The 70,277-nt window shown below is 49.7% G+C and overlaps 1 pseudogene; it reads right to left on the minus strand.

The window, feature by feature from the left end:
• Positions 1 to 47,256: 47,256 nt before the first annotated feature.
• On the minus strand, positions 47,257 to 54,380 carry LOC119336956 (annotated as a pseudogene).
• Positions 54,381 to 70,277: the final 15,897 nt, after the last annotated feature.

Below are 70,277 nucleotides of genomic sequence, written 5' to 3' on the forward strand. Positions count from 1 at the left end.
TAGGTGGAATATAACCTGAGTGCTCGAACTGTAATAAGAAAACATTCTAATGGCGCACCTCTGCGGGGTGCGCCATTAGTAAGCTTCCCCCCCAGTCCACCTATTCCCCTCCCTCGCTAGATCCCCACTCGACCTAACTTTGCCCCCTCCGCCCCAACCATACGTCGCCGCTACGCCTGCACGCCCCCGTGCTCACCGTCCCCAACCGTGCTCACTGCCCCCGCCGCACCCGAGCACCACCGCCCCCAACGCCCCTTCCCGAGCCGAGCGTCGCCTCCCTCGCCGTCCCCCCTCCGCCCGCGCCCGCGCCCTCGACGTCCTCCCGCCCAAGCCTCGAGGGCACCCGCGTGGAACGGATCGGGCGAGACACAGAGACAGGCGAGTGGAGGAGCCCATCGTGTGTCATGAGAGCTTCAATGCCCAGCCGCTGCCGGAGCTTCAACGTCGGCGTCTTCCTCCATTCCTCCATCCCCTCCCCAGGTGATTCCTCCCTTCTCCTCCACCCCCTCCCCTGCAAACCCTAGGGCCATGGCAGCAGGCTTCTTGCTCCTCAGTTCTACACGCATGGCTAGTTTAGATTGTTCTGGTGTTCACCCGTGTGTTCTAGTTTAGATTGTTCTGCTGTTCCTGGTTTAGGGTCTCAATTGAATCAAAGTTAGACCTAATTGGGGTGTTACAGTTGGTCGATCTTAATGTAAGTGAAATCATATCAGCTACTCTGAGTTTGTGATGAATCATTTTAAGAGTAGTTATATCTGACATGCTGTGTGGCTGTGCTTGGTGAATTTGAGATGCCTTTTCTTGCCAAAAAAAGAAGATACAATTGATGTGGGCCTTGACCATTTGCACTGCAATTTAGGAAGGAACTTGTTACATGTACATGTCTGCAGCTTCAATAATTATAAGTACCTTGTACCAAAATCATAAGCACACTAGCCATATAATCCTTCAGAATTGTCTACAACAAGTAACAGAAAGAGCCAAGAGAGAGAACCTTATACACTGTTTCTGTTGATCTATTTATAAATCCATTATACACTGGTTTATGAATCCATTGTAAGTTGTTGGAACACACTATTGACATGGTGGAAATAGTAATAGTCGCTTGATCTGTTTCATCCCTGTATATATCATGCTCACTGAACATATTATAGTGAAAATTTAGTTTGATGCCATCAAATTCACTGAGTAATACTCTTGGCATTCTTGGAGATCTGCTAGTTTTTGGAAGTTTTTCTTGCTACAGTTAACTGAAAATGTTCAGTGTTCCAACCAGGTCAATTTGTTGTCAATTGCTCTGTAATACTCAACCAGGTTTATGCAAAATGAAGATCAACCATGTTTATGTAATAGATCAAATTGCAATAGATTATCTGCAGTAGATCAAACTGCAGTAGATTACTCAATATTCTTGCCATTTGTTGATAGGTTATAAATATTGACCATAAATAAGAATGAATATTGACCATTTGTTGTTGCTAGCACATGTTAAAGTGTACCTGATGATGCTTCTGTAGAAAATTGAATCTTCCTCCTCAGGCATGTGTTGTGTGACCTGACAAAATATAAATGTGTTGTGTTCCATGTGTTGGCAATTCAGTAAAGTCAAACAAGCACTAGATTTAGGCATGTTGCTTGCTGAAATTGTAGCAGCAACAACAACTATGGTTGAATGATGAACATGTTATAGTGTTCAGATTAGTTCAGCAACAACAACTATTTTCAGTTTGTCTTATGGGTCATCTAAAAAAATGTTTTATTGGATCATTCTTGCTGACAACTCCTTGTGGTCAAACTCCTTGCTGACAACTGTTGTACTTGTGAGATTCTTGTCCTTGAATCAAACTCCTTGCTGACAAGCACTTATTTGTTGTGCTTGTTGTCCATCTTACTTTCATGCATATAGAGTGGTTATTTTCATGTAAATAATGTGAAGCCGCGACAGGCCGGCAGCGGGTTTTGCAGGCTGTGGGATGTGGAGTTGGTGATCAAGGAGGGCCACATGTACTTGTATCGTGGGTGGGAGAAGTTCTACCGTGCCTACGACCTACGGCTGGGGTACTTCCTTCTCTTCAGGTACGACGACGACGCCATCATGCTCACCGTGAAGGTGTTCAACGCGACTATGTGTCACATGTGCTATGCTGACGATGATGATGCCAGTACGTTCTGCCTCCTCTTATTCCTCTACATTTGGCTTTGTCTCACATCGATTGTTAATGGTCATTGTTGCATTTGGACAGGCAATGGGAGCAGCAGCAGCGACACTGGCTACAGCCAAAGCAACAACGATTATGGCTGTAGCAAAAGCAATAGCAATTCTGGCTTTAGCGAAAGCAGCAGCGATTCTGGCAGCAACGATTCTGACAACAAGAAGGATGATCGGGACTGGAGTGGGGGAGAAGAGGAGCAGAGTGGGGATGAGGAGCTGCAGGATGACGATGGGTATCAGGCTGAGGATGACCTAGCACTGGTGGTGGCTGACCAAGGGCAAGAGATGGTGGTGGCTGACCATGGGCAAGAGATGGTGGTGGCTGACCATGGGCAAGAGATGGTGGTGGATGAGGATGACCAAGCAATGGTCGTGCCTGTCCTGCCTGAAGGTGGCCTCGCGATGGTGGTGGTGCCTGACAATGACCACACACCGGTGGTGGCGCCGGCGATCCCACAACTGGGCGACATGACCACGCCAATTGTGGTAGAAGACTACATCCCGCTGCCTCCACCGCCTCGCCGCTCTTGGCGCATCAGGCTGAGGAAGGAGAAGGAGAAGAACAATGAGAACTGAACTATGTCAGGTATGTCAGATCTCCAAAATGATATTTATATACTTAGTTACCTATGTTATCTCTAATATGCTTAGTTTCCTATAGGTTAGCTTCATTTTACCTAAGTTGGCTCTAATATGCTAACTTAGAGCTTATATGCTTAGTTTCCTATAGGTTAGCTTCAAAATAACTTATGTTAGCAGAAAATGATCAAGTTTACATAATAAGCTTATAGTCTTCTTCTTATTCTTCTTCTTTTCCAAAATGACATAGGTTAGCTTCATTTTACCTAAGTTGGCTCTAATATGCTAACTTAGAGACCTTATATGCTTAGTTTCCTATAGGTTAGCTCCAAAATAACTTATGTTAGCACAAAATGATCAAGTTTACATAATAAGCTTATAGTCTTCTTCTTATTCTTCTTATTCTTCTTCTTCTTCTTCTTCTAGTATTCTTCTAGTCTTCTTCTTCTTCTTCTCTTCTTCTTCTTCTTCTAACTTCTTGTTTATCATTTTGCAGATTTGATTTAATTCACGGAAGCTTGCATGGATGGAGTGCTTCTTTTCCATTTGTGTTTTTATTTTGTATCAATGTGAAACTTTTGTGAATTGATGGATAACGATGTTGGATGAACAATCTGAAACTTTTATAATATGTAACGATGGAACTATGTGTTGGCTATGTATGTATATATGATGAAACTTGTGTGTTGGATATGATTGTTATATGGATGCTTGTTGTATATATATGTGTTGGATATCTCATATGTGAAATAGTGACCTGAGATTAAGAAAAAACAAAAAAAATAAAAAAATTGTTACTAATGGCGCACTACCATGTGGTGCGCCATTAGTATAGCAGATACTAGTGGCACACTTTGGTAAATACTAATGGCGCACCACCATATACTAATGGCGCATCGGTGGTGCGCCATTAGAATTTAATTCTAATGGCGTGATGCTAGTGGCGCACCAGTAGTGCGCCATTAGAAGGCAAAACTGGTGCGCCACTAGCATGACTTTTCCTAGTAGTGAATTGGGAGCCGTTATTTTCGTCAAACTCCACGTTACACGTCTCCTCAATGAGTCCGGTGGACTTGTTGAGAACACGGTAAGCATGTGAGTTTGTAGAATAACCAACAAATATGCCCTCATAAGCTCTAGCCTCAAATTTAGACAAACGAACGCCTTTCTTGAGAATGAAACACTTACACCCGAACACCCGGAAGTACTTGAGATTGGGCTTGTTGTCGGTGAGTATCTCATAAGGAGTCTTGTTCAAGCCTTTGCGGAGATAGAGCCGATTGGATGCATGACATGCAGTGTTGATGGCTTCGGCCCAAAAGTTGTATGGAGACTTAAACTCCGCCATCATGGTCCTTGCCGCATCCATCAACGTCCGGTTCTTCCTCTCTGCAACACCATTTTGTTGAGGGGTATATGGAGCAGCATATTGATACTTGATCCCCTCATCACTAAGAAACTCATCCAAGGTGTAGTTCTTGAACTCGGTGCCGTTGTCACTTCTTATTGTCAAGATCTTTGCATTATGTTGACGTTGAGCTTCATTTGCAAAGTCGATGATGGTTTGTTGAGTCTCACTCTTCCTCTTGAAGAAGTATACCCAAGTGTATCTTGAATAATCATCCACAATCACCAAGCAATACTTTCTACCTCCAAGACTACCAAAAGATGGAGGCCCAAAGAGATCCATGTGAAGGAGCTCCAAGGGTCTCTTCGAGTAGATGATGGTCGTGGGAGGGTGAACCTTCTCATGGAGCTTACTTTCAATACAAGCACTGCAAGCACGATCTTTGGCAAAACTAACATTTGTTAGTCCACGGACATGGCCCCCCTTGAGAAGACTTTGCAAACATCTCATATTGACGTGGGCTAAACAGCGATGTCAAAGCCATCCCACGTCAACTTTAGCCATTAGGCATGTCACGGTCTTAGTGGGTCGCTCCGAAAAATTAATCACATAGAGACCATTCTCGACATGCCCAACAAAGGCTACTTTAAGAGTCTTGCTCCACAAGAGGGCCACGGTATCAATGTCAAAGAAAGTAGCAAAACCCATGAGTGCAAGTTGACGAACGGAAAGCAAATTGTATGCAAGGGACTCAACAAGCATGACTTTCTCGATCGTTAGATCATGAGAAATGACCACCTTGACAAGACCCAATACCTTAGAATGTGAGGCATCACCCCACTCAACATTGGTGGGCATAGATGGAATCTTTTGCATGTCCACCACCAAGTCCTTGCTCCCGGTCATATGATTTGTTGCTCCACTATCGAGCAACCATGATCCCCCACCGGAAGCAAACACCTACAAGAGATCAATGCTTGGTTTTAGGTACCCATTTAGTAATGGGTCCTTTGATGTTAGTAACAAGGGTATTAGGAACCCAAATAGACCACTCAATGTACTCATAAGGAGAACCAACAAATTTAGCATAAACATGTCCATCACTAGCACGACACTACACATATGATGGGTTAAATTCGTCGGCCTTGTTGGAGGAGGGGGAGGTGGTGTTGCCCTTTTTGACACCAACACCCTTCACATTGTTCTTCGTCTCCTTAGGAGCACCCTGTCCCTCTTTCATAAAGGTTTGCTTGAGAGGGGGAGGTCGTTTGGTCTTGTCGTTCTTCTTCTTGTTCTTGGACTTGGGTGCGAATCCAATTCCTTCCTTGGCCACAACTTCCTTTTGATTGCTCAAAAGGTCGTTGAGGTTCTTCTCACCTTGAATGCATGTCACAAGGCCTTTCTCAAGTTGATCCTTCAATTTGGCATTCTCCTCCACAAGATGCACATGCTCACAACATGGGTTAGTAGCATATGCATTATCAATTAATACCATATGAGGAAAGGTGGCATTTTCCTTGGTTAGCTTAACTTGGAGCTGAGCATGAGACTCCTTGAGGTTAGCATGAGCACCCTTCAAGACCTTGTGGGTCTTGTCAAGCACATCAAATGTCAGGACCCCGACTTGATGCCACATAGGTCTAGCATGTAACACCTCATATTACTTTGCGGCCTCACGCACGGTATTCCCACGGGTGTCGCCTTACCTTTGCCCGGGACCGTTTGCGCATTTTGGCACACGTATATGATAGTGTCGCTAGCACCCATATGATAAGGAGCCCGGGCTGACATGGCTAGTCGTAAACCGAAAGTGGCACAGACTTACAGGAACAGGCATCCATGACCCAGCAACGAACGTGTCGGTCATCAGCAAGTGGGTCCGGGCTGTAGCACTGGGCTAGCAGGACTCCGGTAAACCAGGCTGTAGCGGGCTAACAGGACTCCGGTACTCAATGCGTGACATTTCCCCGAAGGGACAGACACAGGAACGAAGAAGGACACATGCCGGCCATCCTAAGTGTTCCAGAGCAGTAGCAAGCTACCATGGCTCAGTGGTAACACTAGGAGACATTTCCCGGTAAGAGAGGCTACTAAGGATAAACAACTAGATAGTCAGATCCCACACATACCAAGCATTTCAATCATACACACAATATGCTCGATATGTGCAAATACAACAAGGCATCACAACATGACTCTATGACACAAGTACTTTATTTAAGGCTCAGAGAGCCATACATAACATACACAAAGGTACGGGTCACACGACCCAGAATTCAAGTCATGCAGTCATACAAACCAGCAGCGGAAGTAACTTGTCTGAGTACAGACAACTAGTAAAATAAAAGAGGCTTGGAAAGCCTAGCTATACTACGTGGTCCTTCACAAGCTCAGGATCACCACCTGGGCCTTAGCCTACTCATTGATGTCAACGTCTATGAAGAACCCATCAGAAGGGGTTGCAGCGTCTTCTGTAAAAATGTAAATTATAGCAACATGAGTACAAAGGTACTCAACAAGACTTACATCAGATCCTACATACATGCACATTATCAAGAAGGGTTGGTGGAGTTGTTGCAGCAAGCCAGCTTTGACTCTTGGCTAGACTATCCTACGAGATTCCAACTTGAAATGGTTTTGCGTACACGAGTCCACTACTCACCACTTCAATACACTACCGAGGATCCACCTCCGTCTTCCTACGGAAGAGCCATCCTCGGCACTCACACTTATCTTGAGGCTTTTAGTAGTTTCCATTTACTTGTCTATGAACCGTATAGGCAACCAAGTAGTCCTTTACCACGGACGCGGCTATTCGAATAGATCACGATAACCCTGCAGGGGTGTACTTCTTCATACACGCTCTCACCACTTACCGTCGCTTACACGACATGTACTCGGCAACCTTCAAGCGGAAGCCCAACGTGGGTGTCGGCCACGACCTACCTAATCACCTAAGTTTCCAATCCAGGTTTATCGCCTATCCAGGTTCCATCCGCAGGGAGTCCGGCCGAGGTTTCCCATACGGCCCCGAACGATGTGTACAGGGGTCCGTGACACCTAACGGGTGCCCGGTATCCCCGGCCACGTACATACCGCATCACAGCTCACCCCTCCGGTCAGCGCTGTCCACGGCCTCCAGTAGGCTACAAACACCAGAAACTACTTGCAACTCCTGGAGGGAGAACTAGGGTGAATAAGAAGCCGAGAGGGTCCACTGGTTTCGGGCCCAATGCATGGTAGTAGCTGATTCTTAAATCACACATACAGATCTCAGTGCTTAAGGTCGGCTTCAATGAAACAACCCACCATGTACTCCTACATGGCCTCTCATCGATACCTTTACCAAATCGTGTTCACCACACCACTCTCATTACCGACATAATCATTTCACTCTAGCCCATCACCTAGATGAACCAGACCTGACACGACTCTAAGCATAGCAGGCATAGCAAGGTAGGAACAACACATACATATGGCTCAATCAACTCCTACACATGCTAGTGGGTTTCATCTAGTTACTGTGGCAATGACAGGTCATGCAGAGGAAGTGGGTTCAACTACCGTAGCACACAACAGTTTGAAATGCGTTGTCTTAATGCAGTAAAAGAGAGCAGGAGCGAGAACATGGGATTGTATCGATATGATCAAATGGTTGGTTGCTTGCCTGATGGTTCGATGCACTGATACGGTTCTTCGTTAGGGTAATCACGGTACTCCTCGGAGGCAGAACCTGCCGCAAGAACACCGATACACAACCATCACCAAACAATGTGCAACAATATGATGCATGCATGAAACATGGCAATATGAGTGAGTTGGGCTAATGCAACTAAGACCAGAAGGGTTTGAACCAATTTGAATCAAAGATTCAAATTTCAAACTCAAACATGGCTCTTTAAAGTGTTTTTCCTTGTTCTGCATTAAACATCAAGTTAACTTGTTTAATCATGCATGAAAATAGTACAGATGGATAGATTGGATTTTTCTGATCATTTTTCATATATAATTTGTCTGATTTGGAGTTACAGAATAAAAGTTATGAATTTTTGAAGTTTAAACTATATTCTGGAATTTCCTATATTAGATTAAATCCAGAAAATCAATTACTGCGTCAGCCTGACGTAAGTGTGACATCAGCAGGTCAACGGGACACGTCCGGGTCAAACCTGACAGTGGGTCCCGCGTGTCAGTGTGATTAATTAAACTAAAATTAATTTAAACTAATCCTAATTAGTTAGCAGGGCTGGGCCCCACATGTCATAGACTCAGGGGAGTCAACCAGGGCCCACCCGTGGTCAAACCCGGGTCGGCTGCACCGGCGTTTAGCCGCCGGCGAGCCCGACGCGGCGGCGGAAGTGATTTTTGCCGTTCCGGCAACCAAACGAGCCGCGGAGGCCACCGGAGAGGAGCTGAGGTCGAGCCGCAGCTCTTGGTGGAGTCCGTTGGGGTCGGGGTGGCCGGAGTTGGCGCCGGCGACGACTTTGGCGGCCACCGGAGTTCGGCCGAAGTCGAACTTGTCGCTAGGGGGTCGGTGAGGTGCGGGGAGTATCTAGTTAGGTGCTGCGTGACGCGGTGAGCATGATGGACACCGTGGAGTGGCCGGAGGGTGACCGGGAGCACGTCGGCAACGAGCTCCACGGTGGTGGGTGCGGTTGAGCTCCGGGAGGTCGCTACACAGCTCGGGAGCAAGAAAAGGAGGGAGGGGAAGATGGCTAAGCTCACGGGGAGTTCGACGAAGCCCTTGGTGCGGCCGGGGACGGACCGGAGCGATGACGGCGTTGAAGGGGATCTCCGGCGACGGCGGTTCGGGCGAGGTCGTTGCAGTGGACTCGGGCATTGCGAGCGCTCGGGGCTTGGCTTGCTCGATGAAGTGGACAGCGGCGGAGCTCCTGGACACGACGAGAGGACGCACGGGCGGCGGGGAGCGTGGCTACGACTTAGGCACGGCGGCGGTAGCGTCGGCCATGGCTGGGGGGCGCGAGGGGGAAGAGCTGGAGAGGAAAGGGGGTGTCTGGGGGGTTCGGGGGAGACAGGGAGGGCGATCCACGACGTCACCGGGCGAGGGGTGCGGCGAGGCGGTGAGCAGGTGCGTGGCGCACGCTGCGGTCGCCGTCGGGCACCTGCCTGCCTGCCTGGCCGGCAAGCAGCTCGCTGGAGCGGCGCTGGGCTGGGCCGGCAGGTGGGACGGGTGCTGGCGCCAGGTAAGCTTTTCTATTTTTCTCTGTTTTCTGTTTTTTTAATACTTCTGCAACTTTGTTGAATTAATAAAAATACTTAGGCAACTCCTAAAATCACCAAACCACTCCTGGTCCATAGTTGGATTATTTCCAACATGAAACATTTTAGTTTGGAGATATTTGAGCATTTAAATATTTTATATAATTTTAAATGCCCAAATTCAAATATTTATGATTTAATTCACAAACCCTAAGATGGCCTAGGAAAATGTGCATCACTTTTGGCAGTGGTTCTGAACCAAGACAAAAATGATGGGCATTTTAGAAGGGCATTTCAGGTTCATTGAAAAAGTTTTTAGTAAACCCTAGTTGGTTTCAGAGGGGGCTGGGGGTTCTGTCATCCCCATTTCAGGTTTCTGATGAAAGAATAAATATGATGCAACACTCTAATGCATGAACTAGCTAGGGTGTGACAACTCACCCCCACTCAAAAGAATCTCGTCCCAAGATTTGGGTACTTCCGGAAAGAGGGCGGGGTACTCGAGTCGAAGACGATCCTCCCTTTCCCAAGTTGCTTCATCCTCAGAATGGTGCGACCATTGAACTTTGAGAAACTTGATATTATGACGTCGAGTGGTACGCTCGGCCTGATCGAGGATACGAGTGGGGTACTCTTGATATGTGAGATTATCTTGGAGATCAAGCGTTTCGTGGTCCACTCCACGGATAGGATCCGAGAAGCAACGCCGGAGTTGAGAAACGTGGAAGACATCGTGGACTCTGGAGAGATGCGGAGGTAGTTCCAACTGGTAGGCAACTTCTCCTCGTTTAGCGAGAATGCGAAAAGGTCCAATGTAACGAGGAGCCAATTTGCCTTTGATACCGAAACGATGGGTTCCCTTCAGAGGAGTAACCCGAAGGTAAGCCTTCTCGTCAACCTCGAAAGTCATAGCCTTATGTTTTCAGTCATATTGACTCTTTTGACGAGATTGGGCTGTTTTCAACTTTTCACGAACGATGCGAACTTGCTCTTCTGCTTCCTGAATCATATCCGGGCCAAAGAATTGTCTTTCCCCGGTTTCTGACCAGTTAAGGGGTGTTCGACACCGTCGCCCATAGAGAACTTCAAAAGGGGCTTTACCCAAGCTAGATTGATAGCTGTTGTTGTAAGAAAATTCGGCAAATGGAAGGCATTTCTCCCATTCCAATCCGAAAGAGATAACAGAGGCTCGAAGCATGTCTTCTAGAATCTGGTTGACGCGTTCCACTTGACCACTCGACTGAGGGTGGAAAGCGGTGCTAAAAGAAAGACGGGTTCCCATAGCATTTTGGAAACTTTCCCAAAATCGAGAGGTGAAAAGACTTCCTCGATCCGAGTTAATTTCTAAAGGAACACCATGGAGAGACACTATTCAGGAGATGTATAAGTCTGCCAATTGACTAGCGGTTATACTCTCACGAACAGGTAAGAAATGGGCTACTTTGGAAAGGCGATCGACAACGACGAAGATAGCATTATTCCCTCTCTTGGTCCTGGGAAAACCGGTAATGAAATCCATACCAATTTTATCCCATTTCCATTCAGGAATAGCTAAGGGTTGAAGGGTGCCAGCAGGCCGTTGATGCTCTGCTTTTACACGACGGCAAACGTCGCAATTAGCAATGTACTGAGCAATTTCTCTCTTCATCCTAGTCCACCAGAACCTCTGGCGTAGGTCCTGATACATCTTAGTACTACCGGGATGAATAGTGAGAGGAGATTCATGAGCTTCCTTAAGGATCAATCGTCTCAGGTTTCGCACCTTGGGAACCACTAGTCGATTCCCGAAGTATACGACCCCTTGATCATCAATGGAGAAACAATTCGCAACACCTTTCTTGATGTTTCTCTTGATGCGGGAAATTCCCGGATCTACCTTCTGTGCTTTGATGATCTGATCCGTAAGGGTAGGTTTTGCCACCAAGGTGGAAAGAAAACCTGGAGGAACAATGTGAAGGTTAAGCTTCCGAAATTCCTCATGGAGAAGCGGTTGACTTTGTTGTAACATCAGGTTGTTACAATAAGATTTACGACTTAGCGCATCAGCCATGACGTTGGCTTTCCCTGGGGTGTAAGTTATTCCTAAGTCGAAATCTGTGATCAACTCAACCCAACGTCTTTGCCTGAGATTCAAATCCGGTTGGGTGAAGATGTACTTCAGACTTTGGTGATCAGTGAATATTTCGCAACGATTACCGAGGAGGTAATGTCGCCAGGTCTTAAGTGCATAGACTACGGCTCCAAGCTCTAGATCATGAGTAGGATAATTCTCCTCATGTGGGTGCAATTGCCGTGAGGCGTAAGCAATTACGTGTCTATCTTGCATGAGAATGCAACCTAGTCCTTGTCGCGAGGCGTCGCAGTAGATAACAAAGTCCTTAGAGAAATCTGGCGGTACCAGTACGGGAGCAGAAGTCAGGTGTCTTTTCAGTTCCTGAAAGCTGTGCTCACATTGTGGAGTCCATTCGAACTTCTTATCTTTCTTGAGGAGTTCGGTTAGAGGTTTAGCAACTTTGGAGAAATTTTCGACAAAGCGACGGCAATAGCTCGCTAAGCCCAGAAAACTCCGAACTTGCTTAACCGATTCAGGTGGAGTCCAATTAAGGACGGCTTGAACTCGCTCAGGGTTAACAGCAATACCTTTACCAGCTATTACATGACCCAAATAGGTCACTTCTCACAACCAAAATTCACATTTAGAAAACTTGGCATAAAGGCGATGTTCTCGAAGTTTCTTCAACACTAGCCTTAGATGTTCGGCATGTTCTTCCTCGTTCCTGGAGTAGATGAGTATATCATCGAGGTAAACAACGACGAATTTATCCAAATACTCCATGAAGATTGAGTTCATTAACCGAGAAAAAGTGGCTGGAGCGTTGGTTAAACCGAAGGACATGACGGTGTACTCGTATTGGCCATAACGAGTAACAAAGGCCGTTTTAGGAATGTCCCCGTTTCTGATTTTGATTTGATGGTAGCCCAACCTCAAATCCATTTTGGAGAAGACTGAGGATCCAGCGAGCTGATCATACAGGTCGTTAATCCTGGGGAGCGGATATTTGTTCTTGATTGTGACCAAATTGACAGGTCGATAATCTACAACCATCCGGTCCGTACCATCCTTCTTCTTGACGAAGAGGACGGGGCAAGCCCACGGAGATGAACTAGGTCGGATGAAACCCTTTTTCAAGGACTCATCGAGTTGTTTCTTAAGCTCAGCTAGTTCTAGTGATGCCATCTTATAGGGTCTTCTAGCAATCGGGACGGTTCCTGGAATAAGGTCTATTACGAACTCAACATCCCTGTCAGGTGGAACACCTGGCAATTCCTCTGGGAAGACATCCGGGAAGTCACGGACTACCGGAACGTCCTCAAGGTCTGGCAAAGGGCTGGCGTTAAGAGAATATAACTGTCGCTTGGCTATTCGGGTCAAGACATTGACTATCTTCCCCGAAGGATGAGTGAGTTGAACAGTCCTAGAGAAGCAATCAATTTTGGCATGATGAGCTGACATCCAGTCCATACCCAAAATGATATTAATATATGAAAATTTGAGAGCTATCAAAGATGCAAGGAAAACAAGTCTGTCGACTTGGATTTCATTTCCATAACTTACCCTGGAGGTTTGCCATCTAGAACCGGGAGTAGAAATTTCCATAGTGGATGGCATGTCACAGAATACGGTGTTATGCAAACAAGCATAGTTCTCGGATATAAATGAATGAGAGGCTCCTGTATCAAAAAGAACAGATGCCGGGTGGCAATTAACAAGGAGCGTACCGAGAACGACGTTGGGATCCTCTTGAGCTTCTTCGGCAGAGATACAGTTGACATGGCCACGCGTAGCGGTGGCCGGCTTGGCGTGGAACACTTTCCCTGTCGGCTTGCCACGGCCAACAGCTTTAGCAGGTTGGTTGGGGTTGGTCTGGGGACACTCACGCATATAGTGACCAGATTCCCCACACTTGAAACAAGTCACGGAACTGGTACGTGGAGGAGCACTGTTGGTTGGACCACCATAGGGCTTGGCGGGTGCAGACTGTTGAACGGGGTGAGGCGCCTGGAAGGATGGCCTCGGTGTGAACCTGGGTGGCAGGGCAGTGTTGGGCACCCACACGCGGCGCTTCTGAGGGCCAGCACCGGATGAGGAACCCACGTCACGGCCATGCTTGCGTGTTGCGTCATAATCAGTCTGACCAGTCTCAGCACTGATGGCCTTGTTAACAAGCTTCTGAAAAGATGTGCACTCATGCAGACGGAGGTCGCGGCGAAGCTCGGGACTAAGCCCCTTATGGAACCTTGCTTGCTTCTTGGCATCGGTAGAAACTTCCTCAGTGGCATATCGTGCGAGGTTACTGAACTCCCTGCTGTAAGCATCCACAAAGAGTCGGCCTTGAGTGAAACTGCAAAATTCCTCACGTTTACGGTCCATGAGACCCTCCGGAATGTGATGTTCACGGAAAGCCTCGCTGAATTCAGCCCAAGTAGTGACATGGCCCGCTGGGCGCATAGCTCCATAATTCTCCCACCAGAGACTGGCGGGGCCTTCAAGATGATATGCAGCAAAGGTGACCTTGTCAGCCTCGGCTACTAGCGCAGAGCGCAGTTTGTGGGAAATACTGCGAAGCCAGTCATCATCGTCGAGAGGCTCGACGGAGTGGTGGAACGTGGGTGGATGTAACTTGATGAAATCACTGAGTGACACCACGTTAGTCCTCTGATGGTGTGCTGTGTTCTGTTCAATACGCTCCAACAAACGGTTGGTCTCCCGCTTGTTTCTTTCGGCTTCCATCATAACCTCGGCTAGGGAAGGAGGATGAGGCAGATTTGCATCCCTGACTTCACTGCCTTCGGCCTACTCTTGGGGAGTAGGGTTAGTGCGCGTGTTGACCATCCTAGGTAAACAAGACAATGATTTAGTCAGAATGATAAGATTCCGACATAGAATACAGAATGTAAGGAATAACTCGGAATGCAAGATGATCATCCGTATGACATGGTAGATACAGAAACTGCTTCTTTATTCCATCGTCATACACACCATACAAGGTTTAGTACAAGACCAAACAAGGTACTATTACGGTGAAAAGAGGATTACATCTCATCGGAGGCATTCCAAGCTCCTATACATTATTTTTCTACACCTCCGGAAGGCGGTACAAACTAGGTCATATCCCATGAGTCACGCAGGACGATAGACGACACAGCTAGCATGAACTAGTGATACTACCACTAACTCAGACCGATCCGTAGTAGTCCTCGTAGAAGTCACCTCCATAGCCTGGAAGCTCAACATGATCATCCGGAAACAGACGATCTCGCGGAGCTTGTGGACCATAGGGGCTAGGATGAGGTCTTGGACCAACAGACGGTGGCCTGCGGGGACCGCGAGGTGGGGTGATGCCTCCTACATCACGCCAACCCATCACGTCTGGCAGGGCAGATCTCACAGGATAGAGATCGCGCATATCCGAATATCCAGCTTGCACCGCCGGTGCAAACCGAGTCAACGTGGCCCAATGGTCAGCACGGGTATTGAAAAGCTCTAGCCTCAAGGCCCGATTTTCACGGTCCTTATCCTCGAGCATCTCAGCAGTGGTGCGAGTCCGTGAATCCTCCTGAGTGGGGTCAGCATAGATAGCCTGGAGATACCCTTGTGCTCCCGGAAGTGATCCTGGCATATACCGGAAATCTGAGTCCCGAAATAGGCCAGACCTGACTCGCATGATGGTCATCATAGAGTAGGCGGCGTCCTGCACAGCCATCTCAATAGTAACCCCGAGTCCATAGGAGCAGTGAAGGGGCTCGGTGGATCCAGGATAAGATGGAAATATCCTGACAGTGCAGAGATACTGGCTTTGATTAAAGTCTCGAAATTGCTCTTCGACCGTGTACTCAGGATACCAACGGTATCCAGCCTCAGTCATTACCCTGACCAACATGGCGGTATGGCCGGGTACATCTAGGCATCGAGTCAGGCGAACCACTTGATTGAGGTCGCGAGTGGCCATCTGAAAGCACAATCATAATGCAAAGGCATTAGAATTCCTAGCAAAATTTCGGCAGCATAACAGCTGTAAATGCTCAAGAAGGATTTTGAGACATTTGACAAAGGATTTCATACACACTCAACATCATCATATCAAAGTTCTGAGTCCATCCTAACAACATAATGTGGTAGTAGAACTGAACTAGGCTTGTATCCATCAAACCTATAAGGTACTACTGATTAGTAACACGTGATCCTGATAGAGAGAATAGATGCTAATTCTTTAACCCCCGGTGGAAGAATAGACTGACTCAGATCAGAATGTCATAAGATAAAGGAGTAAAAAGAACCTTACGATCCAACCCACAAACAATTCCCCTACATATAACTAAAGAATTTCTAGACTCAACATCGACCAGTTTGGCTTGGAGAACCTACAGGCAGTCCGGCTCTGATGCCAACGCTGTCAGGACCCCGACTTGATGCCACATAGGTCTAGCATGTAACACCTCATATTACTTTGCGACCTCACGCACGGTATTCCCACGGGTGTCGCCTTACCTTTGCCCGGGACCGTTTGCGCCTTTTGGCACACGTATATGATAGTGTCGCTAGCACCCACATGATAAGGAGCCCGGGCTGACATGGCTAGTCGTAAACCAAAAGTGGCACAGACTTACAGGGACAGGCATCCATGACCCAGCAACGAACGTGTCGGTCATTAGCAAGTGGGTCCGGGCTATAGCACTGGGCTAGCAGGACTCCGGTAAACCGGGCTGTAGCGGGCTAACAGGACTCCGGTACTCAATGCGTGACATTTCCCCGAAGGGACAGACACAGGAACGAAGAAGGACACATGCCGGCCAGCCTAAGTGTTCCAGAGCAGTAGCAAGCTACCATGGCTCAGTGGTAACACTAGGAGACATTTCCCGGTAAGAGAGGCTACTAAGGATAAACAACTAGATAGTCAGATCCCACACATACCAAGCATTTCAATCATACACACAATATGCTCGATATGTGCAAATACAACAAGGCATCACAACATGACTCTATGACACAAGTACTTTATTTAAGGCTCAGAGAGCCATACATAACATACACAAAGGTACGGGTCACACGACCCAGAATTCAAGTCATGCAGTCATACAAATCAGCAGCGGAAGTAACTTGTCTGAGTACAGACAACTAGTAAAATAAAAGAGGCTTGGAAAGCCTAGCTATACTACGTGGTCCTTCACAAGCTCAGGATCACCACCTGGGCCTTAGCCTACTCATTGATGTCAACGTCTACGAAGAACCCATCAGAAGGGGTTGCAGCGTCTTCTGTAAAAATGTAAATTATAGCAACATGAGTACAAAGGTACTCAGCAAGACTTACATCAGATCCTACATACATGCACATTATCAAGAAGGGTTGGTGGAGTTGTTGCAGCAAGCCAGCTTTGACTCTTGGCTAGACTATCCACCGAGACTCCAACTTGAAATGGTTTTGCGTACACAAGTCCACTACTCACCACTTCAATACACTACCGAGGATCCACCTCCGTCTTCCTACGGAAGAGCCATCCTCGGCACTCACACTTATCTTGAGGCTTTTAGTAGTTTCCATTTACTTGTCTATGAACTGTATAGGCAACCAAGTAGTCCTTTACCGCGGACGCGGCTATTCGAATAGATCACGATAACCCTGCAGGGGTGTACTTCTTCATACACGCTCTCACCACTTACCGTCGCTTACACGACATGTACTCAGCAACCTTCAAGCGGAAGCCCAACGTGGGTGTCGGCCACGACCTACCTAATCACCTAAGTTTCCAATCCAGGTTTATCGCCTATCCAGGTTCCATCCGCAGGGAGTCCGGCCGAGGTTTCCCATACGGCCCCGAACGATGTGTACAGGGGTCGGTGACACCTAACGGGTGCCCGGTATCCCCGGCCACGTACCTACCGCATCACAGCCCACCCCTCCGGTCAGCGCTGTCCACGGCCTCCAGTAGGCTACAAACACCAGAAACTACTTGCAACTCCTGGACGGAGAACTAGGGTGAATAAGAAGCCGAGAGGGTCCATTGGTTTCGGGCCCAATGCATGGTAGTAGCTGATTCTTAAATCACACATACAGATCTCAGTGCTTAAGGTCGGCTTCAATGAAACAACCCACCATGTACTCCTACATGGCCTCTCATCGATACCTTTACCAAATCGTGTTCACCACACCACTCTCATTACCGACATAATCATTTCACTCTAGCCCATCACCCAGATGAACCAGACCTGACACGACTCTAAGCATAGCAGGCATAGCAAGGTAGGAACAACACATACATATGGCTCAATCAACTCCTACACATGCTAGTGGGTTTCATCTAGTTACTGTGGCAATGACAGGTCATGCAGAGGAAGTGGGTTCAACTACCGTAGCACACAGCAGTTTGAAACGCGTTGTCTTATTGCAGTAAAAGAGAGCAGGAGCGAGAACATGGGATTGTATCGATATGATCAAATGGTTGGTTGCTTGCCTGATGGTTCGATGCACTGCTACGGTTCTTCGTTAGGGTAATCACGGTACTCCTCGGAGGCAGAACCTGCCGCAAGAACACCGATACACAACCATCACCAAACAATGTGCAACAATATGATGCATGCATGAAACATGGCAATATGAGTGAGTTGGGCTAATGCAACTAAGACCAGAAGGGTTTGAACCAATTTGAATCAAAGATTCAAATTTCAAACTCAAACATGGCCCTTTAAAGTGTTTTTCCTTGTTCTGCATTAAACATCAAGTTAACTTGTTTAATCATGCATGAAAATAGTACAGATGGATAGATTGGATTTTTCTGATCATTTTTCATATATAATTTGTCTGATTTGGAGTTACAGAATAAAAGTTATGAATTTTTGAAGTTTAAACTATATTCTGGAATTTCCTATATTAGATTAAATCCAGAAAATCAATTACTGCGTCAGCCTGACGTAAGTGTGACATCAGCAGGTCAATGGGACACGTCCAGGTCGAACCTGACAGTGGGTCCCGCGTGTCAGTGTGATTAATTAAACTAAAATTAATTTAAACTAATCCTAATTAGTTAGCAGGGCTGGGCCCCACCTGTCATAGACTCAGGGGAGTCAACCAGGGCCCACCCGTGGTCAAACCCGGGTCGGCTGCACCGGCGTTTAGCCGCCGGCGAGCCCGACGCGGCGGCGGAAGTGATTTTTGCCGTTCCGGCAACCAAACGAGCCGCGGAGGCCACCGGAGAGGAGCTGAGGTCGAGCCGCAGCTCTTGGTGGAGTCCGTTGGGGTCGGGGTGGCCGGAGTTGGCACCGACGACGACTTTGGCAGCCACCAGAGTTCGGCCGAAGTCGAACTCATCGCTAGGGGGGTCGGTGAGGTGCGGGGAGTAGCTAGTTAGGTGCTGCGTGACGCGGTGAGCATGATGGACACCGTGGAGTGGCCGGAGGGTGACCGGGAGCACGTCGGCAACGAGCTCCACGGTGGTGGGTGCGGTTGAGCTCCGGGAGGTCGCTACACGGCTCGGGAGCAAGAAAAGGAGGGAGGGGAAGATGGCTAAGCTCATGGGGAGTTCGATGAAGCCCTTGGTGCGGCCGGGGACGGACCGGAGCGACGACGGCGTTGAAGGGGATCTCCGGCGACGGCGGTTCGGGCGAGGTCGTTGCGGTGGACTCGGGCGTTGCGAGCGCTCGGGGCTCGGCTTGCTCGATGAAGTGGACAGCGGCGGAGCTCCTGGACACGGCGAGAGGACGCACGGGCGGCGGGGAGCGCGGCTACGACGTAGGCACGGCGGCGGTAGCATCGGCCATGGCTAGGGGGCGCGAGGGGGAGGAGCTGGAGAGGAAAGGGGGTGTCTGGGGGGTTCGGGGGAGAGAGGGAGGGCGATCCACGACGTCACCGGGCGAGGGGTGCGGCGAGGCGGTGAGCAGGTGCGTGGCGCGCTCTGCGGTCGCCGTCGGGCACCTGCCTGCCTGCCTGGCCGGCAAGCAGCTCGCTGGAGCGGCGCTGGGCTAGGACGGCAGGTGGGCCGGGTGTGGCGCCAGGTAAGCTTTTCTATTTTTCTCTGTTTTCTGTTTTTTTAATACTTCTGCAACTTTGTTGAATTAATAAAAATACTTAGGCAACTCCTAAAATCACCAAACCACTCCTGGTCCATAGTTGGATTATTTCCAACATGAAACATTTTAGTTTGGAGATATTTGAGCATTTAAATATTTTATATAATTTTAAATGCCCAAATTCAAATATTTATGATTTAATTCACAAACCCTAAGATGGCCTAGGAAAATGTGCATCACTTTTGGCAGACGTTCTGAACCAAGACAAAAATGATGGGCATTTTAGAAGGGCATTTCAGGTTCATTGAAAAAGTTTTTAGTAAACCCTAGTTGGTTTCAGAGGGGGCTGGGGGTTCTGTCATCCCCATTTCAGGTTTCTGATGAAAGAATAAATATGATGCAACACTCTAATGCATGAACTAGCTAGGGTGTGACATCAAACTCCTCCATGAGTCTAGCATGATCAACCCCAAGTTTAGCCTTTTCGGAAGTAAGCACACGAGACACAACAAGAGCATGTTCAAGATCTTTCTTTAACTTGGCATGATCATCGTTTTGTGACTCCTCAAGAGCCAAACGATGCCCACGCTCTTCCTCAAGAGAATTAGAGAGATCCGATATCTCATCGGCATAGTCACGACTATGACCTTCCATCTTAGAGATGGTTTCTTCGTGAGCCTCGATCATGTCATTGGCTTCACCAAGTTGTTCCAAGAGGGTAACAAAGTGCTTCTTGGATTTGCCCTTGAGCTTACTCATAAATGAATCAAAATCATTTACTTCCTCATTAGTCCCCTTATTGTCATCAATGCCAACCGTCAAGGATGGATTTGGAATAATAGTGGTTTTGATGTTGGGGGTTACCTTGTTGGTGGTTTTAGCCATGAGGCACTTGGCGGTGATGTTCTCGTTGGGTGAGTCGAAGAGAGACACTCGGGGAGTTGTGGCAATGGCAACGGATGCCATGGCCATTGCTTCACTATCTTCATCATCATCGTCATCCTCACATTATTCCTCCTGAACCACCAACCCTCGAGTAGGAGTCTTCTTGGTGAAGTTGTTCTTGTTGGGGAAGGACTTGGCTTTGTCTCTCCGAATGAGCTTGCCACCATTGTCTTCCCGCTTCTCGTAAGGACAATCCGCAACGAAATGGCTCACATTGCCACAATTGAAGCAAGTTATAACTCGTTGCTTTCTCTTGAAGCCACTTGAGTTGTTCTTGTTGAAGTTGGGTCTTGAGTTCTTCTTGCTCCAAAATTGCCTCGAAGCAAGAGCCATGTGCTCGTGATAATCTTATTTTGTGTCTTCGGGGTTGCTATCGTCCTCTTCCTCTTCTTCCACAATAACCTTGGCCTTCAAGGCAAGGTTGGGCTTCTTTGCCCTTTGAGACCGAAGTACCGCGTTGTCGGCGGTCTTGTCCAAGATGCTCATGGCAACAAACTCATCCAACACTTCACTTGAGGTCATGGAGTGGAAGTCCGGTCTTTGACGAATGACGGAGGACATGGCCTTGTTGTAGGGCATCATGGCCTTGAGGAACTTGCGTTTTATCCAATTGTCATCCGTGTCCTTGCTCCCATGATCTTGGAGCGAGACCGCAAGTTTGGTTACCCTCCGAAATAGCTCACGAGGTTCTTCATCTTCCTTCATAGCAAACTCATCGGCTTCATCTTGCACCACTTCATAATTGGAGCGTTGAATGCTCGCACTTCCTCGATAGAGAGACACAACACAATGCCATGCGTCTTTGGCCGTGGCGTAGGGTCGAAGATGAGGGAGATCTTCGGGGAGAATTGCCTCTTGGATGATGAAGAGAGCATTCTCATTGAATTGATTATCCACGGCTTCTCGAGGGGTGAAGTTGCTCGGGTCATGAGGATAGAAACCTTCTTCAATGATTCTCCAAAGATTAGTATTAACATGCTTTAAGTGACGCTTGAAGCGATACACCCAAGAATCAAAATCCTCATTTTTCACAATCTTAGGAGGAGGACCGGCATGATTTAAATGAGTAGATGGAATCGGTCCTCCATAAATTGGAGGTTCCACATGGGCAAAGATGTCGGTGCCATTTCTACCGCTAGAAGAAGGACCCTTTTCACTATTAGCTTCCCCATTGTCGGAGGTAGCATCCGTCACCTTGTTAGTGGGATCACCCACTTTCATCGGCAAGGTGGACAGTTTAAGTCCTTCAAGAAATTTAGTAAACATGCTTTCGACCTTGGTCATCATGGAGTCTTTCAATGTGTCTAGAGCCACATTGAATTCCTCACAAGAGACTGAGGTCCCCCCATCAGCCGTAGACGAGATAGGATTCACACCGGAGTGCTCCTCCGCACCGTTTGTGGTGTCAACCATACTCTTCGGACGACAAAGTCCTTAATAAAGAGACGAGGCTCTGATACCAATTGAAAGGATCGATATGGTTGACTAGAGGGGGGAGTGAATAGGCAACTAACAATTTTTAAGCTTTTCTTTACCAATTTAAACTTTGCAACAAAATAGGTTGTCTAGATATGCAACTATGTGAGCAACCTATATGATGCAATAACAACTAGCACATAAGCAAGCAAGGGATACAACACAAGTAGGCTTGCAAAAGTAAAGGCACGAAATAACCAAGAGTGGAGCCGGTGGAGACGAGGATGTGTTACCGAAGTTCCTTCCTTTTAAGGGGGAGTACGTCTCCATTAGAGCGGTGTGGAGGCATAATGCTCCCCAAGAAGCCACTAGGGCCACCGTATTCTCCTCACGCCCTCACACAATGCGAGATGCCTTGAATCCACTATTGGTGCCCTTGAAGGCGGCGACCGAACCTTTACAAACAAGGTTGGGGCAATCTCCACAACTTAATTGGAGGTTCCCAACGACACCACGAAGCTTCACCACAATGGACTATGGCTCCGAGGTGACCTCAACCGTCTAGGGTGCTCAAACACCCAAGAATAACAAGATCCGCTAGGGATTAGTAGGGGAATCAAATTTCTCTTGGTGGAAGTGTACATCGGGGCCTTCTCAACCAATCCCGAGCAAATCAACAAGTTTGATTGGCTAGGGAGAGAGATCGGGCGAAAATGGAGCTTGCAGCAACAATGGAGCTTTTGGGGGAAGAGGTGGGTCAACTTTGGGGAAGAAGACACCTTTATATAGTGGAGGAAACAATCCAACCGTTACCCCCCCCAAATAGCCACGCACAGAGCGGTACCACCGCTTGGGCAGGACGGTACTACCGCTGATAAGCGGTACTACCGCTCCCTCCCAGCGGTACTGCCGCGCTGACGAGGGATGCAGGGTCCTGATAACCCACAAGTATAGGGGATCGCAATAGTTTTCGAGGGTAGAGTATTCAACCCAAATTTGTTGATTCGACACAATGGGAGCCAAAGAATATTCTTAAGTATTAGCTGCTGAGTTGTCAATTCAACCACACCTGGAAACTTAATATCTGTAGCAAAGTGTTTAGTAGCAAAGTAATATGATAGTGGTGGTAACGGTAACAAAGTAAAGACAGCAAAAGGAATATTTTTGGTATTTTTGTAGTGATTATAACAGTAGCAATGGAAAAGTAAATAAGCGTAAACCAGTATATGGAAAACTCATAGGCACCGGATTAGCGATGGATAATTATGCCGGATGCGGTTTGTCATGTAACAGTTACAACATAGGGTGACACAGAACTAGCTCCAGTTCATCAATGTAATGTAGGCATGTATTTTGTATATAGTCATACATGCTTATGGAAAAGAACTTGCATGACATCTTATGTCCTACCCTCCCATGGCAGCGGGGTCCTATTGGAAACTAAGGGATATTAAGGCCTCCTTTTAATAGAGAACCGGCACAAAGCATTAGCACATAGTGAATACATGAACTCCTCAAACTATGGTCATCACCGTGAGTGGTCCCGATTATTGTCACTTCGGGGTTGCCGAATCACAACACATAGTAGGTGACTATAGACTTGCAAGATAGGATCAAGAACACACATATATTCATGAAAACATAATAGGTTCAGATCTGAAATCATGGCACTCGGGCCCTAGTGACAAGCTTTAAGCATAGTAAAGTCATAGCAACATCAATCTCAGAACATAATGGATACTAGGGATCAAACCCTAACAAAACTAACTCGATTACATGATAAATCTCATCCAACCCATCACCGTCCAGCAAGCCTACGATGCAATTACTCACGCACGGCGGTGAGCATCATGAAATTGGTGATGGAGGATGGTTGATGATGACGACAGCGGCGAATCCCCCTCTCCGGAGCCCCGGACGGACTCCAGATCAGCCCTCCAAGAGAGATTAGGGCTTGGCGGCGGCTCCGTATCGTAAAACGCGATGAAACTTTCTCTCTGATTTTTTTCTCCCCGAAATCCAATATATGGAGTTGGAGTTGGCATCGGAGGGCCACCAGGGGGCCCACGAGGTACGGGGCGCGCCCAGGGGGGAGGGGCGCGCCCCCACCCTCATGGACAGGGTGTGGGCCCCCTGGTCTTCATCTTTGGCGAGGATTTTTTATCATTTATTCTAAGATATTCCGTGGAGTTTCAAGTCATTCCGAGAACTTTTGTTTTCTGCACATAAAACAACACCATGGCAATTCTGCTGAAAACAGCGTCAGTCCGGGTTAGTTCCATTCAAATCATACAAGTTAGAGTCCAAAACAAGGGCAAAAGTGTTTGGAAAAGTAGATACAACGGAGACGTATCAACTCCCCCAAGCTTAAACCCTTGCTTGTCCTCAAGCAATTCAGTTGATAAACTGAAAGAGAAAAAGAAAAACTTCTACAAACTCTGTTTGCTCTTGTTGTTGTAAACATGAAAAGCCAGCATTCAAGTTTCAGCAAATATTATGAACTAACCATACTCACAATAACACGTGGGTCTCACAATTACTCATATCAATAGCATAATCAGCTAGCGAGCCATAATAATAAAACTCGGATGACAACACTTTCTCAAAATAATCATAACATGATATAACAAAATGGTATCTTGCTAGCCCTTTCTAAGACCGCAAAACATAAATGCAGAGCACCTTTAAAGATCAAGGACTGACTAAACATTGTAATTCATGGTAAAAGAGATCCACTCAAGTCATACCCAATATAAGCCAATTATAATGAATGCAAACGACAGTGTGCTCTCCAGCGGGTGATGACTCAACATAAAAGTAAATAGATAGGCCCTTCGCAGAGGGAAGCAGGGATTTGTAGAGGTGCCAGAGCTCGATTTTGAAATAGAGATAAATTATATTTTGAGCGGCATACTTTCACTGTCAACGCAACAACTATGAGATGGTTGTATCTTTCATACTACATGCATTATAGGCAGTTCCCAAACAGAATGGTAAAGGTCTATATTCCCCCTCCTCCACAAGCATCAATCCATGGCTTGCTCGAAACAACGAGTGCCTCCAACATTCAACGGGTCCCAGGGGGAGTTTTGTTTAATTATTTTGATTTTCTTTGATCTTTTTGGATCATGGGGCTGGGCATCCCAGTTACCGGCCCTTTCTCGTGAATGAGGAGCGGAGTCCACTCCTGTTGAGAATAACCCACCTAGCATGGAAGATATAGGCAGCCCTAGTCGCACATGAGCTGCTCAAGCATACAAAATAGAATTTCATTTGAAGGTTTGGAGTTTGGCACATACAAATTTACTTGGAACGGCAGGTAGATACCGCATATAGGAAGGTATAGTGGACTCATATGGAACAACTTTGGGGTTTAAGGAATTTGGATGCACAAGCAGTATTCCCGCTTAGTACAGGTGAAGGCTAGCAAAAGACTGGGAAGCGACCAACTGAGAGAGCGACAACAGTCGTAAACATGCATTAAAATTAATTCACACCGAGTACAAGCATGAGTAGGATATAATCCACCATGAACATAAATATCGTGGAGGCTATGTTGATTTGATTCAACTACATGCGTGAACATGTGCCAAGTCGAGTCACTCAGTTCATTTAAAGGAGGATACCACCCCATCATACCACATCATAATCATTCTAATAGCATGTTGGCACGCAAGGTAAACCATTATAACTCATAGCTAGTCAAGCATGGCACAAGAAACTATAATCTCTAAATGTCATTGCAAATTTACAAAAACAAGAGAGATCGAGTTCATACCAGCTTTTCTCATCCCAATAAGTCCATCATATATCATCATTATTGCCTTTCACTTGCACGACCGAACGATGTGGATAATAATAGGAGTGCACGTGCATTGGACTAAGCTGGAAACTGCAAGCATTCAACTCAAGAGAGAAGACAAGTAATATGGGCTCTGAGTTTAAATAATCAATCATGCATATAAGAGACACTAAGCATTTTCAATATAGTCTTCTTGACCCCCAAAGAAAGGAACCAAAATAAGAACTATTTACATGGGAAAGCTCCCAACAATTAAAAAGAAGAACGGGAAATATTTTTTTGGGGTTTTCTTTTTAATTCTACTACAAGCATGAAATGTAAACTAACTAATTTTTTTGGTTTTTCTAAGGTTTATTAAACACACAAGAAGAAAGCAGGAAAAAGAAAATAAACTAGCATGGATATTACAGTGAAAGAGTATGAGCACCGACATCTAGCAATGAGTGTGTGTGAACATGAATGTAATATCGGTGAGAAATACGTACTCCCCCAAGCTTAGGCTTTTGGCCTAAGTTGGTCTATTGCCAGGGATGGCCTGGCGGATATCCATAGGTGAAGCTGGGGTTGTAGTGTGATGAAGAAGACTCTGACTGTCACTGGCTGGCAGCCTCCTCTGGATCCCAAGAATAAACAGATAGTCGTGGAGGCTCATCTTGTGGCTCCGGGGCTGGTGCAGGGTTCCGATAGGCTTGAACAGCCGACCACGGAACGATGTGAGGTTCTGTAGACAAGTTAAACAAAGGAGCAGGCAAGGTAATAGTCTCAGGGTGATGTTTATCAAAGTATAATTTATATTTGAGCTCCCCATCGCGACTCTTAACAAGAAAATCATGTGCTATCATGCTCCTGTAATCTAAATAAGCACGGGGCAGCGTTGTTTCTTCTTTCTCTGCATGCCTAATAGGTATTTTAAAATGTTCAGCTAGGCGTGAAACATAAATGCCTCCAAAGATGGGGCCCTTAGTACGGTTAAGACTTAACCGTCTAGCAACAATTCCACCCATACTAACAGAGTTATTGCGGTATAAACCATGGAGCAAAATAATAATATCGGGAATACTAAGGTTCCCACAGTTCCCACGTCCAATCAAGCAACGACTAGCAAATAAGGCAAAGTAGCGTAAAACAGGATAATGTATGCTAGTGATCCTTGCATCAGAAACCTTCCTGGTTTCTCCCATCATGATAGTGTTGACAAAAGCTTCTAATTCATTACGGTGGGGTTCATCTAAGGTGCCCTCAAAGGGTATTCTGCAAACCTCGCAGAATTCTGATAATGTCATCTCTTTAACAACGTCATATAAATGAAACTCTACCATTGGAGGTGATTTCTTAGGGAAAAAGTAGAAGTTTTGCACAAAAGTATTTGTGAGTAAGAGATACTGATGACGTTGGTCGTTGAGGAAGTTGGTGAGGCCAGCATTCTCAATTAATAAATAGAAATCTTCATGAATCCCAGCTCTCCTCAAGTAGTCATCGGAAGGCCATTCACAAGGTCGGACCTCCGCGGTGCTGGGTAAATTAAATTTGGGCTTCTCCTCTTCTTCCTTTTGTTTTTCCTTAGAGCTTCGGCTCGACGATCCCCTCAAAATTCTCTTCATTATTTCTGAAACAATCTGAAATTTTTAGTAACTTCAAATAAAAGTGAACTAACTTCAATAAAATTGATAGCAACAACTCCCACAAGTGCCTGTGGCCTATATCAAGCATTAGAACTACTTGGAACCATATAACTTTGACATGCAAGCTCAATAACATGGTCACCTATGCAGCACAAATTTGCAATGAATAAAGCACTAGAACAAAAACTAATTGGACCAATGGAGGAGTCACATACCAAGGAACAATCTCCCCAAGCAGTTTTGCGAGAGGTGCTTTGAGCAAGGAGATCGAAAATCACAGCAATGGGGGCTGGAACTCGTGCTTGAGTTGGTTTTTCGTGTTTGTGTGAGGCAGAGGAAGAAGATGGGTGCATGAATAAGTGGAGGAGGGCCACCGTGGGCCCACGAGGCAGGGGGGCACGCCTAGGGGGTAGGGCGCGCCCTCCACCCTCGTGGCCAGGTGGCAGCTCCCCCCGTGGTAATTTTTGCACAGTAAATTCTCAAATATTCCCGAAAAAATCATATTAAATTGGCATGGCATTCTGAGGACTTTTATTTTCGGGATATTTTTACATTGCACGGATAAGTCAGGAAACAGGCAGAAAAATACTATTTTACTTTATTTCTACTAAGTAACAGAAAATATAAAGAGGGTACAGAAGGTTGTGCTTCTAGTTTCATCCGTCTCATGCTCATCAAAAAGAATCCACTAACAAGGTTGATCAAGTCTTGTTAACAAACTCATTCCGATTAACATGGAACCGGAGAAATTTCGAATAACACTATGTTACCTCAACGGGGATATGGACATCCCCAATAATAAGTATATCATATTTCTTCTTGACAGTAGGGAGAGGAAATTCAAAACCTCCAAATATAATCGATGGAATTTTTCCAATAGAGTTAATACTATAAACTTGAGGTTGTTTCCTCGGAAAGTGTACTGTATGCTCATTACCATTAACATGAAAAGTGGCATTGCCTTTGTTGCAATCAATAACAGCCCCTGCAGTATTAAGGAAAGGTCTTCCAAGAATAATAGACATACTATCATCCTCGGGAATATCAAGAATAACAAAGTCCGTTAAAATAGTAGCGTTTGCAACCACAACAGGCACATCCTCACAAATACCGACAGGTATAGCAGTTGATTTATCAGCCATTTGCAAAGATATTTTAGTAGGTGTCAACTTATTCACGTCAAGTCTATGATATAAAGAGAGAGGCATAACACTAACACCGGCTCCAAGATCACATAAAGCAGTTTTAACATAATTTCTTTTAATGGAGCATGGTATAGTAGGCACTCCGGGATCTCCAAGTTTCTTTGGTATTCCATCCTTAAAAGTATAATTAGCAAGCATGGTGGAGATTCCAGCTTCCAGTATCTTTCTTTTATTAGTAATGATATCCTTCATATACTTAGCATAAGGATTTGTTTTGAGCACATCAGTTAATCGCATACGCAAAAAGATGGGTCTAATCATTTCAGCAAAGCGCTCAAAATCCTCATCATCCTTTTTCTTGGATGGTTTGGGAGGAAAAGGCATGGGTTTCTGAACCCATGGCTCCCTTTCTTTACCATGTTTCCTAGCAACGAAGTCTCTTTTATCATAACGTTGATTCTTTGATTGTGGGTTATCAAGATCAATAGTAGGTTCAACTTCTACATCATTATCATTACTAGGTTGAGCATCAACATGAACATTATCATTAACATTATCACTAGGTTCATGTTCATCACCTGATTGTGTTTCAGCATCAGACATAGAGACATCATTTGGATTCTCAAGTGGTTCAGCAATAGGTTCACTAGAAGTTTGCACAGTTCTATCATTTTTCTTTTTCTTCCTTTTAGAAGAACTAGGCATATCAATATTATTTCTCTGAGAATCTTGCTCGATTCTCTTACGGTGGCCTTCAGGATACAAAGGTTCCTGAGTCATTCTACCAGTTCTAGTGGCCACTCTGACAGCATAATCATTTTTCTTACTATTCATTTCATCAAGCACTTCTTTCTGAGCTTTAAGTACTTGGTCTACTTGAGTGGTAACCATAGAAGCATGTTTGCTAACAAGTTTAAGTTCACCTCTAATATCAGCCATATAATCACTCAAGCGTTTAATCATAAAGGTATTCTGTTTTAATTGTCTACCAAAATAAGCATTAAAATCATCTTGCTTAAACATCAAGTCATCAAACTCATCCAAGCACTGACTAGCAATTTTAGTAGGAGGGACTTCAGCTTTATCATATATATAGAGAGAATTTACCTTTACTACCTGTGTCAGGATATCGGGAGGTTCTTCAATAAATAAGTAATTCAGATCATATACTTCTTCAACAGGCGGTAAATTAAGACCATGTATTTTTTCAATAGGAGGTAAATTCTTATCATCTTCAGCTTTAATACCTTTTTCTTTCATAGATTTCTTTGCCTCTTGCATATCTTCGGGACTGAGAAATAGAACACCTCTCTTCTTCGGAGTTGGTTTAGGAATAGGCTCAGTAATTGGCTCAGGAACTGGCTCAGTAGGTAGCTCGGGAGGTGCCCAATTATTTTCATTAGCCAACATATTATTCAATAGAATTTCAGTGTCATCCGGTGTTCTTTCCCTGAAAAGAGAACTAGCACAACTATCCAGGTAATCTCTGGAAGCATCAGTTAGTCCATTATAAAAGATATCAAATATTTCAGGTTTCTTAAGAGGATGATCAGGCAAAGCATTAAGTAACTTGAGAAGCCTCCCCCAAGCTTGTGGGAGACTCTCTTCTTCAATTTGCACAAAGTTGTATATTTCCCTCAAAGCAGCTTGTTTCTTATGAGCAAGGAAATATTTAGCAGAGAAGTAATAAATCATATCCTGGGGACTTTGCACACAACCAGGATCAAGAGAATTAACAATTTCTTAGCATCACCCTTTAATGAGAACGGAAATATTTTGAGTAAATAAAGGTAGCGCGATCTCTCAATATTAGTAAACAGGGCAGCTATATCATCTAACTTACGAAGATGTGCCACAACAGTTTCAGATTCATAGCCATAAAAAGGATCAGATTCAACCAAAGTAATTATATCTGGATCAACAGAAAAATCATAATAATCCTGATCGGGAACACAGATAGGTGAAGTAGCAAAAGCAGGGTCGGGTCTCATCCTATCTCTAAAAGATTATTTACTCCACTTAACTAGCAACCTCTTACGTTCAAGACTATCCTGGCAAGCAAGAATAGCTTCAATTGATTCAGCATTAAAAAGATAACCCTCAGGAATAGCAGGCATATTTTCATCATCACTAACATCATTGTGTTCAGTTTCAATAATTTCTCTTTCTCTAGACCTAGAGATTTGTTCATCTAGAAATTCACCAAGGGGCACAGTAGTATCAAGCATAGAAGTAGTTTCATCATAAGTATCATGCATAGCAGAAGTGGCATCATCAATAACATGCGACATATCGGAACGAATAGCAGAAGCAGGTTTAGGTGTCGCTAGCATACTCATAACAGAAGGTGAATCAAGTGCAGAGCTAGATGGCAGTTCCTTACCCCCCTTGTAGTTGAGGGATAAATTTTTGTCTTAGCGTCTTTCAAGTTCTTCATAGTGTCCAGCAGATATAAATCCCAAGTGACTCAAAGAATAGAGCTATGCTCCCCGGCAACGGTGCCAGAAAAAGGTCTTGATAACCCACAAGTATAGGGATCGCAACAGTTTTTGAGGGTAGAGTATTCAACCCAAATTTGTTGATTCGACACAAGGGGAGCCAAAGAATATTCTTAAGTATTAGCAGCTGAGTTGTCAATTCAACCACACCTGGAAACTTAATATCTGCAGCAAAGTGTTTAGTAGCAAAGTAATATGATAGTGGTGGTAACGGTAACAAAGTAAAGACAGCAAAAGTAATGTTTTTGGTATTTTTGTAGTGATTATAACAGTAGCAACGGAAAAGTAAATAAGTGTAAACCAGTATATGGAAAACTCGTAGGCACCGGATTAGCGATGGATAATTATGCCGAATGTGGTTCGTTATGTAACAGTTACAACATAGGGTGACACAGAACTAGCTCCAGTTCATCAATGTAATGTAGGCATGTATTCCGTATATAGTCATACGTGCTTATGGAAAAGAACTTGCATGACATCTTTTGTCCTACCCTCCCGTGGCAGCGGGGTCCTATTGGAAACTAAGGGATATTAAGGCCTCCTTTTAATAGAGAACCGGAACAAAGCATTAGCACATAGTGAATACATGAACTCCTCAAACTATGGTCATCACCGGGAGTGGTCCCGATTATTGTCACTTCGGGGTTGCCGGATCATAACACGTAGTAGGTGACTATAGACTTGCAAGATAGGATCAAGAACACACATATATACATGAAAACATAATAGGTTCAGATCTGAAATCATGGTCACTCGGGCCCTAGTGACAAGCATTAAGCATAGCAAAGTCATAGCAACATCAATCTCAGAACATAATGGATACTAGGGATCAAACCCTAACAAAACTAACTCGATTACATGATAAATCTCATCCAACCCATCACCGTCCAGCAAGCCTACGATGCAATTACTCACGCACGGCGGTGAGCATCATGAAATTGGTGATGGAGGATGGTTGATGATGACGACGGCGACGAATCCCCCTCTCCGTAGCCCCGAATGGACTCCAGATCATCCCTCCCGAGAGAGATTAGGGCTTGGCGGCGGCTCCGTATCGTAAAACGCGATGAAACTTTCTCTCTGATTTTTTTCTCCCCGAAAGCCAATATATGGAGTTGGAGTTGGCGTTGGAGGGCCACCAGGGGGCCCACAAGGTAGGGGGGCGCGCCCAGGGGGAGGGGCGCGCCCCCCACCCTCGTGGACAGGGTGTGGGCCCCTGGTCTTCATCTTTGGCGAGGATTTTTTATCATTTATTCTAAGATATTCCGTGGAGTTTCAGGTCATTCCGAGAACTTTTGTTTTCTGCACATAAAACAATACCATGGCAATTCTGCTGAAAACAACGCCAGTCCGGGTTAGTTCCATTCAAATCATACAAGTTAGAGTACAAAACAAGGGCAAAAGTGTTTGGAAAAGTAGATACGACGGAGACGTATCAGGTCCTGGCCCTAGAGCGGTACTACCGCGGAAGTGTTGGCGGTACTACCGCTTGGAGCGGTACTACCGCCACTACTGCCGCTACTAGTACCGTAAAACCCGACACAAAAACAGCGGTCTCGAGTTGAGGCGGTAGTAGCCCGGAACCACTGCGGTACTACGGCCGAAGACCGCAAGCGGTACTACCGCTCGGGGAGCGGTACTACCGCTTGACGTGCTTCGGCGGTACTACCGCTGGGACAGGACACGGTAGGCATAGATAGGAAAGGAAGCTCCAATGAAGCGGAAAGAAACATCGGGTGTGATAAGGATGTGTACGTGTTCATTCCACCCTAGCCTTACCAAAGCGGATCCCCTCTTGATAGTACGGTGACTCCTACGAAACTAGTCCACCAACAGAGAAATGAAGGAGCTACACCGTCTTGAATAAAACACCGAGGGGAGGTAATCGTCTCGTGCCAAAGGATGAATCTCTGAAAGAACTCAACGCACACGATTAGTCCACAAAAGCATTGTCATCAATCACCAAAACATCTTGGGGATAAATATGCCCTTACAACCGGGATACCGTATGCCAACATACGCAAAGCGGCTGTCACCTTCTGAAAGGTGCTATGCCCGAGCTCTCCGGCGGCATTCCTCCTTTGCTAAAAAAATCGGTCATGGCTAGCCAGTTTCTCTGCAATGCGCGTGAACAACTCGGTGCTCATCGTAAACCGGCGACGGAAGTATGACTCTGGGTATGTGGGATTCTCCATGAAATAGTGCCTCATCAATTTGTTATGGGCATCAATCCTATGCCTCCAAATTTTCTGCCGACCCATAACCGAACCACCGTGCTTCGGTTTTTTGTTGACGTGCAAAGCTAGGATCATTGCAAGATCCTCCTACTCTTCCATATCAAATTCTTCTTCGGAAGAATCATACGACGAACTCATCTACAATGTTCAATACTATGCTATTAAAACTACAATCAACATGCACCAAATTCATGAAGTTTGAGCAATACATACCTTGCAGGCGTTTTGTCAAACACCTTGCGGGCGCCGAGCGGCAGCGAGCGCCCGGGCGCTGTTCGTCGGAGGACGGACGCGCGCGAGGGGCAGCGGTGACTAGAGGGGGGTGGAGGAAGCCGCCGCGGCGCGGAGATAGGCCGGGGAAGCGCCGGAACGGTCGCCGGGTGGCGCGGGCGGCGGCGTCGCCGCATCTGGAGGGGGAGGGGGAGTTGCGAGCGAGCGGGTGAGAGTCCAGCGTGCGGGAGCGGGCGCAGCAAATAAGCGGCACATGATGGAGTTTCAGCCTGCGCGTTGAACTACATATGCCGCGTGCGCGGTTTTTGCGCACCCGCTGGAGCCACTATACCGGTTGCGCGCGCGCTAAAACGGGCAATTTTGCGGCGCGGCCCTTGTGTCGTGGTTCTAAGTCTGACAGTAGAATAGGGGGTAGGTATGGAGAGGCAAGATCCTAGCTATGGATTAGTTGTACACACGAGTGTTTTACAAGTTCAGGTCCTTCTCGGAGGAAGTAACAGCCCTACGTCTCGGAGCCCGGAGGCGGTCGACTGGTTTATGTGTATACGAGTTACAGGGGTGCGAACCCTTTACACTGATGAGTGGGGTGGCTTATATAGAGTTAGCCAGACCCCTCCGGCCCTTAGTTATGCAGGGTTTAAAGTACATTAAGACAGGGGGTTACTGGTAACGCCCTCATAAAGTGCCATGAAGACTATTAAAGCTACCTAATGATAGACTGTTGCGTGCTGAGTGACTTTAGGTCTCCTGGCCGTTGAGTGGTTAGCTTCATGGTCGAGTGGCTATCTTCATCGTCGAGTGTTCCTGAGTTCGTCGAGTGAAGTTCCTCTTGGTCAACTGGAAGGTAGCTTCTTCTAAGGATGTCCTTGGGTAGGGTATCCTAGATAGGTCCATGACCCTACCCTAGGTACATGACTTCATCATTAGCCCCCGAATGGATTGAGGTTCGAGTGAGGAAGGGGTTAATAGTTTTCTCTGACCTATTTCCCGTGCTCTGATTATGTCGTATCCTGGATCAGCGATTTTTCTTTTTTGGCGTTGGCATTAACCTTTCTTCCAGTCGCCTTGATCCATTCTTTTCTTCTGTCGAGTGAACTTTTGAACTTAGTGAACTTCCGAGCGACAGATCGCAGGAAATCTACCGTCTGACAGATTGATCTGCCGTTAGCGGATTTTGTGGGATCCGAATTTTGGGAAGCGCGTGAAGCGGGGCGGACCGCAGTACTCGGATAGGATAAGGCGTGGATGCCCCGATTTCCGCGCCGCCTTTTTCACCACGTATCATGCGTGCACGACTATTTCGGGATGTGACAGGACCGCCCGGGCCTACTTGTCAGCCACTCGGAAGCGTCCTTATATAAAGCGTCGGGCGAGGGTTTTTGAACAGTGCCTTCTCATTCTCCTCTCTGCCCCCCTTTGCCTCCGCCCGCTGTGCCTGCTCTCGCCTCCGCCTATCCACTCCTCACGTGCTTCGCCGGCGACAATGGTGAAGGAGAAGACGGCGGCCTTGGAGCGCGCGAAGAAGGCGGTGGCGACGGGGAAAGCGAAGGGGAGAGCGTCCAGTCGGGGCAGGTCTTCGTCAAGGTCCCGCTTGCCAAAAGGTTGGGTCCAAGGGGATTGGATCCGTTCGACCATCACCGAGACAGATCTCAATGACCTGGCCAACAAGGGTTTGATCCTCCACGGGTCAGCAAGGCTTCCGGGGACCGAGACGCAACCGCAGCCGCAGGAGGGTGAGTGCGTTTTCCTAGCCACTCATGTAGACCGTGGATTCTCTCTGCCGCCGAGTGTTTTCTTCTGAAGGTTTCTGAACTTCTTTGGGGCGCAACTCCACCATTTCACTCCCAATTCCATCACCTATCTTGCTGCTTTCGTGTCCATGTGCGAGAACTTCCTGGGTTGTCGACCACACTGGGGTCTCTTTAAGCACATATTCACCTGTCGCTCACAGACGGTGAAAAAGGCGAGTCCGGATGATGAGAGGACTAACGTTATCCAGATGTGCGGGGGTCTTGGGATTCAGATGAGGAATAAGAGTACTTTCCCGGCCATGACCCTTCCTGAGTCGGTCAGAGGGTGGCAGTCGACTTGGTTCTACTGCCAAGACGAGTCGACGCCGGGGCAGTCGACTGGTCTCCCTCCGTTTTCCATGGACCAAGTGGAACAACCCTCTTCTCTGAAGGTGCTTCCTGAGGAGAAAGCTCAGGTAAAAATGTTGATGGAGCGTGTAGTCCAACTCATTAGGGACGGAGTGATGGGTATGGATCTTCTGGAGGTTTTCTTAGACGGCGCATCCAACCGCTTCAGTACCGAGGCCACCCGATGTGGTTGTATTGTGGTACCGAAGAAACCACTCGGGTCCATCCAGAAGCGGTCAACGACGCCACACTAGAGAGGTGGGTGGCCTCGATCATAGGGAATAAGGACAACCCTCGAGGGGCTAGGAGGATCCCGCCACTCGACTGTACCTACACACCGGACACGGTATGACCACTTATCTCCAATTGTAATCTTGCTTTATTCATTCTGCTTCGCTGCGAATTGGTCGATTGATCTTTGTCTTGTTTTGTTGTCTGACAGGCCACCACTGAGTTATACTCGATGCCCAATGGAGCGCAAACGCCGACTGAGGAGGAGGAAGGAAGTGGGGGCGAAAGCCCGGAGGAGTGGGATTCGGAGGCTGACGACGATGATGAGGGTGATGACTCTGGTGAGGAGGAAGAGGAGGAGGAGGAGGAGGAGGAAGTTGTACCTCCTCGCTTGGAAAGACGCTCGAAGCTTGCCCATGATCCCGCGGCCGAGCGTGGTAAGGGGGTCACAACCGTCACGCAGTCGTCCAAGCACCCTCGGACTACTTCTCTGGTGCCGACTGAGAAATCTCTGAAGCAATCTCGAGTGGCGCCGTCGAAGTCAACGAAGGTCTTGCCGAAGATGAAGATGGTGATCCCCACTATCTCAGGGTAATGGTGTAGCTTGAGTTTGTCTGTTCCACATGAACTTATTCTTGGTCGACTCATGAGCTAATCGACTGACTTCTGGAACTGCAGTGCTACTACTTCTGATACCTCGGCCAGACCTGAAGATCAGGGGATGGAGGATGCTGTTACCTTGAAACCTGGTATGACTCTTGTAGTTCCGTCTTCAGTTGATTGGCTTCTTGTCTCTAATTTTGATTCTTTCTCTGCAGCTTCATCTAACGTCGTTATCGACCTTCCCGACGACGACAACGAGGAACCATTGAGGCAGAGAAGGAACAAGAAAGCGTCTGCTGGTAAGGCGACTCAGGACGTGCCAGCACTCGAGATGTTGGTCGTGGAGGGAGACAATGTCACTCGGCCTACCGTAACCTTTGCGGTGTTGTTGACGAGTGCTCGTCCTTCATCGTCGAGTGCTGCTCAACCCTCGCTTTTCTCAACCTACCACGTCCCAGAAGATCAAGCTAGTGCTGCTAAAGAAGCAATACGCCAAGCGGGGGTCATGATGGAGCAAGTGAAGGCAATTCGAGAAGCCAGCCAGGCAGCCTATGACGCCAGTTCAGCTCTTCAGAGCAATGTTCAGGTCAGTCGGTCACTGCCTGTTCTGCTAGGATATGATACCGGAAAACTCTTCTTTCTGAAATTCTTAGAGTTTGTCCTACACCCACTGGGTGTGTCGATTGAAATTCCAGGTTAGTGGGGGCACGCTAAGTGCACCCACTGGGTGTAGTCCCCAAGGCTATGGTGGACTGCTGGCAGTCGACCATAGTCTTTATGTCTTAAGTTTTTTTTTCTTACTCGACTAGGTCGAATTGATTCATAGACCGGTGGGGGCACGCTGAGTGCACCCACTGGGTGTAGTCCCCGAGACTGTGGTCGACTGCTGGCAGTCGACTATAGTCTGAAGAACACCTGCCTTTTTTGTTGTTGTTGTTGGTCGACTAGTCGACTCTAACTGATAAAACTAGTGGGGGCACGCTGAGTGCACCCACTGGGTGTAGTCCCCGAGACTGTGGTCGAATGTTTGTATTCGGCCGTAGTCTTAGAAACGCTATGATTTTTCCTTAGTCACTCGGAAGTGAATTGTCTTTGACATCTGTCGATTGGTTCTTCGTAGAAATTCTGCGACCTTGCAGCTCGTTATACTGAGTTGGAGAACAAACACATCCAGCTCGAGCTTGATCTGAAACTGACCCAAGAGAACCTAACGAAGGCGAAGGAGGAAGCTAAAGGTATGTTTGGTGAGGCCTCCGATGACTGCCCTTGCCTCTCATTTGTTTCTGAGTCTGATCTCACTGTAACTTTGCAGACAAAGTGAGGGATGCCCTGAAGAAGAAAGACCTTGACTTGGCTGAGATGCAGAAAGCGGCTTTAGAGAAGACCAAGCTCGCAGATGAGAAGCTGGCTTCAGTCACCAAGCTTGAAGAAGAAAACACCAATTTGAAAGCTGCTCTTGATGCTGCCAACAAGGAGGTCAGTCGACTGAAAAGTGACAAGATTGCCCTGAATGACAAGGCCAGTGAGTTGGCGGAAAGAAGAACGATTTGGAGGCTTATCTGGGTGGACTCGCCAAGAAGCTATTCCTCATGCTTGAAGGTAATCTTTTGTATCAAACAGACATTTTAACTGTGATCTCCGACTGTTGTCTTGACTCGGTGGTTGTGCTTGCAGAATTTTGCCAGAACTTTGAAGAGGAGACTGGTCGACTGGAGATAAACCTGGATCCCATCAACTCTCCAGTGAAAGATGAAGTCACCATGAATGTGCTCCGGCTTGAATCTCGTGTTGCCGCTGTCGTCGACTATCTCGCAAGGCTGAAGGTCGCAACTTCTCACATCGACACAACACTCTGGCCAAGAGAGACGCTCTAGAACGACCTCGAGTCTCTGATGACTCGACTGAATGAGGTCCCAAGTCGAGTGCAGGAGTGGAAGAAGTCTTCTGCCAGGTGTGGCACGGATGTTGCTCTGTCTCTGGTCCGCGTTCACTACAAGGATGCACGAGAGGAGAAGCTGGTGGCCCTTAGGGTGGCTAACACCAAGAAGCATGATTTCCGATCTTTCATGGAGACCTTCATCGCCGCTGCTACTCGGATTGCAGATGGAATCGACCTGGATGAGTTTGTTGCACCTTCCAGCCCTCTTCAGGAGGGGTAAAAAACTTCTGAGCTTGATACTTTAAATTTGCCTCGGTATGCCGAGTGAGTTTTGTAACCAAAAAACCTTAACAGGCTTAGCGCCTGAGCACTTTTGGTTCCGTTAGGTGTTATCCGAACTTGGATTCGACGTTGAATATGTTTGCATTTGGTTTGAGGTGTCTTTTGCAGGCTAAAGCGAGGCGCTCATTGCAATCGACTTGTTCCCCGATACACTTAGGCAAGCACTGGGCTGCAACTAAGCCCCCGAGTGGGGAGGTCTGCTCTCCACTCGGTAGGATTTTCAAAAACTTATGCGAGCACTGGGCTGCAGCTAAGCCCCCGAGTGGGAGGTTTGCTCTCCACTCGGTAGGATTTTCAAAAACTTAGGCGAACACTGGGCTGCAGCTAAGCCCCCGAGTGGGAGGTTTGCTCTCCACTTGATAGGTTTTTCAAAAACTTAGGCGAGCACTGGGCTGCAGCTAAGCCCCCGAGTGGGAGGTTTGCTCTCCACTCGGTAGGATTTTCAAAAACTTAGGCGAGCACTGGGCTGCAGCTAAGCCCCCGAGTGGGAGGTTTGCTCTTCACTCGGTAGGATTTTCAAACACTTAGGCGAGCACTGGGCTGCAGCTAAGCCCCCGAGTGAGAGGTCTGCTCTCCACTCGGTAGGATTTTCAAACACTTAGGCGAGCACTGGGCTGCAGCTAAGCCCCCGAGTGAGAGGTCTGCTCTTCACTCGGTAGGATTTTCATGGCGTACCTCTGGAGAAGGAGGTAGCAGTCGACCTGCACCTCGTCCTCCTTGCAGAGCGTATGTTGTATCTGTGGCGTAGCTCGGAAGGAGAGGGTAGCAGTCGACCTGTGTCTCGTCCTCCTTGTAGAGCGCATGTTGTATTTGTGGCGTAGCTCGGAAGGAAAGGGTAGCAGTCGACCTGCGTCTCGTCCTCCTTGCAGAGCGCATGTTGTGTTTGAACTTAGGCGAGCGCAATGCTACAGCTAAGCCTCCGAATGGAAGGCTGGCTTCCCATTTGGTAGGATTTTGTTTAACTTAGGCGAGTACTTGGACTGCAGCTAAACCCCCGAGTGGGAGGTTTGCTCTCCACTCGGTAGGATTTTCAAAAACTTAGGCGAGTACTTGGACTGCAGCTAAGCCTCCGAGTGGAAGGCTGGCTTACCACTCGGTAGGATTTTGTTTAACTTAGGCGAGTACTTGGACTGCAGCTAAGCCTCCGAGTGGAAGGCTGGCTTACCACTCGGTAGGATTTCCAAAAACTTAGGCGAAACGGATTTCGCAGCTAAGCCTTCGAGTGGGAGGCTGGCTCACCACTCGGTTAGGATTTTATTACAGACTTAGGTGAACCAGATTCGCAGCCAAGCCACCCACTGGGGGATTGCTTCACGTGGACAAAAGTAATAACAATTACCGTGAAAATTATAAAGCTCTTGTCTTTGATAAATAAACTACGGAAGTACTTTTATTACAACTCATCCGAGTGAATACTTAAGTGTAAAAGGGGCGGAGAAGCACCGCGTTCCAAGCTCGGGGCTCGTCGATCTGATGCTCGACATTGTAGAGACGATATGCTCCATTGTGGAGAACCTTGGTGACGATGAAGGGACCTTCCCAAGGAGGAGCAAGCTTGTGTGGTTTCTGCTGATCCACCCGGGGAACCAAATCTCCTTCCTGGAAGGCTCGACTCTTCACGTTTTTTGCGTGGAAGCGACGCAAGACTTGTTGATAAATGGTCGATCGGATCAGAGCCATCTCCCTTTCTTCCTCTAAGAGGTCGATTGCATCATGCCGTGCTTGTTCTGCTTCAGCCTCGGTGTAGAGCTCGACCCGAGGAGCATTGTGGAGAAGGTCACTCGGCAAGACTGCTTCAGCTCCATAGACCAAGAAGAACGGAGTTCTTCCAGTCGACCGGTTGGGCGTGGTCCTTAACCCCCAAAGTACCGAGGGAAGTTCGTCGACCCATGCACCAGCCGCATGCTTCAGATCACCCATCAAACGGGGTTTCAACCCTTTGAGAATCAGGCCGTTGGCTCGTTCTTCTTGTCCATTCGACTGCGGATGGGCGACTGAAGCATAGTCGACTCGTGTGCCTTGAGACATGCAGAAAGCTCTGAATTCTTCGGAATCGAAGTTTGACCCGTTGTCAGTGATGATGTTGTGCGGGACCCCATATCTGAATATCAATTCTCTGATAAAGCTGACAACAGTACCGGCATCGAGGTTCTTGATGGGTTTGGCCTCAATCCACTTGGTGAACTTGTCGACTGCTACCAGCACATGGGTGAAACCGCTTCTGCCTGTTCTCAAAGGGCCGACCATATCCAACCCCCACACTGCAAAGGGCCAAACGAGTGGTATGGTCTTTAAAGCTGAGGCGGGCTTGTGTGACATATTGGAGTAAAATTGACATCCCTCACACTTGTTGACTATCTCCTTTGCCATTTCATTCGCTCTGGGCCAATAAAAACCAGCTCGGTATGCTTTAGCCACGATGGTCCGAGAAGATGCATGATGGCCACAGGTCCCTGAGTGGATGTCGTTGAGAATCATTCGACCTTCCTCTGGTGTTATGCATTTCTGGCTGACTCCAGTCGCACTTTCTCTGTATGATTTTTCCCTCATGACGGTGAAGGCTTTGGATCAGCGGACGATCTCCCGAGCCTCTTCTTCATTCTCGGGGAGCTCTTTTCTCAAAATATAGGCAATATATGGTACTGTCCAATCGGGAGTGATCACCAAAGCTTCCATGATCAGGTCGACCATTGTTGGAACTTCAACCTTAGTCGGATCCGTAACACTCTTAGGTTGCAGGGCTCCGTTGGTAAAAGGATCTTCTATGACTGATGGAGTATGGATATGCTCTAAGAACACATTACTAGGGATGGCTTCTCTCTTGGATCCTATCTTCGCCAAATCATCAGCCGCTTGAATTTTCAGTCGGGGTATATGGTGGAGCTATAACCCTTCGAATTTCTTTTCGAGCTTTCTCACTGCATTGCAGTATCCAGTCATGGCTGGGCTTCTAACGTCCCACTCCTTCATCACCTGATTGACCACCAAATCTGAGTCACCATAAACCATAAGGCGACGGACGCCGAGTGAAATGGCCATGCGCAACCCATACAAGAGTGCTTCATATTCTGCTTCATTGTTGGAGGAATCAAAGTGGATCTGGAGCGCATATCTGAGCTTATCTCCTCGGGGGGAAACCAAAACTACCCCAGCACCAGAACCATTTAACATCTTAGAGCCATCAAAGAACATGGTCCAATGCTCCGAGTGAACTTGAGTCGGCTGCTGTTGTTCAATCCACTCGACAAAGAAATCTGCTATAGCCTGGGACTTAATGGCTTTCTTTGCCTCAAATTTGATATCAAGGGGAAGGAGTTCAATCGCCCATTTAGCCACTCGACCAGTTGCGTCTCTGTTGTGCAGAATCTCTGACAATGGTGCGTCGCTGACGACTGTAATGTCATGATCAGAGAAATAATGAGCAACCTTCTTCATGGTCATGTGGATCCCATATACGAGCTTCTGATAATGAGGATATCTTTGCTTCGATGGAGTCAAAACTTCAGAGAGATAATACACTGGGCGCTGAACTTTGAAGGTTTTACCTTCCTCTTCCCACTCGACCGTAAGTACTGTACTGACGACCTGTCCTGTGGCTGCAATATAAAGCAATAGAGGCTCTTTGCTGATTGGAGTAGCAAGCACTGGCTAGGTGGAGAGCAGAGCTTTTAGCTCGCCAAACGCTGCATCAGCTTCTGGAGTCCACTCGAACTTGTCTGCCTTCTTCATCAGTCGGTAATGAGGCAACGCCTTTTCACCGAGTCGAGAGATGAATCGATTTAACGCGGCCAAGCATCCAGTAAGCTTCTGGACATTGTGCACACGCACAGGGCGTTTCATTCGGAGTATGGTGCCAACTTTTTCTGGGTTAGCATCGATTCCTTGTTCTGAAACGAGAAAACCGAGCAACTTTCCGCCAGGAACTCCGAATGTGCACTTTGATGGATTGAGCTTGATATCATATCTCTTGAGATTGGCAAATGTTTCAGCTAGGTCAGTCAACAGGTCGGAACCCTTTCGTGACTTGACCACGATATCATCCATGTACGCTTCCACATTCCGACTGATTTGAGTGAGTAAACACATTTGAATCATTCTCATGAACGTGGCTCCGGCATTCTTGAGACCGAATGGCATGGTGATATAGCAGAAGCACCCGAATGGAGTGATGAAAGCTGTTTTGATTTCGTCGGGTCCATACAGACGGATCTGATGATACCCGGAATAGGCGTCTAAAAAAGACAATCTCTCGCATCCCGCAGTCGAGTCGACAATTTGGTCGATGCGAGGGAGAGGAAAATGATCTTTCGGGCAGGCCCGATTGATATGTTTGAAATCAATGCACATGCGAAGTGAGTTGTCCTTCTTGGGAACCATGACGACATTGGCGAGCCACTCGGAATGGTATATCTCTCGGATAAACTCTGCTGCAAGGAGTCGAGCCACCTCCTCGCCAATGGCTTTTTTCTTCTGAACGGCGGACCGTCGAAGATGTTCTTTAATAGGTTTCGCTTTTGAGTCGACTCTAAGGCGATGCTCAGCCAGCCCCTGGGAACACCCGGCATGTCAGCTGGCTTCCATGCAAAGATGTCCCAGTTCTCACGGAGGAACTGGATAAGCGCTTCTTCCTATTTGGAGTCGAGTGTTGTGGAAATATGGGTCGGAGCTGCGTTGGGGTCAGTCAGGTGGATATGAACTTGCTTCGTCTCTCCTTACGACTGGAACGCTGACTCTGTGGTGGGCTTCTTGGCCCGCAGCAAATCACTCGGATCTGCATTTTTCTTGTATTCCTCCAGCTCTACCACTGTTACCTGGGCATCCGCAATCTTCGAGCCTTTCTGGAAACACTCTTCTGCCTTCTTCTGGCTGCCAGTGATAGTGATCACTCCTTTGGGGCCAGGCATCTTTAATTTGAGGTACACATAACATGGTCGAGCCATGAAGCGGGCATAGGCTGGTCTTCCCAAAATAGCGTGGTAAGCGCTCTGGAAATCCACGACTTCAAATGTCAGCTTCTCTTTGCGGAAATGCTTCGAGTCGCCGAACACTACATCCGGAGCTATTTGACCGAGTGACTCAGCCTTCTTCCCAGGAATGACTTCGTGAAAACTCATGTTGCTGGAGCTGAGCCTGGACATCGGAATGCCCATTCCCTTGAGCGTCTCTGCATATAGTATATTCAACCCACTGCCGCCATCCATCAATACCTTCGTTAGTCGAGTGCCCTCGACGACTGGGTCGACCACCAGCGCTTGCCTCCCAGGGGTGGCAATGTGAGTGGGGTGATCGGATTGGTCGAATGTAATGGGAGTTTGCGACCATTTCAGATAGCTTGGTGTCGCCGGGGCGACCATATTTACCTCTCGGTTGATCACTTTTAGTCGACTTTTGCTCTCTACGTCAGCAAAAATCATCAGGGTGGAATTGACATGAGGATACCCTCCATCACTGTCCTCCTTGTCCTCGGCCTTGTCTGACTCCTTCTCTTTGTCCTTGGGTTGTTTTCCTTGAAACTGTTGGATTAAGAGCCGGCACTGGCGAGTGGTATGTTTCGGGTAGATGAAGTTACCCTCTTCGTCTTTCTTCGTGTGGATGTGACACGGTAGATCCATCACGTCATTTCCTTCTTTATCCTTTACCTTCTTGGGGTTCCAAGATCCTTTGGGCTTCCCTTTGAATTTGCCCTGAGTCACGGCCAGAGCCTCTCCAGGAGCAGCTGGCTCGGCCTTCCGCTTCTGCTTCCGACTGGAGTTTCCTTTTTCCGATTGACTCGGCTTATACTTGCCACTCCGGAGCCTGTCCTCTTCTTCACCGTTAGCGTATTTGGTGGAAATCTCCATCATTCGACTCAGGGTCATATCTCCGGTTCGACCAAATTTCAGGCTCAACTCTCTGTTCTTGACGCCATCCTTGAAGGCACAGACCGCTTGATGGTCCGACACATTCTCCATGGTATGATGCAAAGTGATCCATGTCTGGATGTAATCTCTCAATGTTTCACTCGACTTTTGTATGCAGACTTGCAGCTCCGTCAATCCGGCCGGCCGCTTGCAAGTTCCCTCGAACGTCCTGACGAACACTCGGGAAAGATCTTCCTAGGTGTAAATGCTGCTAGGAGCTAACTGATTCAACCACGCCCTGGCCGAACCCTCTAGCATGAGTGGCAAATGCTTCATGGCCACTTCATCATTACCACCACCAATCTGTACCGCCACTCGGTAGTCTTCAAGCCAAGTTTCAGGCTTGGACTCTCCGGTGAACTTACTTACCCCAGTCGCCAACCTGAAGTTGGGGAGTATCACTGCGGCTCTGATGGCTCAGCTAAAGCATTCTGGACCTGAAACATGGACTCGGCTGCTAGTGGGCACATCTCTGTCATGGCCACCTCTATGAGCTCTGTTTCGATCGACCAAACCTTGCACGATGATGGATCTCGCGTCAAAGCCTGGTTCTCTGGGGTCGACCGGAGCTCTCCGCCCAACACTGAGCTGGCGCCTGTCATCCTGCTGCCGATGGGCATTAGACCCACTTCTCGGGGGAGGAGTGGGCACTCGACGCCTATCATCACGATCAAATCGGTCATCATAGTGGTCCCGCCGGCCTTCACGTCCCATGCGCCTCGAAGGTGACCTTGGGCTGTGGACCGACTGAACAGTATTCACAGCGACGGATCGACTGTGAATCCTGTTGCGCGACTGTGACACAACTGAATTCTGATCTCCTGCCGCCCGGAGCAAATCCCTGATCTGCATCAAGCCTCTTCCAGCCTCCGACTGAGAGGGCTGAATTGACTCCGCTATACGGGCTGCAGCTGCCAAATTCTGAATTGGGGTTCGATATACCTGAGTCGGTTGCGGAAAGAGCTGACGTCGGCTGGAGTCAGGTACTCGTTGACGCGCACGCTCGTCGAGTGCTCGCTGGAGGTTCTCCAGTCGAGTGCGTTCAGCCAAGTTGGCCAAACGCGCCTCTTCCAAAGCACGAGCCTCAGGAGTTTCTCCTGCGATGGGAGTATGCAGGGCATCCATGTTCCGGCGGCGAAGATCTTCTCTCTGCTGAGAAGTGAGTGGCTCGGGCTGATATTCTTCGTGGGCCTGAGCGGGGTCGCCCCCATCGTCCATCCCGTCGACGCGGGGGAAACCGGGAGGGCTAGGACGCCCGTTGACCATCAGGACCTCCGCCGCTGGATCACTGCTGTCGCACTCGAATGTAGTCTCTACGGAGCCAATCGACAGATCGAACAGGCCGTAGAGAGATTCGTCGGGCTAGATTGCCGCGACTTGGGTGGTGGCCGATTGGCGAGCCACTGCGTGTCTCACCCATCGCTGAAGCCTCGACCGACCAGAGCGCTTGCGCTGGCGGGAGACAAGGAAGGAGGACGGCGCAGGAGTCGACCGGTATGGGGTCGACGGCTGCCGCAGCAGGACGCCGCGGACACACGCCCGAAAGTGCGTCGCCCCGCGGACGGGGAGCGCGTCGATGTCGAGTGGTGCCTCCTGGAGCCAAGCGGAGTCGTCGGTGATGAAAGTGAGCGCATCGAGACGGATCTCGCGGCCCTCGACCAGAGCTCCGCCAGAAACCATGATGAAGGCAATCGGACAAATTGCAACTTCTCCAAAAAGTCGCTAAGACACCTGCCCCAAGGTGGGCGCCAACTGTCGTGGTTCTAAGTCTGACAGTAGAATAGGGGGTAGGTATGGAGAGGCAAGATCCTAGTTATGGAGTAGTTGTACACACGAGTGTTTTACGAGTTCAGGCCCTTCTCGGAGGAAGTAACAGCCCTACGTCTCGGAGCCCGGAGGCGGTCGACTGGTTTATGTGTATACGAGTTACAGGGGTGCGAATCCTTTACACTGAGGAGGGGGGTGGCTTATATAGAGTTCGCCAGACCCCTCCGGCCCTCAGTTATGCAGGGTTTAAAGTACATTAAGACAGGGGGTTACTGGTAACGCCCTCATAAAGTGTCATGCGGACTATTAAAGCTACTTAATGATAGACCGTTGCGTGCTGAGTGACTTTAGGTCTCCTGGCCGTCGAGTGGTTAGCTTCATGGTCGAGTGGCTATCTTCATCGTCGAGTGTTCCTGAGTTTGTCGAGTGAAGTTCCTCTTGGTCGACTGGAAGGTAGCTTCTTCTAAGGATGTCCTTGGGTAGGGTATTCTAGATAGGTCCATGACCCTACCCTAGGTACATGACTTCATCACCCTGTTTGGCGTGGCTGTTGGAGATGCTCTTAGCATTTAGTTTGGGTGTGTTCGCGTGATGAACTCCGACGAGGTAAGGACTATCTTTTTTTTTAGGGTAGTAAGGACTATCTTTAATGTAGCAGGAACATGTTTATCTAACTTTTTAAATTTGTAACTCCATTTGTGGTATCTGTCCTTCGCCGAGCAAAAAGTGCCCGCAAAATCGATTTAGATTATATCGGCTCTGCAAGAGATGCTCTAAACCAGCAAAGCTTCTGCTTAAAAGCCAACAAAGATTGACATGTGCGCGCATATTTTCGGACATGAAACATATGAGGAGGATAGTAGATGGAAACATTTCCAAATTGATGTCAAACATACGAATAATAGATGGAAACACTTCTAGATTGATCCAGATTTTCCACGCACGTAGTTTTCCACTCCCAAACTTTGCAAACATGACACGGCAGCAAACAAGACCTAACACATAGTCTGGAGAAGTGTTTTCAGAATGTCGCATCTGCTTGCAGGGCTCAACTGAGAACACAAACGCAGTTGCTCCATCACCGGCGAGACGGAGCACGGACGCCGGACTCGTCGCCGTCCTCCAAGAGAGAGTTAACCAACTCGTCCACCGGCCTGTAGAGGACGGTGCTCAGAATCTCGACACCATGGCCAAGATCGAGAAGAAGGTCATGGCTCCTGTAACACCGACTGTGGAGCCACCACAGCAGGTTCGTCAGCGAGTTCCCGTCGTCGAGTGCCGTCAGCGCCCTCGCCTTCTCCAGGGCCGAGTACTTGTCGTAGATCCCTTCCAGCGCATGCACGAAGCCCTTCCATCCGTCACCGGCGCCCTGCCGCCCCGACGAGGCCGGCGTGGTCGACCAGGCCACCAGCTCCCGCACGAACGGGATGTCCAGGAAGAGAGCCCGGGTGGTCGGCAGGAGCGGCAGCACCTGCATGCCCACCCTGCGTTCCTTCCACTCCGGCGGGCAGAGGCTGGGGCGGCTGTCCCTCTTGTTCGCCCACACGACGCCGACGACGCGGGTGCCGCGGCTGAATCCGGCCTCGTACGTCGTGGCCCCTTCCGCCTCCGGCCTCGGGACGTGCCACCACGTATGCGCCGCCAGCATCTCGAACGCGGCCAGCGTCGTGCCGGCGGTGACCAGGCTGCTGTCCTTGTAAATCAGGCCGAGGAGCTTGGCGGAGTAGTAGGCGTTCACGGCCTCGCCGGTCCGCTCCTGGCTGCGCACGTCGCCGGACTCCGTCAGCCCTCCGGGCTCCGGCCCAGGAATGCAGCTTCCAGAGATCGAAGTTCCTCAGCCTGGTGCACCTCGCGCCGCTATCTCGGGACAGCGTCAGGTAGTCGGCGACCACGGAGTAGGCCTGCGGCCTGTGCTCTCTCCCCCAGGATGGGTCGATCCTGACGAGCACGGCGATGGCGTACACGAAGTACCCCAGCTGGTAGTGGTGCTCGTTGAACATCCCGAAGCCGGAGTCGGCGCCGGAGTCCGTCAGCCCCTGTCGGGTGAGGAGCCCGCCCCACTTGGGGTCGTACAGGAAGCCGTTCGGCTGGAAGGTGCCGTCCAGCCACGGCGTGACGGTGGCGGTCAGGAACCGACGCACCTCCGGGATGACGTCCGGGCACCGGACCTCCTCCGCGATCAGCGCCAGCGTCGCCGCCCTGGCTATCGCCTTCCCGTAGAGGTAGCACGAAGTGGTCGTGATGGGGCTGGAGGAAGCAAGGCCGTCCACGTCCATGCGCAGCGCGGCCACGATCTCGTCCACCCCGCCGTCCTTGATGCCCTCCCGAGAATGCCATGAAGGGGCCAAGAACATGCATAGTTCGCCGGGGTTTAAGAGCCAAGAATCGCCGACGAGGTCGCCGTCGATGCTCCGGTACCGGAAGTCCTTAGCACCCGGACAGAGAGACACTTGCTGAGGCTAAGCAGCCAGAGATGGAGCGGATGCGCGAGCATGAGCAGGTCTCCCTGTTGACTGCAACTCTCCACTTCCCCATCGCATGCATGCACTACCCATGCACGTAGCCCACTCCGCGCACTACGCGCCTGATGTAACTGCGCCTCCATGCGCCGTGATGTAATCCCAGGCTATTTAGCCTCAGAGTAATACAGCAGCGACACCACAAGGTGCATCGCTTTCCTCGCTCCTCTCGTCTTTATGGTATCAGACGCCGGCCTTGTCCAGCGCCTGTAGATCGCTTTCCGCTGCCGATCCTTTCCCGCGGCGCCATGGCTACGCCTCCGCCGCCACCACCCCCTCCCCCTCCCTCCTATGGACGTGGACTCCACGGCGTGTTCGCGGCTGCCGCCGCCGGAGCGGCTTCCCCCAACCGTTCCACGCTGCTCACCCCCTCGGCCCTCGCTGCAGCGTCGCGCACCCACGCACTCGTCCCCGGCTCCGACGACTCCCCTGCAACGATCGCGCCGGCCCCTTTGCACCTTGCGGCCGTCTACATCAACCAGCACGTGCCGCTCGTCCTCAACCTCAACCCGCCCAATTTCTCTTAGTGGCGGACGCTGTTCGAGGTCACGTTCCGCAAAACCGGCGTGCTCTCCCACATCACTGCTTCGCCTCGCCCCAACGACCCCGTGTGGCTGCAGGACGACGCCTATGTGATCTCGTGGCTCTACAACCGCATTAGCCCCGAGATCTTCGGGCTCGTCCACCAGCGTGACGCGACAGCCGCCGAGGTCTGGGCGGCCATCTCCTCCATCTTCCTGGAGAACCGCGGGCATCAAGCAGTCTTCCTCGCTACGGACTTCCGTCGCATCGAGCAAGGCGCTGGTTCCGTCCTCTCCTACTTTGCACGGCTGAAGGACTACGCCGACAGACTGGCGGACCTTGGTACGCCCGTCACTGACCGTGAGCAAGTTCTGAACATGTTCCGCGGGCTGCACCCACGCCTCCGCTATGCCATTCCTATACTCACCATGCAGACACTGTTCCCTTCGTTTCTCCGGTGTCGCGCCTTCTTCCTACTCGAGGAGAGTCGCCAGGCACCTGAGAGCCCCCACGAGACAGCGCTCTACGCCGCGCGCTCGCCCCCCAGCACCAACACCGGCGGGGGCTCCTCGGGTGGCTCCAACAGCCGCCGCTCCGGCGGCAACGGCGGACGCAACAAGGGCAAGGCCAAGGTCAGCGACGGTGGCGGGGCGAGCAGCTCAACTCCGCGCCCCCCGGGCCCTTCTGCACCTACTTCCACACCATGGACCGGCATGGTTCACGCCTGGCCCATGCCATGGCGGCCCCATGCCCCGGGCGCTGGAGTACTCGGCCCCCGACCCGGCGCGCACGCGCCATTCGCCGGCCACGCCAGCCACTACGGAGGCCCTCTGCCGGTGCCGCATGGTGCACCGCCCCCAACCTGGACGCCCGGCGCCACCCCACCACACCCGCTGTACGGGCTGCCCTCGCCCGGTGCCTCCCCCTCCTCGTCGCCTGCGTGGGACCAAAGCGCGCTCATCCACGCACTGAACGGACTCGGGCTGCAGCAGCAGCAGGGCTCCTCCGGCGGCGAATGGTACCTGGACACCGGCGCCTCCGCGCACATGGCGTCCTCGTCAGGTATGCTCACCAGCTCACAGCCCTATCATTCTTCTTGTATTACTGTCGGCAATGGCCACTCGTTCGCGGTCACGCACTCGGGCACTGCCTCCATTCCCACATCCACCACACCCATTACACTTAGCGACGTCCTAGTCTCTCCCCACCTAATCAAGAATCTTATTTCTGTCAAAAAGCTTGCTCGTGATAATCCTCTTAATGTCGAGTTTGACGATGTCGGTTTTTCTGTAAAGGATCGAAGGACGAAGCGGGTGATCCTCCGGTGTAATTCCGATGACGACCTCTACCCAGTTACGACGCCCACCCGTCATCATGCTCTCTCCGCCACCGCCGCCACACCGGCACTCTGGCATCAACGCCTGGGGCACCCCGGCCATGACGCCCTCACCACCATCCTGCGTGCCTGCTCCGTCCACCCTGCGTCGGCGTCATCTGAACTCTGTTGTGCTTGCCAATTAGGAAAGAGTGTTAGGTTGCCTTTTTCCCTTTCAGAACATGTGTCGTATTTTCCCTTTCAGCTTGTGCATTGTGACGTTTGGACCTCCCCTGTTATGAGTATATCTGGCAAGCAATATTACCTAGTCCTACTTAATGATTACAGTCATTTTTCATGGACTTTCCCTCTCGACCATAAGTCTGATGTGTTCCCGATCCTTCGCTCGTTTTCAGCGTTTGTCGCCGTCAGTTCAACCTCAATATCCTCTCTGTTCAGTGCGACAACGGACGGGAATTCGACAACCATCAAGCACGCGCCTTCTTCTCTTCCGAGGGAATTGTACTACGCATGTCCTGCCCATACACTTTCCCGCAGAATGGACGAGCTGAGCGAATTCTGCGCTCTCTCAATGACATCGTCCGTTCTCTACTTATCCACGCATCCATGCCATACACCTACTGGGCCGAGGCTCTTCACACGGCCACTTTTCTGCTTAACCGCAGACCATGTCGCGCTCGCCATGGCCACACCCCATTTCACCTTCTGCTTGGCATACACCCAGACTACACTCACCTACGCGTGTTCGGGTGCCTATGCTACCCAAACATCACCGCCACGACGCCGCACAAACTCGCCCCGCGCTCTACCCCTTGCACGTTCCTTGGCTACTCCGCCGATCACAAGGGGTACCGGTGCCTCAATCGCGCCACCGGACGTGTCCTCGTCTCGCGTCACGTCGTCTTCGACGAGACTCACTTCCCCTTCAGCGTCGACAACGACCGCACCCCCTCTGTTGTCGCCGAAGATGACACACCACCCCCACCACCAGTCCCTCGGCGGTCGCGCACTGACCGTGCCCCGCCTCGCCGAGCAGCTCCACCCACGCCATCACCCGCTATCATGGCACCCGATGGCCACGCTACTGTGGTCAGTGACAGCACTGCCAGGACCACACCCGATCAGCCCACCACACCACCAAGCTCGCCGACGCCCGTTCCCACCCCGCTCGCCGACATTGACACTGCTGCGTCTCCCTGCTCATCCCCGCCACGCCCTCGTGCGCCCACCCGTCAGCGTGCACCCATGCCCACGCACACCATGGTCACCCGTGCCCAGGCCGGTACTTTCCTTCCCAACAAGAAATACACACAGAACAACACAGCCACTGTCGACCCACCAGCCATCTCCCCCGTGCCCAAGTCTGTGCACGCCGCGCTTCGTGATGTTCATTGGCTAACAGCGATGCAGGATGAATATACGGCGTTGATGGTGAACAGGACATGGACGCTCGTGCCGCGTCCGCCCGGCGCCAACGTGGTCACTGGCAAGTGGCTGTTTCGCCACAAACTCAAGGCGGATGGGACGCTCGAGCGGTACAAGGCAAGGTGGGTGGTCCGGGGTTTCTCTCAACGCCCCGGCGTGGACTTCGACGAGACGTTCTCGCCAGTCGTCAAGGCGGCCACCATCCGCACCGTGCTCGCCGTCGCCGCCGCTCGGGACTGGCCAGTTCATCAGATGGACGTGAACAACGCCTTCCTCCACGGGTAGCTCACGGAGCGTGTCTACTGCCAACAGCCAGCTGGGTTCGTCGACAAGCTGCGCCCCGACCACGTCTGCGCCTCGACAAGTCGCTATACGAGCTTAAACAGGCACCGCGTGCCTGGTTCGCTCGGTTCGCGACCTACCTGTGCAGCATCGGGTTCACGGCAGCGCGAGCTGACCCCTCGCTGTTCGTCCTCCACGGCGACACCGGCATGGCCTTCCTACTCTTGTACGTCGACGACATTGTGCTCACGGCCTCCTCCACGTCGCTTCTCCGCCGGCTCCAGCAACAACTCTTCGCCGAGTTCTCCATGAAAGACCTTGGCGCGCTCCACTACTTCCTTGGCATCAGTGTGACGCGCACCACCGATGGCTTCTTTCTGTCCCAGCGCAAGTACGCGGACGAGCTGCTGGATCGTGCCGACATGGCTGGCTGCAAGCCGGCCTCCACGCCGATCGACACCCGCTCCAAGCTCTCCGCTGCCGCTGGTGCCCCGGTCCGCGATGCCTCTGAGTATCGCAGCATTGTGGGAGCTCTCCAATACGTTACCCTGACGCAGCCTGATCTGGCGTATGCCGTGCAGCAGGCGTGCCTCTACATGCACGACCCCCGGGAGCACCATCTCACGCTGGTCAAGCGCATCCTCCGCTATCTGCGTGGCACGACTACGCATGGGCTCCACCTTCGCCGCTCCTCCGAGCTCAACCTGGTCGCGTACTCTGACGCGGACTGGGCCGGCTACCCCGACACACGGCGGTCGACATCCGGCTACGTCGTCTACCTTGGCGACTCGTTGGTGTCCTGGTCCTCCAAACGACAGCCAACAGTCTCCCGTTCGAGCGCTGAGGCCGAGTACCGTGCTGTGACGAACGCCGTCGCCGAATGCTGCTGGCTCCGTCAACTCCTCGGCGAGCTCCATGTTCCTGTCCCAGCCGCCACGGTCACGTACTGCGACAACATCTCCTCGGTGTATATGGCGGCCAACCCAGTGCATCATCGGCGCACAAAGCATATCGAGCTCGACATCCACTTTGTACGCGAGAAGGTGGCCTTGGGACAGCTGCGTGTTCTCCACGACCCCACCACACAGCAGTTCGCCGACATTATGACGAAGGGCCTCCCGACGCCGGCGTTCCAAAAGTTCAGGTCCAGCCTGCGCATCCTTCCTCCCGATGCTCAGACTGCGGAGGGGTGTTGACTGCAACTCTCCACTTCCCCATCGCATGCATGCACTACCCATGCACGTAGCCCACTCCGTGCACTACGCGCCTGATGTAACTGCACCTCCATGCGCCGTGATGTAATCCCAGGCTATTTAGCCTCGAGTAATACAGCAGCGACACCACAAGGTGCATCGCTTTCCTCCCTCCTCTCGTCTTCACTCCCGTCCCCTGCTTGCGCCACGTATACTCGATGCTGAACGGCCGGTTAAGCACGGCGTCCCCGGCCGTCGGGAAGCACCGGCTGTAGCGATCAAGATCAGCCTCCATGGGCCATGGCCGCGTCAGGCAGATACGCGACACGGACCACGACGGAGAACCCGGGCGCCGACAGCTGCGAGTCGCCGGACCGTTAGAGCTGGATCGGCGCGTCGGCGTACGAGAGAAAAGTCTGGCCGCTGGTCATCCGGAGGCGCCACTTGGTGAGCGTCCCGTCGCAGGGAGCGGCCTCGAGGAAGGCGTGGTCGGTGCCTCGGTGGCGACGGAGATGCCAACGCCGACGGCGGCGACGGCGACGGTGACGTAGGGGCAGCCGCGGACGAGGAACGCGCGGAGCGAAGGCGAGACGTCGAGGGTGACGGAGAGGTCGTCGAAGGCGGCGATGCGGTGGCTGGGCTGGGCGGCGGCGGTGTCGGTGTCCGACGGCAGGGACGAGACAGTGAGGTCGGCGACGAAGGCCTGGACGATGGAGGACGCGGAGTGGCTCCGCCTTGGATAGCACACCGTGAGCCCCGCGGCGGCGGACCTGATTAGGTAAGGGTGGATGTACTCCGGCATGTCGCCGTCGCCGAGCGCGAAGTTCTGGAAGAAGGAGTTGGTCGGCAGCGGCGCGGAGAGGAGCCCCGGCGCGAAGAACCGGGCCGGGTCCGGTAGCACGGTGGACGTGGCCGGCGGGAACATGGTGTCAAGCTGCGGTGCGGTGGCCGGTGGAGGAGAGGGATGCGGCTGAATGGGATTTTGAGGGAGGAAGCCCAGCGGGAGCCTTTACTTGGCTCCCCGTCCCGTCGGATGTTAAGACCTCTCCCAATGCAAATGTGCTTACACGAGGTGCTAAGTGAATTAAAGACCTTAGCAATTCAAGTCCCCAATGCATAGGTACTTAACTTGTTGTTGCTAAGCACACTTTATTTAATGAGTTAGCACTTAAAGTCTTTCATGCATTGGTCAAATTGTTTCATTTAAGTGGTTTGCCTAGGTTCTCGCGCTTGGCATTGGTTCTTCCTAGGGTCACCAAATTACTCTCTTCCCTCCTTAAATGTTGTGCCATGTCACTTTTTTGCTTATGTGGCAAGCTTAGCACCTGTCCACGGTGGACCACTGGGAAGGGCCTAATGGCGCGCGGCTTCGGCTGCCGAGCACTGCAATGGTGGGAATTCGGGCCGTCGGGGCGTCGCGTTGGTTGCTGGAACAAATGATGGCTGCTGACAGCGTCTGGTTGGCCGTTGCGCGCGGCGCCCCATGGTCGAGTCAAATCAAAGCGCTGCACAGCACGCATGCAGCTCCTCCAGCTAAAACGAGGCGCCTGTTTGGTTGCCGTGCGCTACACTAGCCGCATTGCATACACTTTTCCACCCAACCTGGCTATGCAAATGCAGCCTCAAATGCACCATATGCATGTTGTTTGGTTGCCTGCATGGGCTGAACCACACTGCCTGGTGTTTGGTTGCCTGCATGTTAGTCCACAAAACCAAGGCATGGTGTTTGGTTGTATGCAAAGTTTGATGTGTGGTAACCTCTTTGACTAGTTGATGAGGTTACCACCACACTTCGGCAACACACATCATAAACACAACAGAGTATAAACAGAGTATCAACTAGATAATTCAGATATAAGCAGTACGACAGTTCGTAACAGTTCTACGCATAAACCATAGCAGACTCGATAGTACTTAGGGAGGCCCTGGCCCTACTCCTTGGCGGCGAAGGCTTCGTCGTGCTTCCCGCACTTGTTGGCGACCTCAATGCCATCGTCGTCATAGATGATGACCTTGAGGGTGTCAGGAGTGAGGAGATTGAACGTCACCATGTAGCCGATCTTGATCTGATGAACGGCTGTGTAGGTGGCCCAACCCTGATCCAGGGTCACCCTGCCGTTCATCAGCTTGACCGTCACCTTCCAGGAGCAGCCGGTGTTGTTACTGAGTTTGAACTCTGTCGGCGCCACGACGAAGTGCTTGGTGAAGTCCAGGGGCATGGGGATGCACTCAAGCTTCGGTGCAAAGATGACCTTGCAGAAGTGAGTTGGGCCATCCTCCTGATGGTAGTGGCCGTAGTTGCAGCGCTTGTTGCTGGGGGAGGGGGGGGGCTCCTCCATGCCCTCGTCGTCGCCACCCTCAGGCGTCTTCGGGTCTTCCTCGGCGGTGGGCAGCAGCTCAACCTCGTCAGGCATTGGGTGAAGGGGCTGCTTGCCCTTGCTGTCAACGGCCGGGAGCACCTCCGTGCCCATCTCATTGCTATCCTCAATCTGCACACAAGTCATGCACTAGTAGAAAAAGGACCTAATATGAGACACATTAGTGCCGGTTTGATTTTGAGCCGGCACTAATGTGTCCAACAGTGCCGGTTCCAACGGCTAGCCGGCCGTCCTCATTAGTACCGGTTCGTGGCGAACCTTTAGCACCGGTTCGTGTCACGAACTGGTACTAAAGAGGGTGGTGGCAGGGTGTTGTCAGTCTGGGGCCCGTCCAGCACCTTTAGTACCGGTTCGTGGCACGAACCGGTACTAAAGGTCGACGTACATAACCCCTTCGTCCCCCCGAGCCACTCTGTTCTTCCCCTTTCCCCTCACTTCCTCTGTTCTTCCCACTCTCTCCTCGAGCTCCTCACAAATTTTGCCCAAAATTTGTCAAGATTTGAAGGCCCCCATCCATTCAAATGATCACAAAGGTTAGCAACTTTGTCCTTTCAACTCTCATTGCTAGATTAGCTCTTGCAATGCTTTGTATAGTGATTAATTTGGGAGGAATAATTATATTTGCTAGTATTTGATTTATATGCAATTTGAGCACGAAAATAACACTTAGTTTGCATATGTAGGTGTGGTTTACTTAGTGCCTTCTAAATCTCTGCGGTAACCACCGTCGATCGCCCGCACCGTCCCGTCGCCGGCACCACCTTCTGGTGAGGCTCTTGTTCATGAATGTTTTACATTACCAAATTGATGTTTATGTGATTTGGATATATAGTTACTCGTAAAATTATCTTACCCGTACGTTGTTTGTTATACATAGTGCCATGGTTTTGATATCCGTCCCCGTCGGCCCTCATCCTTGTTATGATTCGGATGTGGTATATTCTCTTTTAAAACTAGTTGTTGCATTTCGTGTTTATGACAAATTATGCCCATCAAGTTGACATAGATATTTTTATCTAGGAGGTATGTGAACCGGAAATTCCAACCGACCCTATTGTCGAGATGTTAAATTTAGTTGAAAGAGAAAATGAGTATTTGAAAGAAAAATTGAAAAGAATTGAGGGGGAGAAGATGGAATTGGAGTTGCATGTTACCGATGTCGTCGATGATCACAAGATCAAGATGGAGAAAATGAGGTTGAAGATTAGAAAGATTAGAAAAAATGCCATTGATAGTGTGGCTTGGTATCATTATGCTGTTGGATCAATTGTTACCTTAATTGCGATCTTCATCGCATTTGTTGTTGCATTTAAATTCTTTAGCTAGAGAGTTATTTGTATGTTGCATTTAATTAAGTGTTGTATATGAACTTTATGTATGAACTTGTATTAACTTGGTCTATTCGGTGTTGTGTAATGAAGATGAGCCGACAATGGATGTATGATGACAGATGCTCTCCCGAGTTCATTAATGGCGTGCATACTTTTCTGCTTGCCGCTGAGGCAAACAAGCGGGCGGATGGTTTTATGCCTTGTCCATGTGCTGGCTGTAAGAATGGTCACAGTTACTCTACGTCAAGAACCGTTCACGTCCACCTATTTGAGTCCGGTTTCATGCCCCACTATAATGTTTGGACCAAGCATGGAGAAATAGGGGTTATGATGGAAGACAATGAAGAAGAAGAGGACGACGACGGCTATCCTGGCCATGGGTTCCCTGAATACGATGATACAACAATGAGGGAAGAAGCTGAGCCGGCAATGCAGAAAGAAGATGAAGAAGAGGCATCAGATGAGCCCGCTGATGATCTAGGTCGGGCCATTGCCGATGCAAAGAGAAACTGCGCAAGTGATCTGGAGAGGACGAAGTTGCAGCGCATGTTAGAGGATCACAAGAAATTGTTGTACCCGAATTGCGAAGCTAACAAAAAAAAGTTGGGCACCACACTTGAATTGCTGCAATGGAAGGCAGAGAATGGTGTATCTGACAAGGGATTTGGAAAGTTGCTGGTAATGATAAAGAATATGCTTCCAAAGGACAACGAATTGCCCGAGAGTACGTATGAAGCAAAGAAGGCTGTCTGCCCTCTAGGGATAGAGGTGCAAAAGATACATGCATGCCCTAATGACTGCATCCTCTACCGCGGTGAGTACGAGGATTTGAATGCTTGCCCGGTATGCGGTGCATTGCGTTATAAGATCAGTCGCGATGACCCTGGTGATGTCGAGGGTGAGCGCCCCAGGAAGAAGATTCCTGCCAAGGTGATGTGGTATGCTCCTATAATACCACGGTTGAAATGTCTGTTCCAAAATAAAGAGCATGCAAAGGCGATGCGGTGGCACGCAGAAGACCGTAAGAAAGACGGAAAGTTGAGAGTACCCGCTGACGGTTCGCAGTGGAGAAAAATCGAGAGAAAGTACTGGGAGGAGTTTGCAGGTGACCCAAGGAACGTATGGTTTGGTCTAAGCGCGGATGGCATTAATCCTTTTGGGGAGCAGAGCAGCAACCATAGCACGTGGCCTGTGACTCTATGTTTGTATAACCTTCCTCCTTGGTTGTGCATGAAGCGGAAGTTCATTATGATGCCAGTGCTCATCCAAGGCCCTAAGCAACCCGGCAATGACATTGATGTGTACCTAAGGCCATTAATTGAAGAACTCTTACAACTGTGGAATGGAACAGGTGTACGTGCGTGGGATGAGAACATGGGGGAAGAATTTGACCTAAAGGCGTTGCTGTTCATGACCATCAATGATTGGCCTGCTCTCAGTAACCTTTCAGGACAGACAAACAAGGGATACCGCGGATGCACGCACTGTTTGGATGATACCGACAATATATATTTGAATAGTTGTAAGAAGAATGTGTACCTGGGACATCGTCGATTTCTTCCGAGCAGGCATCCCGTAAGAAAGAAAGGCAAGCATTTCAAAGGTGAGGCGGATCACCGGACGAAGCCTCGCCACCGTACTGGTGCTGATGTACATGATATGGTCAAGGATTTGAAGGTAATCTTTGGAAAGGGTCCTGGCGGGCAACCTGTTCTGAAGGACGCTGACGGACGCGCACCCATGTGGAAGAAGAAATCTATATTTTGGGACCTGCCATATTGGAAAGACCTAGAGGTCCGCTCCGCAATCGACGTGATGCACGTGACGAAGAATCTTTGCGTGACCCTGCTTGGCTTTTTGGGCGTGTATGGGGAGACAAAAGATACACCAGAGGCACGGGAGTACCAGCAACGTATGCACGGAAAAGACGACATACATCAGGGTCAGGCCAGCTACGCTCTTACCAAAGAGGAGAAGGAAATCTTCTTCGAATGCCTGCTCAGCATGAAGGTACCGTCTGGCTTCTCGTCGAATATAAAGGGAATAATAAATATGACAGAGAAAAAGTTCCAGAACCTAAAGTCTCATGACTGCCACGTGATTATGACGCAACTCCTTCCGGTTGCATTGAGGGGGCTTCTACCGGAAAACGTTCGATTGGCCATTGTGAAGCTATGTGCATTCCTCAATGCAATCTCTCAGAAGGTAATTGAGGGAGTTCCGGACTAGGGGGTGTCCGGATAGCCGAACTATCATCATCGGCCGGACTCCAAGACTATGAAGATACAAGATTGAAGACTTCGTCCCGTGTCCGGATGGGACTTTCCTTGGCGTGGAAGGCAAGCTTGGCGATACGGATATGTAGATCTCCTACCATTGTAACCGACTCTGTGTAACCCTAGCCCTCTCCGGTGTCTATATAAACCGGATGGCTTTAGTCCATAGGACGAACAACAATCATACCATAGGCTAGCTTCTAGGGTTTAGCCTCCTTGATCTCGTGGTAGATCCACTCTTGTAACACACATCATCAATATTAATCAAGCAGGACGTATGGTTTTACCTCCATCAAGAGGGCCTGAACCTGGGTAAAACATCGTGTCCCTTGTCTCCTATTACCATCCGCCTAGACGCACAGTTCGGGACCCCTACCCGAGATCCGCCGGTTTTGACACCGACATTGGTGCTTTCATTGAGAGTTCCTCTGTGTCGTCACCGATAGGCTCGATGGCTTCTTCGATCATCATCAACAACGCAGTCCAGGGTGAGACCTTCCTCCCCGGGCAGATCTTCGTATTCGGCGGCTTCGCACTGCGGGCCAATTCGCTTGGCCAACTGGAGCAGATCGAAAGCTACGCCCATGGCCGTCAGGTCAGATTTGGAAGTTTGAACTTCACGGCTGACATCCGCGGGGACTTGATCCTCGATGGATTCGAGCCACAACCGAGCGCGCCGCACTGTCACAGCGAGCATGATTTAGCTCTGCAGCCGGACAGTACCCTGGAGGCCGCACTCGAGCCCGCTCCGATCTTCAATTCGGAGCCGGCTGCGCAGATCGAGGACGGATGGCTAGACACCGCCTCGGGGGCTGCAACCTCTACGGCGATAGAGTCGAACATTGACCTTGTCCCTCATGAAGCTCGTGACTCCGAGGTGCCGGACTCCTTGCCGGACTCCGAACCTCCCGCGCCCCCTCCGATCAAATCCGATTGGGCGCCGATCATGGAGTTCACCGCAGCGGACATCTTTCAACACTCACCTTTCGGTGACATCTTGAGTTCGCTAAAGTATCTCTCGTTATCAGGAGAGCCCTGGCCGGACTGCGGTCAGGACGGTTGGGATGCGGACGACGAAGAAATTCAAAGCCCACCCACCACCCACTTAGTAGCCACTGTCGACGATCTAACCGACATGCTAGACTATGACTCCGAAGACATCGACGGTATGGACGACGATGCCGCAGACGACCAAGAACCAGCGCCTACCGGGCACTGGAAAGCCACCCCAACTCACGACGTATACATGGTGGATACACCAAAAGGAAGCGATAATGAGGAAAAATGGGACGTGGCGAAGGACAACTCCCCCAACAAACAACCAAAACGGCGACGCAAGCGCCGCCCGAAGACCGGCCTTGATAAAAACGGCACCCATACGGACCCGGCCCGAGAGCAGGGTGAAGCAGTGGACGACAAACATACCACCAAGCAACCATCCGAACATGATGAACTAGACAAGCAACCCATCCCCGGCGAAGACGATCTCACATCACCAGAGCATACGAACCTTCATAAAAGGCTCGTCGCCACTGCAAGAAGTTTGAAGAAGCAAAAGCGGAAGCTCAAAACAGCGAAGGACGCACTCAGAATGAAATGGAGCAAAGTACTCAACACCGCAGATAAATATGGCGCTAGTCACCAGACAAAGAGCTACCCGAAGCGCAAGCTGTTGCCCGAATTTGACGAGGAGGCCTTAGAGCCCCCGCAGCCAAAAAAGAAAGAAGCCGCCTGGCCGGATAGATGACCAGATGACAGGCCAAGAACAGCAAGGGGCGCCGCACACAAGCCGGCACACGATCAGCATAAAGATCCTCAGAAAAAGGATGACCCGGCCAGGTCTATCTATGGGCCAAAAAAGAAGACTCCGGGAAGCAACATAACCCGCCGAGCATTTGAAGACAACGGCACACCCAAATACAGGGGCGCCGCACACCCACTATGTTTCACCGACGAGGTACTGGATCATGGATTTCCAGCGGGATTCAAACCCGTAAACATAGAGGCATATGACGGAACAACAGACCCCGGAGTCTGGATTGAGGATTATATCCTACACATACATATGGCCAGAGGAGCCGATCTCCATGCCATAAAATACCTACCCCTCAAGCTCAAAGGGCCAGCCCGACATTGGCTCAAAAGCCTCCCAGAAAATACCATTGGAAGTTGGGAAGAGCTTGAGGATGCGTTTCGAGCAAATTTTCAGGGGACTTATGTCCGCCCTCCGGATGCAGACGATTTAAGTCACATAACTCAACAGCCCGGAGAGTCAGCATGCAAATTCTGGAATAGGTTCCTCACTAAAAAGAACCAAATAGTCGACTATCCAAACGCTGAAGCCTTAGCAGCCTTTAAACACAACGTCCGAGACGAATGGCTCGCCAGGAACCTCGGCCAGGAAAAACCAAGAACAATGGCCGCACTAACAAGCCTCATGACCCGCTTTTGCGCGGGGGAAGACAGCTGGCTGGTTAGATGCAGCACCAGCAATCCGAGTACATCCGAAGTCAGGGATGGAAATGGGAAATCACGACGCAGAAAAGATCAGCACCGGAATAAGGAAAATGGCCCAAATAGTACGGCGGTCAACGCCGGATTCAAAAGCTCTCGGCCGAATAACAAAGCACTTCCCCTCAAGGACAACAGTGACGAGCTATCCAACCTAAACAAGATTCTGGATAGGCTATGTCAAATACATGGTACCTCCGGGAAGCCTGCAAACCATACCCACAGAGATTGTTGGGTCTTCAAGCAGTCCGGCCGACTTAACGCCGAATGCAAGGGGCTCGACACACCAAGCGAAATTGACGAACCCCAAAAGCAGCACTCCGGAAAACAGAAGACTTTCCCACTAGAAGTCAAAACAGTGAACTCACTTCATGTGATAACACGAAAACACAGTGCGGCACCTGCCGTATCAGGACGCCGTCCGCAGAATGGGGGTAGACCCTACCAAAATTCTCCATAATAGCACTTCCTTCAAAGGAGTGACGCCAGGCCTTTAAGCCAATTATACAGGCTCTGTACCACTAGAGGTTGTGTTCGGTTCATCCGACAACCTCCGTCGCGAAAAGCTCACTCTCCATATCGCCCCATTTCACAGTGGCCCTCGAGCACTACTGGGACGCAAAGCTTTCGCCCGCTCTAATGCAATACCACATTACACATCTCTTATACTTACAATGCCCGGTCCACGCGGCATAATCTCATTAAAGAGTAACTCCGAGTGTTCCTCGACCACGGAGAACGTGAGGCTGCCTTGACAGCCACTCCGACCTTGCAGGTCAAGGCCCCTAAAAACAGGTCATTCAGACCCCGGACACGGTTAGGCGAGTCCGGCGTAAATAATCAAGGGGCTTCCCAGCCGCATACCACCTTTATAAGGGGCCGCGCGTATAAATGATGAGAGCCAATAAAGCTCAACTTTCTTCATCTTCCAAATTATACTTTATTTTAATACAACTTTTGCACGATATTTCTTAGAAACTAAGTCCTTCTCTTTTACAGATGAAGCACGTGCTACACCCGTCCAGGATACGGCACAACGGAGACACAGGCGCAGACGTGCAGCAGGGACCCGTTGCAAGGATTCTTTTCAGATTAAGACCATGCGTAAACATTTCTTACTGTCTCTTGTTGATACGCATCCCCCGGTTTCCTACCATAGCCGAGGAGGAGGCTGGCGTTTTGGCATCTGCCGCGTCAGAAGTTCTTGCCTGTACCTGGACACTAGGGGCTTAGGGCATTGTTCTGCCCGGTATCATAAAGACCGAACACCTCAGGGAGTGTTCGGCATCTCGAGTTAGGCCTTATATGCATCAGCTCTGAATCATGTCTTTGGTCAAATGTTGGGTTTGCCCGGCTCCTGTGTTTTGTTGCCTTACGTTCCGCTCCATCGGTTAACGCAGCACCAGGAGAACTACTGCGATTGTGCCCCGGTTCGGCCGGGCGAGCACCTCAGTAGAGAAAGCCGAAAACTGACTGTCATGATATAGCGAGAGACTGGTCAACCACTCGATCGACCATTGGAATGTTTAGAATTCCTCCGCTTTGACGAAGGACTGCTTCCCGGTCAGGCACATACGCACCCCAAGTTCGGAGAAGAGCGGTGCCACTAGGGGCTATATAGTAGCCCCACATCCGAGCTCCTATGGCTAAGTGAAAGTGATAAAGCATTATAGTCCGGTTGCCTAGTTTTCTATGCTATCACCTCCTTAAAAAGGACCAAGACGTTGGATTAAGTGTGAAAAAGCACTTTTCTTTTTGCAAATACCCCCGCACCATGTGCGTGGGGGCTGAAGCCAAAGACTGCCATCTTTCAGATTATACATACACATATGGCCGCACAGGAGATAGTTCAATACTTGAACGCACAAGTATAAAAAGCTATTGCATTATAAACATGATCTCAGAAATCATACATGTCATTTAAACATAACATCTTTCGAGCACTGCGACTCTATTAAACGAGCGCCCTGCAGGACTTCCTCAAAATAGTGCTCGGTGGGGAATCGGCTTTCGTCCGAACCCCGGGATGCAACAGCGGTGGCATCCATCTCCGCCCAGTATGTCTTAACAGGGGCGAGAGCCATCCGTGCACCTTCTATGCATGCCGACCGCTTCATCGCCCCGATATGCGGCACCGCCCCAAGGAATTGCTGCAACAAGCCAAAATAACTCTTCGGCTTGGGCCTTTCCGGCCACAGATGAGCGACCACATCCGTCATGGCAAGTCCGGACAATCTATGCAGCTCAGCCCACTCAACCAGCCGATCACTCAACGGAAGTGGACGCTCCGGACTATGGAATTGAGACCAGAAAAGCTCTTCCATTTCGTGATCTTCCTGGCTTCGGAAGTGCACGACTACGTCCGCCGCACTCGCCGCCAAATCCAGATAAGGATCCTCCGCACCGCACAATAGGCCCAGCTGAGCATACTTCGGATCTGTGAACTTCCTACGCAGCATAAAGGGCTTTCCAGCCATAATGTCTCTGACCTGACGCAGTTCCTCCTTCATAGCCCGCATTGCACTACGGGCATCCTTGGCTTCGGCGTCGGCCTTCTTCAGGTCCTCTTGCTCCGCTCGGCGTTCTCTTTCCAGAACCTCCTGGCGGTCGGTAGCATATTTTAATTTCGCGGCCATTCTGGCCATCTCCTCCCTGCTTCGGCAGTGAGCAGCCTTCTCGGCTTCTAGCTCTTCCGCTGCCTTCGAGGCAGCCGCTTCGCTTTTTCTGGCTTGCTCCATGGCCCGAGCAAGCTCTGCTCGAAGGTTTTCCATAGCAGCAGCACCATCTGCATCAAGCATACAAATTGTAAGGAATGGGCGCCATCTCCCTTACTAGGCGACCGCGGAGCAACCACATACCTTGTGACTCATCAAGTCGTTTATTGACCAGTGAGATGTCCGCATCCCCAACGTCGAGTTGCCTCTTCGGCTCGGCAACTCCATCAGTCCGGCTGGCCACCGAATGTTCCGCCACCTGCATAGGAAAGGCGACAATCTATAACTGAGATTATGATCCTCGGCACGCTGTTGCTTTCGACAGCATACCAAGTCTCAGGGGCTACTATCTATACAGGGCGCACTTCATGTGCAAAACTGTCAAAAGGTATGTCATTTTTTGCGCACCTCAAACCCCGTCAGCAAACTTCCGACGGCCTCACACAACCCGCTTTCGGCGGACGAGATCCTCTCAATCACCATACTCATTAATGTGCGGTGATCTTCTGAGATAGACGCCCTCTTGAGCAAATCTTGCAGCTCCACAGGCCGTACTCCAATGGGTGCCGAACTCTCCGACCCCGCCGGACTCGGGGAGACCCTCCGTGATGACACCTCAGGGTCGCCCGCCCCGCACGATGGGGCGGCAGATGGAGGCGTTTCGCTCTCCATCATCTCCGGACGAAGGTTTCCCGAAGATGAGCTGTGCTGAGATGGGCTGAGATCCGAACTACAAGGTGAAAACTTCGGTTACCCTTAAAAATTAAGCAGGGGTGTCCACTATTACAAAATTCCCCCTTTTTTACTTACGGCTCACTGGAGGGCTGATTCCTCCAAGGAGACAGTACGGCTGGGGCTCTTCCCGGCACAGGACCTTCCGGTACAGATTTCTTTCCCCGCTTTGAGGCCTTGGCCTCCGAGTCTTCAGAAGCGGTCCTCTTCTCCCCCTGGAAGGAGGGACTCTCGATTCCTCCCTTACTGAAAGCCTCCTTGGCAGAGGTGGTAGTTCCCCTGTGCCCCCCTTCTCCCTCCTCCGAAGGTGCAACCTCCAACATTTTGATTAACACGAGATCATGCGTGGTCTCAGGGAGGGGGACCGGACACCGTATTAGTTTTGCTTGCGCTATCTACTCCTGTCCAAGGGATAGCTGGTTAAAAGGCAAACCCACGATAAATAAATAGACGATGTGTCCGGACACAGGGCTACTTACTTGAGTATCCGGGCGATTGCAGCTTAGGCCAGCACCCTCGGTCAAGTCCGGACGCATCTCTTGCGATCCGAAGAATAGTTTGTAAATCTCCGCGGGTGTCAAACCCATGAAGTGTTGAAGAGCTCGTGGCCCCTCCGGATTAAATTCCCACAGGCGGAGGGGGCGGTGTTTGCAGGGCAGTAGGCGCCGGATCAGCATAACCTGTACCACTATGACCAGATTGATCTCCCTTTCTTAGAGGCCTCGAATCCGGTCCTGCAACAGGGGTACGTCTTTGGACGGCCCCCAGTCACGCCCCTTGTTGACCCATGACGTCAGCTGTTGTGGAGGTCCCGAGCGGAAGATGGGCGGCGGCCTCTGCCTGCTGCCCCTGGGAGCGGTGATATAGAACCACTCCTGTTGCCACAAGCCGAGCTCCTCCTGAAAAGAGCCCTCAGGCCATGAAGCATCGGCCCTCTTGCATATAACCGCCCCGCCGCACTCTGCCTGACGCCCCTCAATCATCTTCGGCTCCACGTTGAAGGTTTTGAGCCACAAGCCGAAGTGAGGGGTAGTGCGGAGGAAGGCTTCGCAGACGACAATGAATGATGAGATGTGGAGGATGGACTCCGGAGCCAAGTCGTGGAATTCCAGCCCATAGTAAAACATGAGCCCCCTCACGAAGGGATCCGTTGGGAAGCCTAAACCCCGACGGAGGTGAGACACGAACACGACGCTCTCGCCAATCTCGGGAGTAGGAATAACTTGCCCTCGGGCAGGCAGCCTATGCGAAATCTTGTAGGTTAAGTACTTGGCGTCTCTCAGCTTTAGCACGTCCTCTTCCGTGACGGAGGAGGGCATCCACCGGCCTCTTAGGTCGGGGCCGGACATTGTCGAAGATCGAAGGTACCTGGATCTGGAGCCCTGGGTGTTGGAATTCGGGGCGAGGGGCGGATTCGATAGAGGATTGAAGGAAAAGAACGGGCCTTGGTCTCGTTATAAAGAGGAAGAATACCAAGAGCCGTCCCCGTGACCGTTTGGAACCCGACTTCGATGGAGGAGGCGTGGCAACGGGCGCGGTTGGGTTACCCACGTCCGTATTTATGGGAATCCCGGAATAAGGGGAACACGATCTCTGCTTCGATAAGACGTGCCAAGGAAACCGCTTCGCTAAACGTGCTGAGGTGGTACAATAAAAACGATTCTAGTAAAGGCTTGGTAGTGGTGTGACGTCACGCCACAAAATACGTCAGCAGATTGAACTTGTGTAATATTATTCTCTTTACGGTGGTACGTGGAATTTATTTTTGCAGAGCCGAACACTATCCTGGTGTTCACAATCTTCTATAAATTATTCGGAGGAAGAACCCGCCTTGCAATGCCGAAGACAACATGCGCGCCAGACTCGTCGTCATTTAAGCCTGGTTCAGGGGCTACTGAGGGAGTTCCGGACTAGGGGGTGTCCGGATAGCCGAACTATCATCATCGGTCGGACTCCAAGACTATGAAGATACAAGATTGAAGACTTCGTCCCGTGTCCGGATGGGACTTTCCTTGGTGTGGAAGGCAAGCTTGGCGACACGGATATGTAGATCTCCTACCATTGTAACCGACTCTGTGTAACCCTAGCCCTCTCCGGTGTCTATATAAACCGGATGGCTTTAGTCCGTAGGACGAACAACAATCATACCATAGGCTAGCTTCTAGGGTTTAGCCTCCTTGATCTCGTGGTAGATCCACTCTTGTAACACACATCATCAATATTAATCAAGCAGGACGTAGGGTTTTACCTCCATCAAGAGGGCCCGAACCTGGGTAAAACATCGTGTCCCTTGTCTCCTGTTACCATCCGCCTAGAAGCACAGTTCGGGACCCCCTACCCGAGATCCGCCGGTTTTGACACCGACAGTAATCGATCCAGAAATCATACCAAGGTTACAGAATTATTTGGTGCAATGTCTTGTCAGTTTCGAGTTGGTGTTCCTACCATCCTTCTTCAACATCATGACGCACGTCCTAGTTCACCTTTGTGAAGAGATTAACGTTTTGGGTCCTGTATTTCTACACAATATGTTCCCCTTTGAAAGGTTCATGGGAGTCTTGAAGAAATATGTTCATAACCGTGCTAGGCCAGAAGGAAGCATCTCGAAGGGCCATGAAAATGAGGAGGTCATTGAGTTTTGTATTGACTTTATTCCTGACCTTAAGCCGATTGGTGTTCCTGAATCGCGGCATAAGGGCAGACTGGAAGGAAAAGGCATGCTAGGAGGGCATCAAATAATATGTATGGACGGGCATTCTCTCACTGAAGCACACTACACAGTTCTACAGAATTCCGCCTTGGTGGCTCCATATATGGAGGAACACAAGAATTTTCTACAGTCCAAACACCCGGAGAAGTCTCACGACTGGATTACACGCAAACAAACAAGGACTTTCACCGGTTGGTTGCAGAAACGTGCCCTGAATGATGGCGATATTCAAAATGACCTGTAGTCGCTATCCCAGTTACCATCTTCGATTATAATGACTTTCAAAGGGTACCAGATAAATGGGAATACATTTTACACGATCGCCCAAGATAAGAAGAGCACCAACCAAAACAGTGGTGTCCGCTTTGATGCAACAACCAACACAGGAAAGGAAACATATTATGGTTACATAGAGGACATATGGGAACTTAACTATGGATCAGGTGATTTGAAGGTCCCTTTGTTTCGGTGCAAATGGGTCAATATGACACGAGGCGGGGTAACGGAAGACCCGCAGTACGGAATGACAACAGTGGATCTCAACAATCTTGCGTATGCAGACGAACCATTCGTCCTAGCCAATGATGTGGCGCAGGTTTTTTATGTGAAAGACATGTCTACCAGGCCGAGGAAAAGAAAAGATAAGGAAGCGAATGGATCATACGACGAGCCAAAGCGCCACATAGTTCTTTCAGGAAAAAGAAACATCGTGGGAGTGGATGACAAGACAGACATGTCAGAAGATTATGAGAAGTTTGATGAAATTGCTCCATTCACAGTGAATATTGACCCGAGCATCCAGTTAAATGATGAAGATTTTCCCTGGCTACGGCGCAAAGGGACACACGAGAAGAAAAAGTTTCACACCCAAAGATATGTGATGTGATCGGCTTCACTATCATCGCTTTCTTTTGTGTTTCACACCCAGGAGGGAATGTCTGTAATAGTTAGGGTAGTTAATTATGTGTTTTGGCATTTGAAACGCGAAGAAATTTTATGTGCAAACAAATTCTTTTTCATGCATTTACTGATTTTTTTTCCAGCTAAATGACCCTGAAATTGAAAAGCATTTGAAATGAACTCAGAAAAGGTTGAAAGTTGGCATGGTATCATAATTTCATACAAATAGCATGTGCAAAAAAGTAGAGAGGGTTACGGCAAAAACTGGATACACTTCGTGTACAAAATGGACAATCTTTTTCGAAGTATCAGGGTTTCCGATGAAAACTGAAATGTTACAAAGGCATTTCATTTTTTAAATAACCTAAGCATTACCAACTGGAATATAATGATAAAACGCACTAATATTAAACATAAGAAAAAAGAATCACTGAAAAATCTTTTTCCAAAGTTAAGTTATTCACAAACTAGTGATTCACACAAATTTCAAATAATTCAAAATTTAAACTATTCAAATTTGAAAACTAGCGGCACTAACAGATCAAAGTTTGTAAATTTTTGTACCTAAAGCAAAAATATTCACAAAGAAACTCTAAATACAGCAAAAAACAACTCAAAAATAAATAAAAAAAATAAAAAAGCAAAAAAAATAAGAAAATTAAAAATGCCCGCCTACTGGGCCAAAGCGGCCTGCATACGACTAGAAACTCAACCTTTTGTTGGGCCAGGATCCAGGCCCGCAAAGGCCCAGTAGGCCCACATGGCAGCAATGAATTGGTAGGCCCAGTAGGCCTGCTTAGGAGAGGAGCTCGAGAGAGCTACCGCACTGGGGCTTATAAACCAGTGTGGTAGCCCTTCGACTAGCGAGGTGGGACTAAACTTGCGCACTGCCTTGAGCCAGCGCACACCTTTAGTACCGGGTCGTGGCTCCAACTGGTACTAAAGACCCCCCCCCCTTTAGTACCGGTTGGAGCCACCACCCGGTACTAAAGGGGGTGCGCTTCCCGCCGCTTGGCCGGGCCAAAACAGACCTTTAGTACCGGTTGGTGGCTCCAACCGGTACTAAAGGTCCATCCTATATATACAACACTTGAAAAAAATTCAGTTTCCCTCTGTTCTTCCCTCTGTTTCCTCCCTCCGTCGCGCCGCCCTGCCCCGATCATCGCCGCCCCTACCCCTCGTCGCCGACCCCGGCCGTCCCCGCCCCTCGTCGCCGCCCCCATCGACGTCGCCGCCACGGCCGTCCCCGTCCCCGTCGTCCCCGTCGCCG

The sequence above is a fragment of the Triticum dicoccoides genome, chromosome 7B (assembly GCF_002162155.2).
Source record: "Triticum dicoccoides isolate Atlit2015 ecotype Zavitan chromosome 7B, WEW_v2.0, whole genome shotgun sequence".
NCBI classification, from domain to species: Eukaryota; Viridiplantae; Streptophyta; class Magnoliopsida; order Poales; family Poaceae; genus Triticum; species Triticum dicoccoides.